Source organism: Camellia sinensis, chromosome 1, assembly GCF_055761805.1.
Source record: "Camellia sinensis isolate YWXY chromosome 1, ASM5576180v1, whole genome shotgun sequence".
In the NCBI taxonomy this organism is placed as follows: domain Eukaryota; kingdom Viridiplantae; phylum Streptophyta; class Magnoliopsida; order Ericales; family Theaceae; genus Camellia; species Camellia sinensis.
Genome location: NC_138961.1, coordinates 108,070,613 through 108,142,701, shown reverse-complemented (window position 1 = coordinate 108,142,701; position 72,089 = coordinate 108,070,613). Strand labels below are relative to the sequence as shown.

Sequence of the window (72,089 nt, the reverse complement as noted above, 5' to 3'; positions counted from 1 at the left end):
TTGTGAATCACTTAAGATTTGCAAGGGCTTGGGCTTGTGAAGTCTATGTAAAATCCGTGAAGGATTGCTCCATTTGTAAAGAGGTTGCTAGCACCCCTGTGAAGTTAGAAGATAGTGAAAAATCTCAAGTGAAGCTTGAGGAGTGGATGTAGGCTTGGTTGAAGCCGAACCACTATAAATCTGTTTGTCTCCTCTTCCCTAATCTCTTTACTTTCCTACTACTACTTTAACTATCTAATATTCATGTGTTAATCATTTGATTTACCCTGTATGTTAATTATACTTCATTGTTATTTTGCTTGATAATTTACTGCTAAGTTTATTATTGTGCTTGTTAATAATTTGTTATACTAGTAGTTAATTTTATTGGGGTATTATTAATTTTAATTATAGAAACCTAATTCATCCCCTCTTAGGTTGCTTTTTAGGTAACAATTGGTATCAGAGCCTGGGCTCTTGTTTAGATTTAACAATCTTGAGTTTTTGATCCATAGCAACCATGTATTCTACTTACTCTGCTGTAGGACAAGCTAGCAATAGGCTACCTCTCTTTGATGGTAGTAAATACATTCATTGGAAATAAAAAATGACTTTGTATCTTCAAGCTACCAATTATGCTTTGTGGCTCATTATCACTAAAGGTCCTAAAATCCCTACCAAGGTAGTAGACCATATCAGTGTGCCTAAACTTGAGGATGAATTTGATGAGCGTGATTATAAACTCCTTCAAGCTAATGCTAAAGCCAAGCTTATTCTTGTGTATGGATTAGATGCAAGTGAGTACAATAGAATTTCTGGATGTATTACTGGTAAAGAGATTTAGGATGAACTTGAAATCACCTATGAAGGAACTAGCCAAATAAAAAAGTCTCGGATTGACATGCTTATTTATGATTATGAACTCTTCACCATGGAATCATTTGAATCTATTTCTGAGATATTTTTATAAATTTACCAATATTATTAATGCTGCAAAATCTCTTGGTAAATCTTATACTAATGATGAGCTTGTAAGAAAAAAAACTTAGGTCTTTGCCAATTGAATGGAAAGCTAAGGTTACAGCTATCCAAGAAGCAAAAGACCTAACAAAATTCGGCATTGAAGAATTCCTAGGCTCACTCATGGCTCATGAACTTTTAATAATGGATGGTAACAAAAAGGAAACCATTTGAGGAGAAAATGATGGAGTAGCCAACCTGTGTCTCATGGCTCTTAGAGAAAAAGAATTCACTCAAGATGAGGTAATTTCTAATTATGTAGAACTTGAAAGTGCTTTTAATGAATTACATGACATATTTAGAAACATTTGTGTTGAGAATTCTAAATTAAAAAAAATTAGTTACTTCTCTTTCAAATGATGTGGATGTTTTAAAAATGGAAAATGCTACTTTAAAAAATGGCTTTACATCTATTGCCAATGAGAAAAACATTTTGAAAAACAATGTTGATGATTTAAACAAAACTCTTGAAAATTTGTAAAAGGAAAAGAAAACATCAACAAACTTCTTGGAAATAAAAAATGTGTTTTTGACAAAGTAGGCATTGGTTTTGATCTTCCTAAACTTTTTATGAGATTAAATGTTCTTGAGACTAATCCCCATAGACCCAAGAAAGTATGGGTACCAAGAAAAAAATCAAGATATTTTGTAGTTGGAATCTCAAAGAACACCAAGGACTTCGAGAGGAAATGCACAACAAGAGTGTTCAATCTAAAGAGCAAAATCAGCTCCTACAAGAAGAAGAATGATGAAATGAAAATCACCAAGATAAACAATAGAGGTAATGTAAGGGTGAAGATTCCAAAAAGGTAAATGAAGGTATAACTCCTAACACACCTTTAAGCTTAAAGTTCTATATTCTTTAAGGTGTGATTTGTGTACAATAGGTTGTGTCTAATCATTGCTTCCATGTAACCTAATTGTTCTAAGTTTGCTAAGTCATGTTCTGTTGGTTTCTTTCAAACATTCATTGAACTCAAAAATGAGAATTATATTATTTTGATGAATGCTTGTTAGAATATGAATGATTCATGCATTCATTAACATTTTATATCATGTCATCTATTGCTATGAAAAAGAGATAAAAAGTGATAAAAAAAATTTGTGAGCATACTTTTCACATCTTATAGATGACTTCATACTAATATATTAATTCCTTTTTGAGTCATATCTTTGTAGAATCAATTTTGATGTCATAGCATGTTTTTGAGATGTATACTGTCTATATTTTGAATTCTACATAATGCTCATGGTTCATACAGAAATATTTCTCATCTTTTGAGTTTGCTTACCATGCTTCCTTCATGAGTTTAAATGTGATTGTGCTATACAATTGCCATATCTCTACAAGATCACAATAGAAAACGGAAGCACCAATTTAGGAGGAGAAATCATCTTTGCTAACATACTTGTTAAACCTCTTTGAGATGAACTCCTAATGAAAGAAAATTGAAGATTGAAAAGCTTCCATCTCTTGAACCTAAGGTATGCCTCATATACTCTCTTAAGCTTTTGAGGTAAAAATTCTATCTTATATCTGTTGAGCTAATACTGTTATTACTTTGATATGAAAAAGATTGATTATACTTCATATGATTTGCAATGTATACTCTTTGATGATGCTCTTACCTAAAAATCATGCCTATGCTTAAATGTGTGGTACATATTGAAATTCATGATTTTTCTTGGCATATGGATTGCTATACCTTTAACATGCTTCATTTTTTTGGGAATTACATTAGCTCAATGAGATTATATTGAGTTTAACCTATTATGAGCAATATTTGGTCTTCTACATAATGCTTGAGCTATGATTGTTAAATCTTCTAGATTGCATATTAGTATCCTTGGTAGATTGCATGTTGGTATCATTTTGGCATCCTATTTGATATTATTGACGAGAACATTTCAGTTATGAGCTTTCATTTATCATATCTCCTATTGATTTTGCCAAATGAAACAAGGGGAAGAATATAAACTTGATTATTTTTTAAAATCCCCTCAGTTTCTATTATGTTTTTGATATCAAACTTATGGGCTTGCACCTTCACATGTTACTATTTTTTTTGCCCATTATTGTCAAATGGTATGAGCTTCAATTGTATGATCATTATGTGCTATCATTTTTTTGGTATCATAGAACTACCTTGATATGTATGATTATTTGTGCTATACTGAGACTCACATTCTTTCATCCTATATGCTGTACCATACTTCCTTCTTGTGCTTGATTTTGTTGAAAATGTCATCGGGGGAGAAAAAAAGACTTGCATGCTTTGGTATCTCTGATTATTTTGGTATTTCTATGCTTTTGGTATCTTAATTCTTACAACATGACCTTTGAGCTGATTAGTTGTTGATAATGTAAGAGGAAGATCGTTTTCCTCAAGGAAGAGTGACTTGAACTTTAGCTCCATATTTATGCTCTTGCTTGGCAACCTTGTTTGATCTATGCATTGTTATGTCTATTATAGTCTTGAGATTGGTATTCTCTTGCTAAGAAATTGGGAATTAGATCATGCTCAAATACTTCTCATATACTCATTAACAATTTAGTCTCTCATTATTATTTTTTGTTTGGGCTTAATTTTCTTATTTGTTTTCTCTACTTTTTAATTTCATTTTTCAGAACTTAAACATAAAAACCAAAACAAATCAAAATAAAAATATTTATATATAAAAAAAACAAAACAAAACAAAACACCTATCATTTTTTTACGGCCACACGCCGATCAAAATAAACATGAAAAAAAAAATCCTTCATTTTTTTTTCGGCCATACGCCGATCTTACTTACTCGCCTTTTCCATCGTTTTCTTCTTCTTTTTATCACCTTGGGCGACCCTTGACGCCCCTGCCCCTGTGCTTTCGTCAAGAGCGACGACTCTCCGCTGACTGTCAAAGGCCAAGAACGACGTTGCTCCAAATCGGGCCATTGAGGTGGTCTTTCGTTTAAGCTCTTTATTTTCAGCCTTCAGTGCACCTATTTCTACTCGCGCATCCTTGTACATGCGCTGGAGTAGAGAGAGTTGGGCATTGACCTGATGGAGCTCACTCGTCCTATTTTGCAATCGGTGAGCCAATTTTGTGACTGCCATCACCGTCTCCATACAGGACGTCAGTGTGAAATGATTGGCTTCTATGTTAGATTGAGCTGCCATGATTTGCTCAATCGACATCATCAGAAGGTTAGGAAGAGGAATAACAGGAAGAGTAGGAGTAGGGGCACTCGGTCCAACAGAGCTTATGGGATCGTTCAGGTCTGGAAATAGAGTGAGGGGACGGGATGAGGAAGCCATGGTTTAGAGGTGAGAGTTGTAAACGAAATGAGTTGCAGAGAAATAGAAAAGAACAGACTGATGTTTGGCCTCCTCCGTTCAGTTTTTTTTTGTCTCTCGATGAGGAAGAAGAAATAGACAAGAGTAGTGAAAAAGAGATAAAAGAGAATGGTGAAGAATAAAATGGAAGAGTGTGTGATTTATAAGAAGGTTGAAGAGAAGAAGACAAGGAGGGCAAGATAGCCAAGGCGAGTGGATATCGAGGAGAGCTGCTTTTGTTGGCCAATGAAGCAAAAGCCAGGCTGCGTGGCAACTGCATTTTGCGAAAAACGAGAGCGATGCGGGAGAGTTGTATATGTAATATATATATATATATTTGTTGATGCCATTTATCACTATCATTTTCTTCCTCCTCTTCCAGATTCTGACCCATGATTTCCTTTTGATAATGTAACAGGAGGAGAAAATTATATGATGTTATGTATTATGGTATTATTTTCAAACTAATCTGATGTTATGTATTTATAGTTTGATATCTTAATCTTATATCATGTTATTGATTAAAGCTTATTTATTACACATGTGCTAACCTATGTATTTAGAAATGAATTCAGGGAGCATGACTTGAAGGGGAGCCCTTGTTACTCCCAAATCAAATCAAAACATCATTGTGTGCCATCATAAAAAAGGAGGAGATTGTTAGACTTATTTATTTTGATGATTTATTTAATTATGTTTTTAATTTATTTGGAAGTGAAAAGTAGAATCAAAATTTATTTTGATGATTTATTTGAAAGAGAAAAATAGAATCAACATTTATTTTGATGATTTTATGTTTTAATAAAATCAAAATTTATTTTGTCCCATTATTTCTCACCTAAACCTTTATCCTAAATGTTGTTAAAATGTATTTAATATTTGATTAAATCAGGAGTTCAAACAGCCCAAAACAGAGGTTCAAACAGCTTAGCACAACAGCAGCTTAAAAGGTTCCAGTGGAATATATTCAAATTTGTAATGATAGAGTGGAAGATATTTAAATTGGTAATGATGGAACTACAACGACTATAAACGGTTATAAATTCAAATGAATACAACGGCTATAATTTTCATTATATATACCAAGGCCTCTAATGTAAACAAGTTACAAAAAAACCTCAAAATATTCTTTGATCTATAAGCACTCACATCTATTCTCAGAAATTATACACTGAGCCTTATAGCTTTAAGCCCATTTTTCCTGTGTGAGATTTACAGAAAAATCAAAGCTTCATTTTATATATCTATCTTTGAGAGATATTTATTGTAAGCTTTCTTTGAAAGCAAAAATACCATTTCATCTTATAAAAGTGTTGCAAACACTGTATTCTTGAAATCTTGAGAGTGATTGTGAATCACTTAAGATTTGCAAGGGTTTGGGCTTGTGAAGTCTATGTAAAATCCGTGGAGGATTGCTCAATTTGTAAAGCGATTACTAGCATCCTTGTGAAGTTAGAAGATAGTGGAAAATCTCAAATGAAGCTTGAGGAGTGGATATAGGCTTGGTTGAAGTCGAACCACTATAAATCTGTTTGTCTCCTCTTCCCTAATCTCTTTACTTTCCTACTACTACTATAGCTATCTAATATTCATGTGTTAATCATTTGATTTATCTTGTATGTTAGTTATACTTCATTGTTATTTTTCTTGATCATTTACTGCTAAGTTTATCATTGTGCCTGTTAATAATTTGTTATACTAGTAGTTAATTTTATTTGGATATTATTAATTTTAATTGTAGAAACCTAATTCACCCCCTATCTTTGGTTGCTTTTTGGGTAACAAGGTTTGTTATAAACAAATTGTAGCCGTTGAGGGTAGACTCCCTAATGGCTCTGAAAATTGGCGAGGGTGAAAGCCTCAAGGGTTATGCCAAAAGGTATTACGAGGTGTTCAACCAAATACCCGAATGTAACCAGGAGTTGGCGGTCGTATCTTTTAAGAACGGCATGGAGGATGATTGCATGCTTTGAAAGTCACTGGCAAAGACTCTACTGAAGAGTATGGAGGAGCTCATGGTCAGGATCGAGAAATATGCGAGCGCAGAAGAAGATACGCTAGGAATGAAGGCATTAAAGTAAGAGAAGAGGAACGACTCACCAAAGCGAGGCCGAGGTAATACAAATTTTAATAGACAAGAAACAAGACTAAGGGCTGCACAGGCAGTCACCACTATGTTCCGGATCCCGGTTTATAAAGTCCTGGAAAGGATCAAGAACCAGCCGTATTATAGAGCACTAGAGAAGATTCCTTGTGAATTTATGGGAAGAAGCCTTGGGAAGCACTGTGCCTACCATAATGAGGATGGGCACCTAACTCAGGGGTGTAGAGCCTTGAAGACGCATTTGGAAGATCTGGTTAGACAAGGTCACTTAAGGGACCTAGCAGATGAGGCCAGAATGAGGGAAGATCAGGTAAGGCTGCCCCAGACAACGGCAACACCACCTCCACCGACACCACAACCGCAAGCAGGCGGACCTCGAGTGATCAATGTGATTCAATCGAGGGTCAATGAGAACGAGGTATGTGGGGAGACTCAGAGGGTGAAGCACTTACAACATGTGTACAAGGTCCAACAAAAGAGGCCTAGGATAGATGAGTATCAGGAACCAATGGTGTCCTTTACTGAAGCAGACCTAGACATAGTGCAGCATCCACACAACGATACTCTGGTAATAACCCTCAAGATTGGAGAATACCAAGTAAGGCGTATTCTGATTAACCAAGGCAGCTCTTGTGACATCATGTATGTCAGATGTTACAAGGAGCTCGACCTTCACTGAGATGATTTGGAGCAGTCCAACAGCCCAATGGTCGGGTTCAATGGAATGCAGACATGGCCCCTAGGAGCAATAAATTTGGAGGTGCAGGCAGGCACCAAGAAGGTAAGCACAAAGTTCACAGTAATTGAAACCCTCTCCCCCTATAATGTTATCTTAGGAAGGCCATGGTTGCATGCAATGAGGGTTGTTTCCTTAACATTGCACCAGCTATTGCGATTTCCAATGGAGCATGGAATTGAAGAGATTAGAGGGGATCAAGTGCCGGTGAAGAATTGTTCCATGGCAGCAATGAAATCCACCTGTAATGTGCGAGAACCAGAAACAACAGAAACTGAGGATGGAGACATGGAAGTCCTAGATGATGTCAGCAAAGAACAAGTCGAGAAAAGCGAGGAAGCTTTGAAAAAAAATTCTGGTCCAACAAGGAGATGAAGAGCGATTCTTCCTTCTCGACTCAGGTTTGGCCGAGGAGGAGGAAAAAGAGTTAGAGGCATTCTTGCGAGCAAACATAAAGGTGTTTGCCTGGACGTCATATGAGATGTCTGGCATCGACCCCGAGGTCACTTACCATAAACTCAATGTAACGACCCGACCCTCATATGTGCTTGTGATATATGTTAGTCTTTTATTCTGTGCTATTAAATGACTAAGATGAAGCTGTATAAGGGAATGAGGGCAAGTAACTATGTTATAATGCCTTGTGGAAGGAACTCTATCTGTTAGGAAAGAAATGTATCTGTTCTTACTCGAATGATAAAGTAGAAATTGAGGGCCTTAGCAGCTTAATAAACCAAAATTGAACATATATTTGGAATCAGCATAATTTTTAAGTAATATTAAGCACTTCCGTGAAATTTCAATTTCGGACATGTAAACGATCGATTTTTGTCTTATTCTCTCCTTATGGATGTACATATATATGATCTTGGTTATTTTGACAAATAAAACAAAAAAGAAGAAGAGAGAGTTCATCACCCTAGACTTGAGAAGTGAAGGGATAGAGAAAGAAGATCCTTACAAGGTTGAGATTTGGGTTTAAGGTATGTATATGTTTGTCTAATTTCTATCCACACCCCTTCTTGTCATAATTTATGTGAAGATGTTCCTATGATCTTGTTCCTAAGAGTTGGAATTGTGGTGTTATGAGTATGAAGAGTAAATGTGACCTTACCTTGCATGTTTTGACTCAACTTGACTATGTCTTCACTTGACTTGTTTAACTTCAAGTATGTGATATGCATTTGTGTTATGAGTTGAGATGTGAGAACAAATAGAAATCTTGTGAATTAGAGTAAATTTAAGTTGTGAATTTATGATTTGATTTGTTTTACTCAAATGAAAGATGTAATTTGATCCTTGTTCACATGTAATTACATGCTTTGAGCTTATATATTGGTAATTTAAAGCTAGATTTTTGAGGCCTAAACATGTCTATAAGAAGAAGAAAATTGTGCAAAAATTTCAGACCTTTAGTGCAGAATCGCCGCACGTGCGGGGCCTAAGGCCGCACGTGCAGGAACCTCAGCCGCACGTGCGGGAGTCACTGCCGCACGTGCGGGAAAATGGCAAAATTCCGGGCTTCAACACTGCAAAAAAAGCACGTGCGGGGCCTCAATGCCGCACGTGCGGGAGGTGTGCCGCACGTGCGGGAGATCCTAGCCGCACGTGCGGCTCAAGGCAGAAAAGTTGGGATGCTCCGTTTTGCGTGTTGGGTCCTCTAATGTGGTCAAACCTGCAATTTATATTATTTGAATGTTCGTTAATTTAATCAAAGTAAGTGAACCGAATGTTAGTTTAACAAGAAAAAGGGGCTAATGTAATCTTTTATATGTTCATGTGTGTAGGAAACACCTCAAAAGGAAGTGCACCGCCACAACACAGTGAGTAATAGTGCTTCAATGTATCCCTACTCAGTATTTATAATTAATGACGTTGTGACCTTGTAGAAAGTATCATCGTATGATATACTGACGTTATATTTTGACGTTATGAATGTCACTATTAAACTTGTGTTGGCATGAAATGATTGGTATGAAATGACATATCTGCTATAAATAATTTGATACGAAATTGTGAAAACATTGAAAAGGTTGTGAAGTTGTACGCATCCTATATGAAAGTTGTGACTACCGGAATGTATCAAGGCAATATGAATTTGTGACCAATGTGGCTTAGTGCCATTTGTGAACCAATGTGGCTTAGTGCCATTTGTGACTCAATGTGGCCTAGAGCCATTTGTGAATTAATGTGGCTAAGAGCCCTAATGTGAAACTACGTGACCAATGGTCAATTGTGAATTGTGAACTAATGAGGCCAAGAGCCATTTGTGAATAAAGAAATTATGAGGCCAAGGGCCGATGTGTGAAATATGAATGTCACTATTGTGAGCTTGTGGATTGAACAGAACCAAAAGTTTGTGTGAGGAATTGTAAGTTGTGAACCCAAGAACTCTTCCCGAACGTGTGAAATTCTTAGGCCAGGGGCCACACTGTGACAATTATAAACCGATCATGTTATCCCTACAAGCCGTACAGAGACAGACTAATGGCATGATTACAGCATTAAATATATTTACTAGCATATTAGTACTATTATTCACTGAGCTTGGCTCACCCTATGTTATGTCTATTTCTGTAGGTAATCAACCAGGAGGTCGATCTTAGCTCGGCATCGTCATACTTTTGTCAGCCTAGGCACAGCCAAGCTTGGGGTCGGGACCCTACTTTTGTGAAGTTGTTAGATGATGACTCACACTTTTGATATTGGCTTAAGTTGTTATGTACTTAAGGACTTTGTTACATACCCCATCTCGGGGTTAGTTCTGTATATGTCTGTAAATAACTAACTCTTAAGTGTACTTTGGCTTTTGATGTACTTGTCCTGTGAAATGTGTTGATCCTGGCATGACTTAGTAGCTCAATGGATGTCATACTTTCTGGTTGTTATCAATTATATTTTATAGCTTCCGGGCAGGCCCCTCTATGGAACCAGGTTAAGTGTCATCTCCTGTTCAGGTCATGCCCAAACTTTTAGGGGCAAGTTAGGGGCGTGACAAGTGGTATCAGAGCACGAGTTGCTGTCTCACACACAGATCCATTGAGCCTTAGGATGTCTAGAAAAGACTTAAGCATTATGCATGGCATCCTAAGAATGTATGAAAGATCGATGGCAACGAAGAATGTACTCTGCTAACGCTAACAATTTGACCTTTGTTTGCTGGATATAATTGAATGTTATGCAGGTTATGGTTAGAACCAGGATGGAAGAGTCAGACGAGGCTACCTCGGCACGGTTGGACCGAATGGAAAGAATGATTATGGACATGGCGGAGACCCTAAGGCAACAACAGCAACAACCGCCACCACCACCAGTACCTCCACCTGCAGTACAAGATGTTCATGTTGAGGACCGAACCATCACACTCACAAAGGAGTTCAAAAAGATGAAACCACCGTCATTCAACGGGGGAATAGAACCTATGAAAGCTGAAGCATGGGTGCTGGGAATAGAGAAATTGTTCGAAGTGTTTCCATGTACTGAAGCTCAGAAAGTGCAACTTGCCGCCTTTACTCTTGAAGATGAGGCGCGAAGATGGTGGATGCTTACAAGAACAGTGCATCGGGACTTAACATGGGGTAGATTTCTGGAATTTTTCTATGATAAGTATTTTCCTCAAAGCATGCGAGATAAGAAGGTGACAGAATTTGAGACTCTTAGACAAGGAAATAAGACTGTGGCAGAATATGAGGCCCAATTTGCTGAATTAGCTCGGTTTGCCCCTCATATGGTAGATACAGACTATAAGAAGGCACGAAAATTTGAAGGAGGATTGCGGGGTGCCATTTTGGACCGGGTTAATATGCTAAAATTACCCACGTATGTTGAGGTGCTAGAAAGGGCTGTTATCGCCGAAGGAAATCTTGCGGCCCAGAATCGAATTTCCGAGTGGAAAGGGAAGAGACAAAACAACCAATGGTCAAAGGGATCCGTTACTCCACCCGCGAAGAAGCACAATTCAGGGAACTTCAGCACCACTATTTCTGCTCAAAATGCCACACCAATGTGTCCAGACTGTGGAAGGCAACATCGAGGAACTTGTCACTGGAGGACTGGAGCATGTTTTAAATGTGGGAAAACGGGACATTTGGTAAGGGATTGTCCACAATTGGTTCAACAAAAAGGCAATAGACCTGCTACAAGTTCCGCGGGGTCTACACTGACCCCCAATGCGAAGATGGCGGCCAAACCGAGTAATAACAAAGACACTGCAAGACAAGGTAGGGTGTTCGCTTTGATTCCCGGTGATGTACAAAATACAGCAACAGTGGTGTCAGGTACATTTATTATTTATGGTCACTCTGCGCATGTATTGTTTGATTCTGGCTCCACTCACTCTTTTGTGTCGAAACTCTTCGCTCCTAAATTAGATAAAATGGAAGAAAACTTACCTTACATGTTGTGTGTGTCCTCCCCTTTGGGAGAGCCTATGATTTGTGCTACTATATACCTAGCTTGTGAACTTCAACTTGGGGATATTCGGGTGTATGCTAATTTAATGCCTCTCGATATGACCTATTTTGATGTTATTTTGGGAATGGATTGGCTAAGTGCTTATGGTGCAACTATAAACTGTGTGACTAAGCAAATTAACTATTATCCTCCGGGGCAATCGGAGTCTGTGGTTCAAGGGCAGGAAGTGATTTCACCACCTTATCTAATATCTGCCGTGAAGGCTTGTAACTTAATACGAAAGGGCTGTCAGGGGTATTTATGCAGCGTTTTAGAAGGGCAAGGGATGAATGGGAACATTGATGTGATTCCAGTGGTCCGTGGGTTTCCGGATGTTTTTCCCGAAGAATTGCCGGGCCAACTAATAGACCGAGAAATCGAGTTTGTAATTGAAGTGGTGCCTGGAACCCAACCTATCTCGAAGACACCCTATAGGATGTCACCAGCTGAAATGAAAGAGTTGAAGATTCAATTACAGGATCTGCTTGGCAAGGGATTTATCCGCCCGAGTGTATCCCCTTGGGGTGCGCCAGTATTGTTTGTGAAAAAGAAGGATGGAACACTCCGGTTATGTATCAACTATAGGGAACTGAATAAGGTGACAATTAAAAATAAGTACCCCTTACCACGGATAGATGACTTATTCGATCAGTTACAAGGGGCACAAGTTTTCTCAAAAATTGATTTACGGTCTGGCTACCATCAATTGAAAGTTAAAGCCGATGATGTGGAGAAGACAGCCTTTCGAACCCGGTACGGCCATTATGAATTTTTGGTTATGCCCTTCGGGGTTACAAACGCACCAGCAGCATTTATGGATCTAATGAATCGCGTCTTTAAGCCCTATCTAGACGAATTTATGGTGGTTTTTATCGATGACATCCTTATATACTCGAAGAGTGCAGAAGCTCATGAGAATCATCTTCGTTTAATACTTCAAACACTCCGGGAGAAGAAACTGTATGCAAAATTGAAGAAATGTGAATTCTGGTTACAAGAAGTGGCATTTTTAGGGCATGTGGTGACAAAGGAAGGAGTCTCTGTTGATCCACGTAAAGTGGAAGCAATTGTGAACTGGCCAACTCCCACTAATGTAACTGAGATACGAAGTTTCATGGGATTAGCTGGATATTACAGGAGGTTTGTTCAAAATTTCTCCAAAATCGCTGTGCCACTTACTCAACTGACACGAAAAGGAGTTGCATTCGAATGGTCAGAGGAACGGGAATCCGCTTTCCAAGAATTAAAAACAAGATTGACAACAGCACCAGTTCTGGCTTTGCCATCCGGTACCGAAGGATTCATAATTTACAGTGATGCTTCGCACAAGGGGCTTGGTTGTGTGCTAATGCAAAATGGAAGGGTTATTGCCTATGCTTCTCGACAGCTGAAACCTCACGAGAAGAATTATCCCACACACGATCTCGAATTGACGGCAGTAGTTTTTGCTTTGAAAATATGGCGGCACTATCTTTATGGTACAACTTGCGAAGTTTACACTGATCATAAAAGCCTCAAGTACCTGTTTACCCAGAAAGAGTTGAACATGCGACAACGGCGATGGCTTGAATTGATTAAGGATTATGACTTACAGATCCAATATCATCCTGGTAAAGCCAACATGGTGGCAGATGCACTTAGTCGGAAGAATATGGGGGACTTGGCAAATCTGTTAGCAGAAATGAAGGAGTTGAGGATTGAACTGGATGAAATAAATATGGACCTAATGGTACGTGAACAGGAGGTCATACTCGCAACACTAAGAGCTCAACCCACCTTGCTGGAAGAGATTAAGTTACATCAACTGGAAGATGAGACTTTACGGAAAATCTATGAAGAGTTAGAGGCAAAACCAAAATCGGGATTCAGTTACGTAGATTCGATATTAAAGTTTCAAGGTCGTGTATGTGTCCCCAATGTGTTGGAGCTTAAACGGAAATTGCTAGGAGAAGCGCATGCCTCGAGATTATCCATACACCCGGGAAGTACTAAAATGTACCGAAACTTAAAACAAAATTTTTGGTGGCCAAATATGAAAAAGGAGATCGCGGAATTTGTTTCTAAGTGTCTACAATGTCAACAAGTAAAGGCGGAACATCAAAGACCAGCAGGGTTATTACAACCCCTTCCAATCCCGGAATGGAAATGGGAGCATTTGACCATGGATTTCGTTGTAGGGTTACCGAGGACTCCCCGAGGTATGAATTCGATTTGGGTCATTGTGGACTGATTAACCAAGTCTGCTCACTTATTGCCTGTGAAGACTCAATACAATGCGGATAAGCTAGCAGTACTGTATATAGATGAAATTGTAAGGCTTCATGGTGTACCAGTGTCGATTGTTTCAGATAGGGACCCCAAATTTGTTTCAAGACTTTGGCAAAGTTTACAGGAGGCTATGGGTACCGAACTTACATTCAGCACCGCTTTTCACCCTCAAACTGACGGTCAATCCGAGAGAACCATACAAGCTTTAGAAGATATGCTCCGACTGTGTGTATTGGATTTTCAAGAAAGCTGGGAAACCCATCTACCGTTGATAGAGTTCGCCTACAATAACAGTTACCATTCGAGCATTGAGATGGCACCTTATGAAGCTCTGTATGGAAGACCATGTCGTTCCCCTGTATGTTGGGCTGAAGTCGGGGACAGGGCATTGTTGGGTCCTGAAATTGTGCAACTAACAACTGAAAAGGTTAAAATTATCCGGGAGAGGTTAAAAACGGCACAAAGCCGGCAGAAGAGCTATGCAGATAACAGACGAAGGGATTTGGAGTTTGACGTGGGCAGTTATGTGTTCGTGAAAGTCACCCCGTTAAAGGGACATCCGAGATTTGGGAAAAAGGGTAAATTAACGCCCCGGTATGTTGGCCCTTTCCAAATTCTAGAAAGAGTGGGTTTGGTAGCTTACCGAGTGGCTCTTCCGCCAAGTATGAGTCAAATACATAATGTGTTTCATGTTTCCATGCTTCGGGGATACCTACCGGATCCATCTCATGTCATAGACTATCATCAACTTGTGCTAGATGATAAATTAAACTATGAAGAGAGACCACTTCGAATTTTGGAGCGACAAGTGAAGCAATTGCGCAATCGGGAAATTCCAATGGTAAAGGTGGAGTGGCAAGAACATTATGGCACCGAAGCTACTTGGGAAAAAGAAGAGGATAAGCAGCAACAGTATCCATATCTGTTTCCATTTTGAGGTAAAAACAAGTTTGAGGGACCAAACTTTTTTGAAGGAGGGGAGAGTGTAACGACCCGACCCTCATATGTGCTTGTGATATATGTTAGTCTTTTATTCTGTGCTATTAAATGACTAAGATGAAGCTGTATAAGGGAATGAGGGCAAGTAACTATGTTATAATGCCTTGTGGAAGGAACTCTATCTGTTAGGAAAGAAATGTATCTGTTCTTACTCGAATGATAAAGTAGAAATTGAGGGCCTTAGCAGCTTAATAAACCAAAATTGAACATATATTTGGAATCAGCACAATTTTTAAGTAATATTAAGCACTTCCGTGAAATTTCAATTTCGGACATGTAAACGATCGATTTTTGTCTTATTCTCTCCTTATGGATGTACATATATATGATCTTGGTTATTTTGACAAACAAAACAAAAAAGAAGAAGAGAGAGTTCATCACCCTAGACTTGAGAAGTGAAGGGATAGAGAAAGAAGATCCCTACAAGGTTGAGATTTGGGTTTAAGGTATGTATATGTTTGTCTAATTTCTATCCACACCCCTTCTTGTCATAATTTATGTGAAGATGTTCCTATGATCTTGTTCCTAAGAGTTGGAATTGTGGTGTTGTGAGTATGAAGAGTAAATGTGACCTTACCTTGCATGTTTTGACTCAACTTGACTATGTCTTCACTTGACTTGTTTAACTTCAAGTATGTGATATGCATTTGTGTTATGAGTTGAGATGTGAGAACAAATAGAAATCTTGTGAATTAGAGTAAATTTAAGTTGTGAATTTATGATTTGATTTGTTTTACTCAAATGAAAGATGTAATTTGATCCTTGTTCACATGTAATTACATGCTTTGAGCTTATATATTGGTAATTTAAAGCTAGATTTTTGAGGCCTAAACATGTCTATAAGAATAAGAAAATTGTGCAAAAATTTCGGACCTTTAGTGCAGAATCGCAGCACGTGCGGGGCCTAAGGCCGCACGTGCGGGAACCTCAGCCGCACGTGCGGGAAAATGGCAAAATTCCGGGCTTCAACACTGCAAAAAAAGCACGTGCGGGGCCTCAATGCCGCACGTGCGGGAGGTGTGCCGCACGTGCGGGAGATCCTAGCCGCACGTGCGGCTCAAGGCAGAAAAGTTGGGATGCTCCGTTTTGCGTGTTGGGTCCTCTAATGTGGTCAAACCTGCAATTTATATTATTTGAATGTTCGTTAATTTAATCAAAGTAAGTGAACCGAATGTTAGTTTAACAAGAAAAAGGGGCTAATGTAATCTTTTATATGTTCATGTGTGTAGGAAACACCTCAAAAGGAAGTGCACCGCCACAACACAGTGAGTAATAGTGCTTCAATGTATCCCTACTCAGTATTTATAATTAATGACGTTGTGACCTTGTAGAAAGTATCATCGTATGATATACTGACGTTATATTTTGACGTTATGAATGTCACTATTAAACTTGTGTTGGCATGAAATGATTGGTATGAAATGACATATCTGCTATAAATAATTTGATACGAAATTGTGAAAACATTGAAAAGGTTGTGAAGTTGTACGCATCCTATATGAAAGTTGTGACTACCGGAATGTATCAAGGCAATATGAATTTGTGACCAATGTGGCTTAGTGCCATTTGTGAACCAATGTGGCTTAGTGCCATTTGTGACTCAATGTGGCCTAGAGCCATTTGTGAATTAATGTGGCTAAGAGCCCTAATGTGAAACTACGTGACCAATGGTCAATTGTGAATTGTGAACTAATGAGGCCAAGAGCCATTTGTGAATAAAGAAATTATGAGGCCAAGGGCCGATGTGTGAAATATGAATGTCACTATTGTGAGCTTGTGGATTGAACAGAACCAAAAGTTTGTGTGAGGAATTGTAAGTTGTGAACCCAAGAACTCTTCCCGAACGTGTGAAATTCTTAGGCCAGGGGCCACACTGTGACAATTATAAACCGATCATGTTGTCCCTACAAGCCGTACAGAGACAGACTAATGGCATGATTACAGCATTAAATATATTTACTAGCATATTAGTACTATTATTCACTGAGCTTGGCTCACCCTATGTTATGTCTGTTTCTGTAGGTAATCAACCAGGAGGTCGATCTTAGCTCGGCATCGTCATACTTTTGTCAGCCTAGGCACAGCCAAGCTTGGGGTCGGGACCCTACTTTTGTGAAGTTGTTAGATGATGACTCACACTTTTGATATTGGCTTAAGTTGTTATGTACTTAAGGACTTTGTTACATACCCCATCTCGGGGTTAGTTCTGTATATGTCTGTAAATAACTAACTCTTAAGTGTACTTTGGCTTTTGATGTACTTGTCCTGTGAAATGTGTTGATCCTGGCATGACTTAGTAGCTCAATGGATGTCATACTTTCTGGTTGTTATCAATTATATTTTATAGCTTCCGGGCAGGCCCCTCTATGGAACCAGGTTAAGTGTCATCTTCTGTTCAGGTCATGCCCAAACTTTTAGGGGCAAGTTAGGGGCGTGACACTCAATGTAGACAGGTCGGCTAAACCTATCATTCAACGAGCAAAGAAGCCGATGTTGGTTCATGTAGAGGCAATAGAGGAGGAAGTGGACAAATTGTTAGAGGCCAGAGCCATTCGGGAGGTAAACTACCCAACTTGGTTGTCAAACACAGTTGTTGTGAAAAAGAAGATTGAGAAGTAGAGGGTCTGTGTGGACTGCACCAGCCTGAATAAGGCTTGTCCCAAAGACCGTTTCTGGCTCCCCAAGATCGATCAATTGGTAGATGCCACTTCAGGGCATGGAAGGATGAGCTTCCTGGACGTTTACAGGGGATACCATCAGATAGCAATGTATCCCCCTGAGGAGAAGACTGCATTTATCACGCCAAAAGGGTTGTATTGCTATAGATTGATGCCTTTCAGGTTGAAAAATACAAGAGCAACCTACCAGAGGTTGGTATCCATGATGTTCAGACACCTGATTGGCAAAATAGTGGAAGTGTACATTGATGACATGGTCGTGAAGACCAAAGAACCTGAGAATCACTTGGTCGACTTAAAAGCAGTTTTTGATATCCTTAGAACATATCGACTCTGACTCAGTGCTTCGAAATGCACATTCAAAGTTGGGTTTGGTAAGTTCCTGGGATACTTGGTTACCAGAAGGGGCATTGAGGCAAGCCCAGATCAAATCAAGGCTATCCTGGACTTGAAAAGCTCGACATCGGCAAAATAGGTACAGATGTTAACTGGAAGGGCTGCAGTCTTGAACAGATTTATAAGCAGAAGTTTAAATAAGTGTAAACCATTTTTCAGTTTGTTGAAAAAGGCCACATATTTCTTGTGGACAGAGGAATGCGAAGTCGTCTTGGCCGACTTGAAAAGTACCTGACAATAGCTCCAGTTCTGTCAAATCCAGCACCTGGAGAGGACTATTTTTATACTTGGCCGTTTCAGAGCACGCAACAAGTGTGGTGATAATCAAAGAAGAGAAGGGAGAACAAAGGGCAGTATACTATGTGGGTAAAACCCTAGCAGACGCATAAGACCAGACTGAAGTCGACAGGGTTTAGCCTAACAATAGAAGGACATCTCTACAGAAGGTCTTTTACTGGTCCCCTTTTGAGGTGTGTGCATCCTTTCCAGGTTGAAGGCTTCTTGTATGAAATACATGAAGGGCTATATGACAACCATGCTAGGGGCAGATCACTTGCTCATAGGGCCATTACTCAGGGATACTGATGGCCCTACATGCAGAAGGATACTGAAGCCTACGTCAGAAGGTGCGAGAAGCGTCAGAGGTTTACATTTTTGATACATCAACCAGCAGCAGATTTGAACCCAGTATCTAGTCCTTGGCTATTTTCCCAGTGGGGCATGGATCTTGTTGGACAACTGCCCCAAGCAACTAGACAAAGAAAGTTCCTACTGGTAGCAACGGATTACTTCACAAAGTGGGTAGAAGCTAAACCCCTTGCGAAGATTCAAGATATTGATGTGAAGAACTTTATATGGAAGAACATCATCACCAGGTTTGGGATCCCAAGGGCAATAATAGCAGATAACGGTACACAGTTTGACAGTAAGCTAATCAAGAGCTTCTATGCAAAGTACAAAATCAAGAACTACTACTCTACTCCAAGTTTCTCTCAGAGTAATGGTCAGGCAGAAGCATCCAATAAGACTATCTTGGATGGGATCAAAAAGAGGCTGGAAACAGCAAAGGGAAAATGGGTGGAGGAGTTGCCCAATGTACTCTGGGCATATCGGACTACGCTGAGAAGATCAACTGGGGAGTCTCCGTTTGCCATGGGTTATGGCACTGAAGCAGTTATCCCGCTAGAAGTCGGCATTCCAGGGATCAGAACCCAGAGAGTGGAAAATGGTACTAATGAGGCATTTGTAGCTCGAGATCTAGACCTACTGGAGGAGAAAAGAAAGAGAGCAGTAATTCGGCTGGGGGCATACCAGCAACAACTTGCTAGGGCTTACAACAAGAAGGTCAACCCAAAAGAGTTCAAAGTACGGGACCTTGTGCTGAGAAAAGTGGTCAACAACAAGAAGAATCTTAGAGAGGGCAAGCTAGGCCCAAATTGGGAAAGGCCCAAATTAGGAAGGGCCTTATAGAATCATCTTGGTCGCGAGCAACGGGGCATATCAGCTTGAGGATAGTGATGGCAAAGAGTTGTCAAGACCCTGGAACACTTGCAACTTGAACTTTTTCTATCATTAGGTTTTTGTTTTTCAAAGTTTATGTCATTAGTCGAAGTAATAATGAAATTTTAGTTTGATTGTTATCGGCTTAATCTATTCTGTCGAAGATCTCAGCCTAGATGATTAGGTTCGAGAAGACAAGAGCTTAGCCCAAGTGAGCAGATCCCGGATCCCAGATCCCAGAAGACAAGATCTCGGCCTAAATGATTAGGTCCGAGAAGCCAAGAGCTCAGCCTAAGTGAGCAGATCCCTGAAGACAAGATGTCAGCCTAGATGATTAGGTCCGAGAAGACAAATGCTCAGCCTAAGTGAGCATATCACAAATCCCAGAATACAAGATCTCGGCCTAGATGATTAGGTTCGAGAAGACAAAAGCTCAACTTAAGTGAGCAGATCCTAGATCCCGGAAGACAAGATCTCAGCCTAGATGATTAGGTTTGAGAAGATAAGAGCTCAGTCTAAGTGAGCAGATTCCAGATCCCAGAAGACAAGATCTCGGCCTAGATGATTAGGTCCGAGAAGACAAGAGCTCAGCCCAAGTGAACAGATCCCAGATCCAGAAGACAAGATCTCGGCCTAGATGATTAGGTCCAAGAAAACAAGAGTTCAGCCTAAATGAACAGATCCCAAATCCTGGAAGAAAACATTTCGACCTAGATGATTAGGTACGAGAAGACAAGAGTTCAACCTAAGTGAGCAGATCACAGAAGACAAGATCTCAGCCTAGATGATTAGGTCCGAGAAGACAAGAACTCAACTTAAGTGAGTAGATCATAGATCCCAAAAGACAAGATCTCAGCCCAGATGATTAAGTCCGAGAAGACAAGAGCTTAGCCCAACTGAGTAGATCCCAGATCCAGAAGACAAGATCTCGGCCTAGATGATTAGGTCCGAAAAGACAAGAGTTCAGCCTAAATGAACAGATCCCAGATCCTGGAAGATAACATCTCGGCCTAGATGATTAGGTCCGAGAAGACAAGAGCTCAGCCTAAGTGAGCAGATCCCAGATCTCAAAAAACAAGATCTCAGGCTAGACGAGTAGGTCCTAAAAAAGAAGATCTTAATCTAAGTGAGCAGATCCCAGATCCCAAAAGACAAAGAGGAAGCACACAAGATCAAACTGAAGTCGGTCAGGTTCTGTCTGTCGACAGAAGGAGATCTATACAAAAGAACTTTTACTAGGCTTCTATTGCGATGTGTACATCCTTTCCAGGTTGAAGACATTTTATATGAGATCCACAAAGGAGTATGTGGAAGCTATGCAGAGGGCAGATCTCTTGCCCACAGAGCTATATTACAGGGATTCTGGTGGCCCTACATGCAAAAGGATACCAAAGCTGATGCAAAGAAGCATGAAAATGCTGTTGGAATCTATGATTGTGCGATACGACCGAATAGTCTTATGACGATGTTCCTATGGTGAACATGACGAATAACTTAGACTTGCCATATGGTAGAGTTGAATTACACTTTCCATATAATAAAGTTGAACTAAGTTTGCGATGTTTCCGATTGAAATATGACAAATAACTTAGACTTGCCATATGGTAGAGTTGAACTAAGTTTGCGATGTTTCCGAATGAAACATGATGAATAACTTAGACTTGCCATATGGTAGAGTTGAATTACACTTGTCATACGGTAGAGTTGAACTAAGTTTGCGATATTTTCGATTGAAACATGACGAATAACTTAGACTTGCTATATAGTAGAGTTGAATTACACTTGCCATATGGTAGAGTTGAACTAAGTTTGCGATGTTTCCGATTGAAACATGACGAATAAACTTAGACTTACCATATGGTAAAGTTAAATTACACTTGCCATATGGTAGAATTGAACTAAGTTTGCGATGTTTCCGATTGAAACATGACGAATAACTTAGACTTTTTGTGATGGTAGAGTTGAACTAAGTCTGCGATGTTTTAGCATGAAACAAGGCGAAACTAGCCATGACTTGGTCAGTTTGAAAAGAAAGCTAAGGAGTATGGTACTCTCGGTGTACTAAGGTTAACCCTTAAGTGCTTCATTTAGGCGAGCCAAACATGATGACCTCGGCCAAAGAATGTCTAAGAGAGACTTAGGTGATAACCATGTGATGCGTCCTTAATGCGAACATAAGTGGTACTCAGGTTCACATTAGGGGGTAGGAAGCGAGAATGAGCATAACACTTGTGAAATTTTTTGAAAAAATTTGCAAATTGATGTTATCCAATCCGAGATCATTGACAAGTGATACTATCCGAGAAGATATAGAAAGCATACATGAAAGCAATATTCAACACTTAGAAGAAAAGAGAAGACTTGTATTGAAAATAGACAGCTTGTTCAAGTACATAAACAGGCATATCGGCTCAACAAAACAGATACTGTTCAAAACAGAGAAGAAAATACAACTACAAAGAAAAAAGTATAATGGGAAGAAAAATTCCTAACTACTAGGACCTTATGCATTGATCTCAGATTGTTCAACCTCGGCTATTGAAATTGTTTCGACCTCAGCAGACAGCTGGGCAGACTTCTCAGCCGTGATTTCGGCTTTAATTTCTAGAAAAGTCTGGTCCAGGCTCTTTGCAGCAGCAGTGATCTCAATTTTCGAAGTGTCGGCCTTCTTTGGCAAGGTGCTCTTGAAGACCTCATCTCCATCCTCCTCTGTCAAGTCCAAGACTTAAACATTTAGAGTAAGGGACTTGGCCCCAGCAGTAGCTTCAGATTTTTTCTCGGCAACTTCAGCCTCGACCTCTTCCTTGTCTCCGGCCTCTTCGTTGTCGGTCTCTTCTACTTCCTCGGCCTCATCCTCAGATTAATTGGGAGAGGGAAGGAAAGGGACATTGAGCTAATAGCACGGAGAGGTGAGTCCTCGGGGACATACATCTTTTTGAGGGCTGTCATCCGGCCGAGATAGTAGCCTTTGTTGCAGCCCATGTTGACTTATTTTTTTGGCCTTAGCAATGGCACTGGCTTTGGCAGCAGTAACTTGGTCGACTTGCTTCATGTGCTTCTCTTTCGAGATATTGAGTTGTTGGAGGCATGAGCATGTTAGATTGACTACAAGGAGATGGAGTGGATTGCACAGTTATGACATCAGGGATATCAACAAGAAGGTCTTCTACGACAAGAGTTCGGCGAGACATGTCGTCATTGGCTACGACGATGGTTACTCATAGATAAGGCGATTGGAAAATTATCAAGGTCTAAGGTTGGGAGCTTAGGACCTCGACGTTTCCTGTTCCTGGTTCTAGCTGCAAGATTGTCGCTATTTTCACTGCCATTGAGATAGTGGGTTGATGTGTGGAGCAGCTGATGAATTGCTTGGCTGCTAGTCTGGTTCAGCTGGTAGAGTTTGAACCTTGGGCACAAAGGGAGTCTTCATAGTAATGAATGCTTCAAGAACAACGATGATGGTTTGTAGAGGCCAAGAGAAAGAGAGTCTAGGGTTACAGATAGAGACGAAATGGGAAAATGAAATGGTTTTGATGGAATTAGAAAAATATGGCAAAAAGTTATGATTTCGAGTCCCGACATGCCCGTGCTGACGTCAGGCGGTAGGGGGCAGAACTGATGCGACATGATAGGGACGTGGTTGGTGCGCTCCAATCTAATGATGATCTTGATTGAGAAGTGCGATCTCAGTTGAGATATTGATCTCGGTAGAGATGATGACCTCAATTGACATGACGATCTCGGTTGGGATGGTGATCTTGGTTGACATGATGATTTCAGTTGAGATGTTGATCTTGGTTGAGATGTTGAATTTGGATGGGGGCAGAACTTGTTTATTCTTGGTTTCTGATGAGTTGATACTAGGATCTTGATGTTCTTGAACTAGCAAGTCATGATCTCTGCTAGCAGTGCGATCTATGTTAAGATGTTGGACCTAGATGAAATGGAACATGATGGTTCATGGTTCTTAATTCTTGATTCTTGACGAGTAGACATTTGAGTCCTTGTTTTTTGGTGCCAACGAGTCACGATCTCGGTCGGAGAAGTACATGTATATTTTCATCACCTCAGTTTGCCAAGGTAATAGAACCTAAAGGACAGTTGTGGAGACAAATTTTTAGGTAGTCCACGTGGCCGAGATTGTTAGCCGAGGTGCCACGTGGGCAGACCATGGTGCCGAGATATGATGCGATAATACTAGAATTAGAGATATTTGGATAGAGGACTAGAGTCGTAGATGACATCAAACTACCTATTTGGATAAAGATGAGACTCTTGAGGAAGTTTATCTTAATTTGAATAGTATGAGTTGTGATAGATGTTATCCTTGTAAAGGATAGAGTCCCATAAAGTAACACTTTTAGGGGAAGTTGGACATTGATCATTATAAAAGTAAGGCACCCTGGTGGGTCTAAGGTATACTTTTTATGTTCTTTCTTGTGAGTTAAACATTATTGGTTATCTTTGAGAGATATTTGTTTACTGACTTGATCGTTGGAGTACCCCCGTGTGGACGAACCACCGCGGTATTCTCATCTTCTTGTGTAGGTTGTTGGACTTAATCTATTCTGTCGGAGCTCTCCAGCTGAGTTCCCCGTTTGGTTGTGTGATCAGAAATCAACACCCACAATATAATTATAAAAATATATTAAAGACAAAAAAAAAAAAAAAACACTATAAAAAAGCTTTAAAATAGTTTTCAAAAATTAAACTAAACAATTTTTTGTTTTTTTTGAAATAAAATTTGATACATTGGAGGTTAAGAGGAGAGTTTTGTCGGTGACATTATTTGAATTATTAACTAATTAAGCAAGGTTTTAACACTTGGTTTTAAAATAAAATTTAGAGGATATAAAATTTGAAGAAAGAAAAAAACTAAAGAAATAGTTTGTACAAATTATATGTTTTACTAACTGTGTGTGCGAGACAACAATTAAACTTAAGATGATATTTACTAATAATAATATTATAGTTGTTATATTAAAATTAATAAAAAATGTAAATCTATATTTTTGTAAAATATTATTTGTACCTTTTTAAAATTCAAGGACTATTTTGGGAAGTAAGAAAAAATTAAAATATTATTTTTTTTAAAAAAAATAAAAAGATGAAATGATCTAAATAAGTCAATAAATTAATAAATTAATTTTTTTTAATTGTCAAAATATCCCTAATTTAAAAAGAAAAAGAGATGAGTATGAGATTGCTACGCGGACGATCCACGTAAGGTTTAATTAGACAACAGCGTTTACACCAGTCAACCCTCCAAGGTCCAGCTAGGCTAACTTTCATTGGTGATGATCCTCTAGAGTTTCTTCTCTGCAGTTAGATCCAATGGTTAATATTAAGGGATAGAAAACGACGTTGTTTTAATATTAAAAAAAAAAAAAACCAACAGACCATACATTGTCTCTATTCTCTTCTTCTTGTTCTTCCCCTAAACACTTAGATCCTGGAAGATTATACTTAGGGGTTGTTTGGGGTGTCCTAAATAAGTGCACTTTTTGTCTTTTTTGACTAAAAAATTAAGAAAAAAAATATGGATGTTTGGGTTAACTTTTTGACTTTTTATGGAAAAATGTGTATTAAAAAATTGTATAAATTAGTATATAGGGAAAAATTAGGATTGGGAGTTGTGCAGCCGTAATTTTTGACTTTTGGTGAATAGTGATAACTTTTTAACTTTTTGAGTAACTTTTTAACTTTTTTGCTTTTTTTAGAGTTGCCAAACTTGGCCTCAGTAGGAGGTTTATGTATGAAACAAAAAGGATGACCAAAAACTACATAGCAATCCCACAAGGCAAACCCACTTCTGTTTTGATTTTTTTTTTATTATTAAATTTTGAATTAAATGAAAATGAATTTTGATCTGTGAGATCTAAATAAAAAAGAAGATTAAATCAACACAAGCATCCTTCAATTTCTTGAAGTGCTCTTGTATTCTCTGCACAATCAACACAAACCTATACGAATATGTATATCTATATGCATATATGTATATTTACAGACCCCATGTATATATGTATATTTACAGATTGAATCAAATGAAAATGGATTTTGATCTGTGAGGTCTAAATAAATAAAAAAGAAGATTAAATCAACACAAGCATCATTCAGTTTCTTCAAGACAGAATCAAAGACGATGGAGATTGGCGAAGGAGATCAAAGACGACGGTGTGACTAAAGTTCAGCTCGTCGACGAATCTGTGGTGTGTTGGAGGCGGCGACGGAAGAGATCGAAGATGAAGGCAGCGACAAAAAGTCTTCCAGATCTCCGCGACAGCGGCGGAGCCATGCCGACGACGTCCTCCTCTTCTCTCCTTCTCTCAGCCCTTCTCTTTCTCTCTTCTCTCATCCATTCTCTTTGTTTTGAAATCTTTTTTTTTTTTTTATTTTTCAAATTACACACCAAAACAACGTCGTTTTGGTGAGAGAGAACCTAAACCCTTCGATGGATCACTTTAGGAGATCACTCTAGAGAAGAAACTCTAGAGGATCCTCACACAACTTTCATATGTTGTGCATTCAATGTCGATTGATGGTCCCTTTTTTGTAAAAAAATTGTTTATTTATTTATTTAAAGGAAAACTTGTTGTTCAGTAGAAATTTATAAATAAATAAAATTATATATCAATGGTAAATTTTATAAATATTAAAAATAAAAAATTTAAACTTTTCATATATCTGAAAATAATTTTTAAAAAAATTTATTGATTTGTAATTATCCCTGATCTAAATCTAATTGTGAGAAAATTTAAAATTATATGAAACCATCACAGGTTTCATTTTGATAATATAAATTATTCATTTTATAGAATCCTTCATATATGCATGGTTCATTAAAAAATTAGATTGATATGATAATTATAATATTTTTCTTTTATCGTGTTTAAAAAAAAAAAATAATTGATGATAATTATATTTTTTAAAATGGATCATATATTTTTGTACAGACAAATACATTAAAATAAAAATGTTACGATTATCAAATTGATATAATTTTTTAATTGATAATATATATGAAGGATCCAACAAAATAAATATATCATCAAAACAGGGCCGGTATTGAACCCCAAACCTTCCAAGCTCTCTCAAATTCAAAATTATTTTTTTACTATATTAGGTTTCGAATATGCTTTGGGGGGCTGATGTAGGCAAAAATTGATTGACTCTTGCGTTTTTTTATGTTTTATTTGAAGTAAATTAGAGTGGCTATCTTTGAAATTTTAAAAATAACCAGTAGAGTGGTAAGTTTTCTTATCAGTTTTTAGCTGTTTGTGTTTTACCATTTTAGACTGCATGAGTGGATATTAAATGTATGATAAAAGAATAAAAATTAGCATAAAAATTTCAAATATTATCTTATATTATTATATTAATGTTTAAGTATTAAAATTTTGAAAATAGATCGAAACCAATCACATAAAATGATTGTAATCCATGCCACATTATTGGACTTATTAGTATCAAATATATAATTAACCAGATTGTTTCACTTTTGTTATATGTATATATGTAAAAATCGCTTGGTTATTAAAAGATGCAGAAATAAAACATCCAACTAACATAGTAGTAATACTATTATCAAAGGTGAAGAAATAAAACATCCAACTAATATTGTAATATTATTATTATTTTAAAATAAAATAAGTAAAGGAAGTTAAAAACTAAAGTATTTTTATAAAATTCATTTATTCTCGAGTTTGACCCTCCTTGCAGTTAAATTTTGGAAATTTGTTATATTGTTATCTTTCATTTCATATTGATCTTCCCTATTTTGTACTTTTTATGCTATAATCTTTTTAGATGTGCGATCCTTGTCATTCATCATGCCTAATAACCTTGTGAAAAATATGTATGTATGTTCATCAGTAAGTTTTAGCGACTCAGAATAGGGAATACTGATTGTAGAATCTATTTTAGATTGCGAAACAGAATTGTTTTGAATTCTCCGAAGCAAAGTCAATTATTATTTGTAAAAGTGTTACAGTGGATTGTAATCAGCAATTGTTCTGAATCCTTTGAAACAAAATTTATTATTAATACACAAAATCCAATTGAAAAAAACAATCCAAGGGCTATCAGTTTACCAGTAAGATCACTTGGAATCATTACTACTCATTCAAAGTAGATAAACTGCAAAAATATTTATTTATTTTATTATATATTTTTATGATTTTTCTTGATTTGAATCTTACAAAAATTATTATTCATTGTTCACGAGAAGATAATGGAGAAAACAAATATTGAACATGCCACAATAGTGGAATTATTAAAAAAATAATAATCATATTATGGTATTTGATGGTGTTGATGTTTGAATACTCACCGTTTATGAGAAGGTAATCGAAGAGGTAAATATTGAACAAGCCACAATAGTAAAATTATTAAAAAAATAATCATATTATGATTTTTGAAGGCATTTAAATTTCAAAGAGTGTTTGGTTATTCGGTAAATGAAAGTTGATATTTGATATTAGGGTTCGTTTGGCATTGGCATTTTTAGCCAACTTTTTTATGTTGGAGTTTTTTTAAGCCTCGTTCGGTTTTGTTTTGGGACTTTTCTGATTTTTGTGAGAGAAAAAATATAATGATTATAGGTAAAAAAATAGTATTTTGTCTTATTAGTTTTTATAGTCAATTTTGTCTTTTTGTGATTATTTAGCCCCAAAAAGTTTGCCAAACCAAGGCTTAAGCTATGTTTGGTTTTGGCTTCTTGGCTAAAAAAAACAAGAAAGACAAAATTGGCTACATAAGCTAATAAGACAAAATGTCACATCCAAATCATAATCATCACACTTTTTTTTCTCACAAATGTCAAAAAAGCCAAAAACGAAAACCAAACAAGACTAAAAAAGTTAGGTTAAAACAACCAAAAAGTTAAAAAGTCATGCTATTTTAGTTCTTCCCAGATGAAGACTTAATAAGTTTGGGAGGTTATTTTTGAGATACGTAAAAAGTAAAAAACATGGCAATTCTTCACCCTTTTATAATAATAGTAGATAGTATAGATACACCTAGTTTTATAAACTTAGCATAATCATATTAATATCATTTTTAGTAAAATTAAAACGAAAAAAACAACTACCAAGGGATCATCTTAATTAGTAAGGGAGTTTACTCCTCTCCTCTCTGATCAGGGTTCGAATCTCTTACTACTCAAGTAGAAGTCTGACAATTTAGGTGGATTGGCTAGCTTCTCCTAATTTGGCTTGTAAGGGTGGATTCTAAAGATCCTGCCTTGGGAATGTTTTGGGCAAAAAAAAAAAATGTGGATAGTACATGAACATATGAATAGTGAAATAGTTTTTATATTTTTATTTAAAATGGAGTGAGCGACTAATAAAAAAGAAAAAAAAGGTTATACATTTATAAAATTAAAAAAAAAACATTAAAAGAGTATAATTTATTTATGTCATGGTGTAATTTTTATTTATTTTGTTTATAAATATTATTAATTATTAATTATTTATTGGGCCTCTCTGTGGACCCTGAATTTCATAAATCCGGAAAGTTAATGATGATACAACAAAAAAGGCCTGAACGCATAAAAGTACAATGGAATCCATGGATGGGTTTTGACAGTGAGAAAACAGCTCTGAATTCTTTGGGCCCATTTGGTCAATAGTTTGGTACGTTGGGCCTCCCAATTCACATTACACTTTTCTTATTTTGCTTGGTGAAGATTCACATTCAATTTTTTTTTTTCATTTTTTTTAATATGCATGGAATCTAGGCTTTAAAATTGGAATTGGAGAATGTCATAAATCAGAATTTGTTTCAAGATGACATTTTATTTTAAGAAAATTTAGTCAAAACTTCTCTATTTATTATAAGAAAATTGACCTATAACAACGTTTTTGATAGGACGTTTTTTAAAAAAAACGTTGTTTAAAAGGATTTTAAAATATATATATATATATATTTTTTTTTGGTAAGTAACTCATTTTAAAAAGCACGCGTGCCTACCTGGTGTACTTGTATATTTCCCTTTTAATACCCACGCATTTTTCATTTTTCCATTTCTCTCAGTCCCGATATAGATCTAGGGCTTCATCACTCCTTTTTCCCGATATAGATCGTAGATCGTAGATCGAGCATCGTAGGCTCCGATTTACGATCGTAATCTCTATCCGGCTCTCGTCATCTTGGCTCAAAGCTCTCGATCAGTCTGATTTGAAGATTAATTTTGTGAGTCTCATTATTTGATTTTTTGATTTTGTTTACATATGAACTCAGATCTGTATCTACGATCTCAGATCTGTTTGATATATATACTAATTTATGTTAAAGAGAACACAGATCGATCGATCGATTGATTTTTAGTCTATTAATCGCGATCGAACACTCTTTCTTTGATTTGATCAATTGACTTCTTTGGTTCAGATTTGTAAGTTTTAGTCCCTATGCGCATATTAACATCCTTAAACCGACTCTATTTCTGACTCTTTCGTGGTGATCTTTGTGTTTGTGCTTCGTATGCAATTCTAGGGTTAGTCTATTGAAGCTAATGGCTGCTCATAGACTATATGGAAACAAGTGGGCTATGATTGCTAGACTCTTCTCTGGTAGAACTGAAAGTGCAATGAAGTATAAGCCCTGTTACAAGCCTTACACCAAAATTGTAAATGGCTTTGCAGGTAATTGCCATTCCTTCTACTTTTGGTGCTCTGTAATCTCATAATGTCACATTTCTCTGATTTTATTTATTTATTTGTTAACCATTTGCCTAAATTGCAATGCAAATTTGTGGTAACTATATTGTTGTCAAATCGTGAATCGAATAGTTAAAAAGTGAATCACAAATCATTTCAAATGGTAAATCATAATATTTATATTATTTAATATAATATATAATACAGTGTATAAAATCGAAATGTATATAATGTTTAATAAAAACTAAATTATAAATATATATACACATAAAATCACATATATCAATTTAAGTAATTACATTCTTCTATATATTTTTATAGTTTGGTGAAAACGACGATGTTTCATGCATTATATAAATAAAAATAGAAAAAAGAATTGAATTGCAGTGAATCGTGTGAATCTCAATGAATCATAGTGAATCATAAATTGAATTGTATAATTCACTCAATTTCCGATTGAGCAGCACAATTCGAATCGTTTTTGTTGAAACTCGTATATGTTTGGTTTTGCAAATGTCGTTTTTAAAATGTTTAATGTAATTATGTGTGAATCAGAGTCTGATACCTAAACTCTGTATAATTAAACAACCTACAAAATTTTTCTTAGCTTCTTATTAGAGTCAACAAAAAAGGCCCCGTTTGGTGTAGCTGTTAAAACAGCTTATAGATTATACCTTAACAGATTATAGATTATGACTTTAATCAGAAGTTGTTAATCTGTTTGGTGTAGCTGTTGGATTATAGATTTAAGTTGCTGAGTAGTGTTTGTTAAATAAGCTGTGAAATAGCTTTTTCAATTAATTTTTATTTTTTGTTTGTCTACATTTCTCATAAATAATAATAATAATAATAATCTATAGTCCATTTGGGTCTTTTTCTATTTTTTTTTTAAAAAAAAATTAAGAGTATAACCATAAATTAACATGTCCACAGCAGAATCTGATAATCAGAAACAAAGGGTGAGCATCTTCTCAGAATCAACTTTTTTGAGTTAAAATAAGCTGTTAGAATCAGAAGCTGTTTGAAATAAGTTTAACCAAACAGTCCAAAATAACTTTTTCAAAGCTAAAAGACATAAGTTAACTCTGAAAAGCTGAAACAAACACACCCAAAGTCAGTGTTGGTTAGCTTTTGATCATTTGGGTTCTTTATTTATTTGGAATTTTTCAAATATATTTGTCCTCTTCTTTTCCTTCATATAAAATTATACCCATTACTTTGATGTTTGGGTGCAAGCATATAACTTTCGATACTTGTTTCTATTTTTGATGTTTTCAATAGCAATTTTGGTTGTGGCTAACGCAGCAAAGGCCATAAGTATGGAGAATATTATGGTGAGAACTTGTTGTTAGCTTTAGCCATCTTGTTTAAATTCAGTTAATGTTTAAACTAAGTCTTTTTTGTTTTTTTGATTTGTTAATCATGCTTAGACAGAAGTATATAGTAGATCATTCCCAACTTTTCCGAGTCCTATATGCAAGTTTTGCTTATTTTTTTCTCTCCCATATAATCTCTGGAAATACGATTATTTTTCTTCAAGTCAGGAAGGAGCTGCTTTTGTTTATACTTTAGCAGATGGAAGTGTTGCAGATTGGTTTGGAGGCTTCCTATATTCAGCTGGACAACAGGCTAACGAAGCTGTTCAGGGCCAACTATCGGCTCTCAGTTTTACTAGGTTCATATTCTGCATACTATTTCTAAGTTTGAATTTGGTCATTTGGGGACTTTATACGTATAGTTTTATCTGTTGTTCATGCATGTTCCTTTTTACAGCTTGGCTGTTATATTTGGCGCAGGGCTTGTAACAAGTGGGCAATGATTACAAAGAATGTTACATAAATTTTCAAGTTATGTTGATATATATTACTGTTATTAACTAGTGAAGTAAGTTGTTATCTTAATTGATGTGTAGTGAAATTTGCAGGTGAAAACTTCTATTCAAGAGGCTTGTCTGTGAAATTGCTCAGGACTTCAAGGTAATTGAAGGGTCGTAATTGTTAAACATTGTCATATTTATTGTAATTATTTATTACCTTAACTTCACTTGCCTTGTATTTTTTGTTAGACACTCTACATTTTAATCTTGACATTGGGAAATTCTACTGTATTCTTTGAGGATAATTTAAGTTTTGGTCTATGTTCATCTCAAAATTTGGGCTTATTGAATCTTGATTATTTATAAATAACCGACTGTGATAGGTTATGAACGTTTTTATTTTCTTTTCCAAATCTCTACTCAAATCCACGATTGAAACACTACCTTACACCCTCGGGGTTGATTAGTTTTTGGTCTCACTACAAGAAAATCTGTTATATAACACGGAGGCTTTTGCGACGGGGAACCTGCCGTCGCAAAAAATGAGTTTTTGCGACGCAGTGTAGTTACCGTCGCCAAAAAGTGGTTTTGCAACGGGGTTTGCCTCCGTCGCTAATACATTTCACCGAAAAATGCAGGAGCATTTGCGACGCACGTATACCGTCGCAAAAAGTATTTTTTAGCGACGGTAAAGAGTTGCGGTCGCAAATGGTGGACCATTTGTGACGGTATAAGCCCGTCGCAAAATTTTTTTTTTGTAAAACGACGTCGTTTTACTTTGTTAATCAAGTATCATTTGCGACGGTGGTATATATTCCGTCGCAAAAAAAAAAAAAAAAAAAATTCACACATTCGCGGGGATTTCTCCCATTCGCGGTCATCCTAAAATCCCCAAAATCCCAATCCCTAAACTCACCCAACCAAAACCCCCAAATCAAAATCCCTAAACTCTCCAAACCAAAACCCCCAAAATCCGAATCCCAGAATCCCCAAAATCCTGAGATGAAAATCGTTCAGTGCCGTGGTGAAGGAGGGTGAACGACGGCATTCGCAGATTGACGAGGGTGAACGACGGCCTTCGCCGGAGTGACAGGCAGCGACTGTGAACGACGAGTGACGAACGACTGTGAACGACGAGTGACGAGGAAAGAACGAGGGTGAACGACGGCTTTCGCCGGAGTGACAGGCAGCGACGATAAAGATTTTTTCTTTGTTATTTTTATACATTTACATTTCTGGCGTAATATTGGACCTACGGCCTTGACAATGTGTTTGTACATGGGAAGGTGATTTTCAATTTTTCCAGAGTCAATGTATCTTCTATATGTTTCCTTTGTTTATCCCTTTTGTTTTTATTTTTCTTTCCTTTCATTCTTAAATTTTCTTTCTTCATTTTCTTTGTTAGATTTGGCAAATTTTTACACTTTCAAGTTTTATTGTTCCTTATGTATCTATTCAGTACCTTTTGGGGTTTTTGGTCTTGTTTACTTGATTTTAGTTTTTGTTATAGTTTTCTTAGAATGTCCCAGAAAGTTGGACTTCGTAACTCTCATTATTTATGAGATGATCTTCTCATTTTTACTTGCATCTCAAGTTCCTAAGATATTCAAGCTTGAATATTTTGATGACACCACCTTCTCGATTTATATCCCGTCTGTAGTTCTCAATCAATCTCAAATTTTTCAAATGTATTTAATTTGACTTTTTAGTTTTTTTTTTTTTTGCTGACCTTTTAATTTCAGTTGGTTTAATAAAGCTGATGGTCTTATATTTCCAAACTTGTTTTGTGGTACATCATTTATTTGCTTTAATTTGTCAAAATTTACTGTTATTTGTTTTTCTCTAGTTTTATTTTGAAAATCAGAAATTGAATAATTGGTGATTGATTTGTACTTAATGACTATATTGTGACAATATTCTGCCCACGTCTCATGATTTCTTGATTCCTGAGTGCTATAGAAAGGCTATGTTTGCAATATGATTGAAAAGATTGTGCCAAATGCCAATAGAGAATGATATATGGTTGACATGCTTGTAAATGATTTTGCAAAAAATGTTGGTGGCTGGAATGATTTTGTTCTGGAGCATTATGCATGCAAACAGTAAGCATATCAATTACTTCTATTTTTGTCAATGTATTCTATGGCTCAATTATAAATGATATATTATAGGACATTTTAATGTTGGATATTATTAATGCATGGAACTAATATCCTTTTCAATTCAACCTTGGTGGAAACTGAAACAAATCGACATGGGAATCTCGAAATTCCTTAGGTTTGAACAACACGAGTTTCCTCTTTTTTCTTTTTTGTTTTTTTAACAAAGAAATTACAACCAAAGTCAAAACAAAAGCTAACAACTACCAACCAAAATTGTTGTGGGGGAACAGAAACCCAATCAAGAGGAAGTTGGTCCTTGAGGAAAGTATAAGCCACCCAATGAGCCATCGAGGGAATCCTTGCTAGTAGGAGGAATATAATCTTTTATCCCCTTCCCTCCCCCTATATATATATACTCTTTTTATGTTTGGTGAAGATCAAAGGGGGAGAAGCTAAGATCCTTCATCTTACTAAAATGATGCTTGGATTTTTTTGAACCAAGTATTGGGGGATACCTGTAATAACTCTGGCAACAAGCCCCCAATGAGGATAGCATTTGGCCCAATAGCGCATGCCCTTGGTTGTTTCCTCACTAATCCGGATTTGAAGCCCACCAATCCCCTCTTCTCTTACGATAATTAATATGTGATATTATGTCTTGTAATTATATTTTTACCCTTACATCTCATTATGACTCTTACATTTGTTGTAATTATATTTTTTTCTAGGGCATATTTGTTTTGTATGTGAGATGTATATCTCCCAGTAAGTTTGCCTGAACCAAATTAATAGTGGGAAACACATATAAGGGAAGTACAGATGATGGATAAGAGTTGGATTGATTTGCCAAATAGGATGTCGAGGGAATACATTAATGGGATTGATCAATTCCTTGTGTTTGCCTACACCAATAGGGTTGAAGGCTCGATGATTAGTTGTCCGTGTAGAAAATGTGAGAATCGATACCATCTTGTGCGAGAGGGTGTACGGAAGCGTCTGATTTTGAATGGTTTTTTTTAAAAAGTACAAACATTGGATTAATCATGGGGAATCTTATGTATCTCTGCATGCTAATCGAGGGAATAAAACATTGGCTAATTTAGACATTGGCGACGATATGGTTGGAATGATACAAGGGGCTGTGGGAAATCCACATGTCGGTACAAGTGTTGACGGTAATGAAGCACAGAGCACTGATCCCCATGCATCTGAACCCCAGCTCGGTCCAAATGCAGAGACTGCAAACTATTTCAAACTTCTTCAAGATGCACAAAGTGAATTGTATCCGGGTTGTCAGAAGTTCACTTCTTTGTCATTCATTGTTCGGCTTCTACATTTGAAGGTGCTTAATTAGTGGAAAGACAAGTCTGTTGACATGTTGCTTGAGTTATTGAATGAGACGTTCCCGTTGGGTGTGAAACTCCCGGACTCATATTATAAAGCTCAAAAGGTCACAACAGATTTGGGCTTCACATATGAGACATGGGATGCATGTCCCAACAGTTGCATGTTGTTTCGAAACGAGGACGCAAATCTTGATAAATGTGTCATATGCAACAGTTCAAGATGGAAATCAAATGGTGATGGTGGTTCAAATGGTCCTCACAACGGTGGCAAACAAATAGCTGCAAAACAAATGAGGTATTTTCCTTTAAAGCCAAGGTTGCAGAGGCTGTTTATGTCATCCAAGACGGCTAAGTTAATGAGATAGCATGCAGAGGAACGAACTAATGACGGTGTCTTTAGGCATCCTGCAGACTCCCTTGCATGGAAAGATTTTAATCATCGGAATATTGACTTTAGTAATGATTGCCGAAGTGTAAGGCTTGGCTTAGCATCTGATGGTTTTAACCCATTCAGGACGATGAACATAGTTCATAGCACTTGGCCTGTTGTACTTATTCCATACAACTTGCCGCCATGGATGTGCATGAAACAACCATTTCTAATTTTATCTGTGCTTATTGACGGCCCGAAAGGACCTGGTGACAAGATTGATGTGTATATGCAACCGTTGATTGAGGAGTTGAAAGAACTATGGAATGACGGTGTCTTCACATTTGATGCATCAACAAATCAAATGTTTCAAATGCATGCAGCTTTACTGTGGACAATTAGTGATTTTCCTGCATATGCAAACTTGTCAGAATGGAGTACTAAAGGCGAATATGCATGTCCTTGTTGCAATAGAGAAACTACATCGTGTTGGTTGAAGCATAGTAGGAAACAATCATACTTGGGTCATCGCAGATTTTTACCTAATGGCCATAAATTTCGAAAGGATAAAGTATCATTTGATGGTAGTCGGGAAGTCAGATTCAAACCAAAATTGTTGTCTGGAACTGAGATGCTGCTACAATTAGAATCTGAGGGTATTTTAACCCAATACAAGAGGGATGACCTTAAGGAGAGGCATAGGAGACAAGTAGAGAAAGAGAAAGTTGGACATCGCACCCATAGCTGGAAGAAAAAGAGTATCTTCTATGAACTGCCATATTGGGAGCACAATCTAATTAGACACAACCTTGATGTGATGTATATAGAGAAGAATGTTTGTGATAATGTGTTGTGGACAATATTAGGGGTTGCAGGAAAATCGAAGGATGGTGTTAATGCTCGGCGTGATTTACAAGAAATGAATATTAGAAAACCCCTACATTTGCAAATAAGAGGGTCGAATAAAGCTTATTTACCACCGGCACAATTCACGATGACCAAGGATGAGAAAGATTTGTTCTTGAAAGTATTGAAGGAAGTTAGAGTTCCCGACGGGTATTCATCCAATATATCGCGTCGTGTGCGCTTACATGATAGAAGTATTGGGGGTCTTAAGAGCCACAATAGTCATATTCTGATGCAACAACTAATTCCATTGGCCATTTGAAGATCGTTACCGAAGAATGTAATTGAACCTTTGATTGAATTGAGCAATTTCTTTAGACAATTGTGTTCCAAAGTCAATCGTGCGACAGATTTGCAATATATTCAAGATCATATCTCCATAACACTTTGTCATCTAGAGAAAATATTTCCTCCTACTTTTTTTGATATAATGGAGCACTTGCCTATACATCTAGTTGACGAAACATTATTGGGTGGAGCGATTCAGTTTCGATGGATGTATCCAATTGAGAGGTATCTTCTTACTTTGAAGCAATATGTGCGTAATAGAGCTCGTCCAGAAGGTTCAATTGCTAAAGGATATCTTATGGAAGAATGCATGAATTTTTGTGCACAATATCTCAATGATGTGGAAACTAAATCTAATCGACCCATGAGGAACTACAATGGTGATGATAATCTAGGTCGTGCTGTTGGTGAAATCATAAGCTTTTATCTTGATAACACTTCTTGGGTACAAACTCATCGGTATGTCTTATTCAATACAGCCGCGGTTCAACCATTCATAAAGTAAGTTATGTCACTCACTCAATATTTTATTATGTTCCATTGAATTTTGAACCAAATTTTGTTTTTTGATAAAAATTCAATTTACACAGCAAACACCTTGAAGAACTTAAGGTCAAAATGCCTCGTGTTGACGATCATCAGCTTCGGCGTGAACATTTTGAAACTTTTCACATTTGGTTCAAGGAACATGTATGTATTTAAATCTACAGATTCTATTTACCTAAGTCGAACTATATTTTAAATTTTACAATTTTTATTATTTAAAATAGGTTCAAACTTTGCGAAGGACTAGTGATGTCACATTTTCTGAAAAGATTACTGTATTGGCAAATGGTCCTCATAACCTGGCAAGGAGGTTCAACGGGTATATAATGAATGGGTTTCGGTATCGAGTAAAGGCCATGGATGACCGTCGAGCCACACAAAATTGTGGTGTAGCTTTGAAGGCAGATACTATAAGTTATGCTAGTCGGAAAGACAAGAATCCTCGTGTGGGGTCTGTGTACTATTATGGACAATTGACAGATATTGTTGAGATTCGGTATTCCAATGAGAAGAAGCATGTGTTGTTTAAGTGTGATTGGATTGACAACATTCATGGGAAGATACAAGATGTCTTCAATTTCACGTTAGTCAACTTCAATCATTTGTTGTATCGAGATGATAGAATTACTAATGAACCTTTCATCTTGGCATCCCAAGCAGAGCAAGTTTGGTATGTTGTAGACCCGTTACAACCAGACTGGCAAGTGGCGGTGAAGATGTCTCAAAGAGGTTTATTTGATATGAGTTCGACTGATCCACAAATTGAGCCATATATGAGCCAACAATTGGAAGAAAATATAATGCTTCGTGATGAAGAAGTTGGTTGGGTGAGGGAAGCCGCAGAAGGGGAAACAGTTGATGTTCAAATAAGTTGATATTTAATCAACATCAGTAATTCACTTAAGGCCAAGGTTGTAGTTAATCATCAGTTTCTTAATTTACTTTGTCTTTGGAATTGTATTAGTTCAATTAATGTCATATTATAGTTGATGACAAACCATTATCTATGTTTCTAATCAATGTTATATTGCTTGCAGATTATTATGGGAAGGAAGAGGAAACCTAATCATCCCCGGCGCATGATGTCCGACGTGGTACGTAAGAGGACATCAGCGGCACCACCATCAGAGGAGGCATCGCATCGACCACCATCAGAAGGGCCATTAGTGCTACCATTAAAGGAGGCATCACAGCGAGCACCATTAGTGCCACCGCATCGACCACCATTAGTGGCACCACAGCAGCTATCATCTACTCAGCTATCACAGCGAGCACCATCAGAGGGGCCATTAGTGCCACCGCATCGACCCCCATCAGTGGCACCACACCAGCTATCAGCTACTCAGCCTCTAGGCTTACCATCGGTGCGTCCACCATTAGTGGCACCGCAGCAGCTATCATCCCGACTAGAGTCATCGGCTTATGAGCCATCCGCAGGTATATAAATTTGCTTTTATTTGTATGAAAATTATTTAAATATATATTTATTTGTTCTCATTACATATAACTTGTTTATTTTCATTGTATTTTTCAGATCCTTCGACTTCTTCACAGCCTCACTCAGGTATAAGAAATTGATTTGTATTAACATTATTTAAATTTGCATTTGTTTATTATCATTGCATATTGTTTATTCTTATTGTATCTCACAGGTCATGTTAGTTCTTCAGCAACCTCGAGTAGGCGTGGTAGAGGATGTGCCAAGGGCATTAGGGAGTGGGGTACCGGTACCAAATTGGACATACAATTTGATGAAAATTACTGTCCAATAGGGGATAACGTGTCTAAGTTAACTACTCAACTTGGCATTATTGTGCGAAATGGTAACATTGTTCCTCTTACTTTTCTTGACTGGAACACTGTGCCTGATGATATTCTTGATACTATCTGGAAGGATGTGAAGGTAAAAGTATATTTTTGTCCAAAAATTTAAATTCCAAAATTGTGTTATTATTATTTAAACCTTGAAATTGTGTTTTATAGGACAATTTGAATATATGTCCAGAGGAGTACAAGCCAATCTGCATGAATAACTGTAACAGCATATGGAAGGATCACAAGAATAAGATTAAGTGTAAGTATTTCAAGCCTAGAAGTGAAGATCCTAATCTGAAGGCTGATGTTCCTTTGCACATTGTGCCAAGCCAGTAGGAAGAACTTGTGGAGTATTGGCGTACTTCCGATGCTGAGGCATACAAATAAGTTATATGTATGATATGTAAACATACAAATCATATTTATATACTTACATTTGTTGAACCTATTATAGAAAATTAAAACTAGGAACGCTAAAAATCGGCGAGCTCACGGCATAGCTCATACCACAGGGCATACTACTTTCGCTCAGATACGGCACGAGGTTTATATTTTACTGTTTTATTTTTGTATACAAATAAACATTGTATATTTACAAATTATTTGGATTCTAATTTTCATATTTCTAAAAAAATGTAGATGACCAATAAGGGGGAGTCTACTGATAAGATGAATGTTTGGCTTATGACACGTAGAGCAGATGACCCAGAGGTTATCCAGACCTTGGTAGTTTCCAAAGACCTTTGATTGCATTTAAAGTTTATTTTTTATTTTTTGTGTTAACTATCTTAATTTGGCATATACTTGTATCTCTTATTCAATACAGGATGAGTTTAATGGCCAACTCTCTATGCTACCTGAGGATTGTCGGACTTTGGAGGCTAGGAATGCCATTTTCCATGAGTTGATAGGTCATGACAATCATGGATATTGTCGCACATACGGGAGAACTGTGCCTCGGAGAGCAGTGTATAAAGATGGTGCAGGGCTATCACAGTCAGCACCCCAGCCATCGACTATTGTTCAGATCACCCAGCAGGTTCGTGCGGAGCTAAGGGATGAGTTGAGGGAGGAGCTGAGGGAGGAGATGAGAGCAGAGTTCTCTACACATTTACAGCAGCTGAGAGCTGAGATGATGGCCTTTGTGTCACAGGGGGCAAGTGTGGATCCTAACAGACAGGTTCGATATAAATTAAATTGTTTGATAGTTAAATTGTCACACAACATTATGTATAAAAGATTAACACATTATGCGTTGACTATCATAGGCTCCTGATGCATCGAGTGGCCACCGGGCATTTAGGGAATCTGCAGAAGACGAGAATCCATATACACCACCACCAGAAGATCAGGTATAAAATGTAACTTTACATTCTAAGCTAAAATGAATTCGAAGAGTTAACGTCCCAAAATCACCAAAAGGGTTCGGTTTAGCACGGAACTTGGCACACACGACCGCCTAGGCATGAGAGACTTGAGGGAGAAAACGGAACTCCAATCGGGTTTCTGGTTTGGGAGTTAGAGACGAATTTCACTCTAGGCAAACTAGTTCTTTAAGAAACTAGAATTCGAGGTGTTAACGTCCCAAAATCACCAAAAGGGGTCGGTTTAGCACGGAACTTGGTACACACGACCGCTTAGGCACAAGAGACTTGTGGGAGAAGACGGGACTTGAATCGGGTTCCTGGTTTGGGAGTTAGAGCCATATTTCGGTTTAGGCAAACTAGTTCTTTAAGAAACTTAAATTCGAGGTGTTAACGTCCCAAAATCACCAAAAGGGGTCGGTTTAGCACGGAACTTGGCACACACGACCGCCTAGGCACGAGAGACTTGAGGGAGAAAACGGAACTCCAATCGGGTTTCCGGTTTGGGAGTTAGAGACGAATTTCACTCTAGGCAAACTAGTTCTTTAAGAAACTAGAATTCGAGGTGTTAACGTCCCAAAAACACCAAAAGTGGTCGGTTTAGCACGAAACTTGGCACACACGACCGCCTAGGCACAAGAGACGTGTGGGAGAAAACGGGACTCGAATCGGGTTCCCGGTTTGGGAGTTAGAGCCATATTTCGGTTTAGGCAAACTAGTTCTTTAAGAAACTTAAATTCGAGGTCTTAACGTCCCAAAATCACCAAAAGGGGTCGGTTTAGCACGAAACTTGGCACACACGACCGCCTAGGCACGAGAGACTTGAGGGAGAAAACGGAACTCCAATCGGGTTTCCGGTTTGGGAGTTAGAGACGAATTTCACTCTAGGCAAACTAGTTCTTTAAGAAACTAGAATTCGAGGTGTTAACGTCCCAAAATCACCAAAAGGGGTCGGTTTAGTACGGAACTTGACACACACGACCCCCTAGGCACAAGAGACTTGTGGGAGAAGACGGGACTCGGATCGGGTTCCTGGTTTGGGAGTTAGAGCCATATTTCGGTTTAGGCAAACTAGTTCTTTAAGAAACTTAAATTCGAGGTGTTAACGTCCCAAAATCACCAAAAGGGGTCGGTTTAGCACGGAACTTGGCACACACGACCGCCTAGGCATGAGAGACTTGAGGGAGAAAACGGAACTCCAATCGGGTTTTCGGTTTGGGAGTTAGAGACGAATTTCACTCTAGGCAAACTAGTTCTTTAAGAAACTAGAATTCGAGGTGTTAACGTCCCAAAATCACCAAAAGGGGTCGGTTTAGCACGGAACTTGGCACACGACCGCCTAGGCAGAAGAAACTTGTGGGAGAAGACGGGACTGGAATCGGGTTCTCGGTTTGGGAGTTAGAGCCATATTTCGGTTTAGGCAAACTAGTTCTTTAAGAAACTTAAATTCGAGGTGTTAACGTCCCAAAATCACCAAAAGGGGTCGGTTTAGCACGGAACTTGGCATACACGACCGCCTAGGCACGAGAGACTTGAGGGAGAAGACGAAACTCCAATCGGGTTTCCGGTTTGGGAGTTAGAGACGAATTTCACTCTAGGCAAACTAGTTCTTTAAGAAACTAGAATTCGAGGTGTTAACGTCCCAAAATCACCAAAAGGGGTCGGTTTAGCACGGAACTTGGCACACACGACTGCCTAGGCACAAGAGACTTGTGGGAGAAGACGGGACTCGAATCGGGTTCCCGGTTTGGGAGTTAGAGCCATATTTCGGTTTAGGCAAACTAGTTCCTTAAGAAACTTAAATTCGAGGTGTTGACACCCCAAAATCACCAAATGGGGTCGGATTGGCACGAAACTTGGCACACACGACCGCCTAGCCACGAGAGACTTGTGGGAGAAGAAGGGACTCCAATCGGTTTCCCGGTTTGGGAGTTAGAGCCATATTTCGGTTTAGGCAAACTAGTTCTTTAAGAAACTTAAATTCGAGGTGTTAACGTCCCAAAATCACCAAAAGGGGTCGGTTTAGCACGGAACTTGGCATACACGACCGCCTAGGCACGAGAGACTTGAGGGAGAAGACGAAACTCCAATCGGGTTTCCGGTTTGTAGCGACGGTATTTTTATCGTCTCAAATAAACCCTTTTGCGACAGTATTTTCCCGTCGGTATTTAGTGCCGTCTCAAAAACTTCAGATTTTTACACATTAATTGCGACAGTATTTTTCCGTCGCTAAAAGGCATTTTTGCCGTCACCAATACTTTTGCGACGGCGTTTACCGTTGTTAAAGACCTTTAGCTACCCCTTTTTTTGCGACCCCCCCAGTACCGTTGCTAAAAGCTATTTACCGTCGCAAAAAAGCATTTGAGACGGCTTCTTTGGTATTGGCGACGGTATTTTACCGTCACAAAAAAGCGAATTTTTTGTAGTGTCTTTCTGATTCTGGGACTATTTCTTGGATTGATGACGTACTGTTGGACTTTACGTAGTTCATTGCCTAGTTTGATTTAATTATTTTCATATTTGTAAATAATAATCTAGTGATTGAAACCCCCTCCCAAAAAAAAAAAAAAAATCATTTTTAAAACAATTTATGTTCCATTTCCTCTCCCTAGTGGCTAATTAAGTTTCACAAACTAATTTTGTAGCCGGTGAGTTTTGCCTTTTGTAACTATCTACAACAATAGAATGGAAGGGGGATATACTTATTGGTGGTTTGAAGAGATTTAAAATTTCATCGGTTAGGGGTAATCTTAGAAAATTTTGTATTCTTAAAAACTCCACTTGGATTGAATTAATAGATTAGTGGCCTTGTTCGTAGGAGAGACCAAAGATTTTACTTACCTAAGCCATTTTGCATGACAGTGAATTGGGCTTGAGAGTTTTTCACCTAAGCCATTTATAACATATAGGGATATTAAGAGAACCAAACAATTTTGTACCACCCCACTAAATCATTCACACATCTGATTGCCTGCGCAAGTGACTTGTTTTCCTTGACACTTGTATGCCTTGCAATCTTAGAAGCAATGTTCTATTCATACTGCTAGAGATAGAATTTAGTTGGTTTTGATATAAATCTCTTAATGGGTGTTGGATTTTTTGTCCTTTTCTGTTTTGTCAAGCATTTCATCAGATTCCAAGTTTTTGCATCTGCCCGAGACTGAAGAGATATGAGAATCATACTGGAAAAAGGAAAACACCTTTTAGTGTTTGACATATGAACTGTGTTTGTGACTTTTCTATTGAAATTAAGATGGTATTAGTTTGGTTTAATTGATTATTTTAGATGCACCAATGAGTTTTTCAGAATTTATTATACTTAGTTTTTGTTTCCTCACATGGGTTCCTCATTTATTATTACTTTGCTTTACAATAATTTCCTTAGCATTAATTGATGCCTTTGTGATGTGCTTGTTTGATCTATGACATCCAGCTCCTGTTATAAGTGGGGAACGGCTGAAAAAGTATGTTTTTCACAAAATATATACGGAGATGCCAGACGGACAGTTCTGCATCATTTACATGCACAGTACAGTGCAGAAAGAGGACAACAATCCTGGCATAACGATCTTGAGGTGGATCTATGAAGAACTTCCCCCTGCCTGTAAGGATATGCTACAAGTTGTGTACTTCATTCATCCAGGGCTCCGCTCGAGACTGGTCTTTGCCACACTTGGCCGTTTCTTTTTAAGTGGAGGGTGAGTTTTTTTTTTTTTCTCTTGATATCTTACTTATCCCAAAAAATAATTAATAAATAAACAAACAACTCAGTTCTGATATCTTCTTGGAGCAAATAATTAGAAATCCTTAATACTTGTTTTATGCTAGTTAGTTACAGAACGTAGACAACTATGTGAACTTTCAAAACCTGAACTATGCTTGAATTGTGTGGTCTCTATTTGGCTGCTGAGAGACCTAAGGGGATGAGAACGTGATGAAAATTTGAATTTGATGTTTTATGTTGTTTGGGGAAATGTTGGCATGCGAGTCTTTGTTTTTTCTGGATGTGGAATTGTAGTATAATGAGCTATTATAGCATTTGAGATTTTTCTTCCGTTCTCTTGGCAATTAATTAATGGAACTTTAATCACCAAGGATCCTCTAGAGTTAAATTTCTCTAAAGTTTCCTAGAGTGCTACATTGTGTGGTTGAGATTTACTGGCAAGTCACATCAGAAAAATTGATGTGACTTGCCAGTAAATCTCAACCACACAGTATAGCACTTTAGGAAACTTTAGAAAAAAATCACTCTAGAGGATCCTTGCTCAACTTTAATGTGCCAAACCTTCCATATTTCTTCGGTAGAATATGCTAAGTTGTGAAAAGTTTATAATGTTTGGTTTTTAATTTCTTTCCATGTTATACATAGACATAGAGTTCTCAAAACTATAACTTAATGCTATATTTGGGTGAACTTTTTTTCTCACAAATATTGAGGCAGTGTATGGTTCTGTTGGCTTATTTTTCCTACGAAGGAAAATATTATAAATGCGAGCGTGCTAGCAAGGATTGAAAAATCCTTACAGATTAAATTCAAGCCAATTATCAAGCGATTGCGTTGACGGTTCTTTTGCCTCAATAAAGAGGACTTCAAAATTGCCAAGTGTAGAAAAAAGAAAAATTAAAAGAAGAAAGAGGAAGACGGAGAAAGACGATTGAGTGAACAATCAAAGTAATCATTACTTACCTCTACTCCTATGCTTCGAAAATGAAGTGCATAAAATGCTTCGAAAAGGAATTGCTGAAAATAAATGTTTCGAAATATAAATCTATGTTAAACTACTCCTAAGATAAAGAAAACGACAAGAAATATTGAAATCAATTGTTTTTTATTATGAATTCTGGATCCCTTTACAATGTAGCCATTAATGGCTATTTATAGAGGAAAAAATACAGCAATAACTACTTAATAATTATCCATTTCTTCCATCTTCATTCTTGTCTTGTCATGTGTCATTCTACTCCCCCACTTTGTCCTTCATATTCTCCATGATCTCCATAACTTCTTTTAACTTCCAAATGAATAAGAGGATGCCACGTGTCCTACAATTATATAAAAAATAAAATTGCAGATTTATGGTGCTAACATTACCTCCCGCGGCCCTTAAAAATGATATTTACTTGAATTTTAGAAAGGCCGAACCAAGCACATGACTAACCTAAGTAGCAAAGTGCTTTGAATGATATAATAACACCAATAAAGTTCTTCGAATGAGCATGAAATTATGACTAGATGACTCGAATGCTAGTTATTATGGACTAGTAGCAAGCTTTGAAGGTGGTATAAAGGACCAAAATCATCTTTCGAAGGTTGAAAGTGCTGACAAAGGACAAATTACATTCTTAGAAATACTCGGTAAAGTTTCGAAGGTTCACAACCACCATTATTGTTTCTTCGAAGCTGTTAATGCAAGATGAAGTGCTTCAAAACTTACAAAATTATGGCAAAAGGGCCTTCGAAGCAACTTTTGGCCAACATTGTGGTTATTCAAATTTTGTATGTTCTAGTTCATACATAATTAATGAAAACATTAATTTTGCGTTTTGAACAAATTATTAATTCTTCAAAGACACCAAAATTGTTGTTCTTCGAACCAAATTATCATGCCAAAAATAGGCATTATTCGACAACTAATTAATTGTCATGTTACATATATTTGAAGAGAGATACACATTTCGAAAATTTTCTCGCCCTATGTTACATTTCGAAGCTGTTTATTGATGACAAAACCACCATTCGAAAGTCACATATGTTACTAAAGGATTAAAGTCGTCATTCGAAAGTGCTCACGACACTTCTTCGAACTATATCCAAAGAGTTGAATTATTATGAAATTAGTTTGGCATTTTAACATGCCATTAATGGTTATAAAATGATATTTCAATGAATAATCTACTTCGAAGTGTCTTGAGACATGCCTCGAAGGTAACCACAAAACCAAATAGTGATGGTTTTATGGATCAACTAATAACAACATTTTTGGCTCAATATATTGCAATAACGAAATATTATTTGTTAGTCATTCCATCAAAGTCAACGTTTGATGTGATCCACAAATCCAAAATGGATTTCGAACAACAAAAATCATGGTATAGTGTGACCATGAAAATTCATACTTTTTGACATTTTGAAAAATGTCAAAAAATTTGAATTCATGAACAGTGGCTTGTTCATTATTTTCGACTATGTTTGTTTTAAAAACATGACTTTTGCCGAATAGATTTTCATAATTATTTGGCAAAGTGGGTTATTTTTCCATGTTAGCCATTAATGGCTTATGAAAATCACCCATGGATATGTTATTTTCATGATTTGACTCTCTAAAAATTGGTTTTGAGACCCCCCGAGCCATGCATGGAACATCATTCTTAGCCAAATTTGGCTCAAGAACATGCTCTTTCGTTTTGTTAATTTCATAAGTTGGCTCTTTAGAAACGGACTCTTGAACCCCCCGAGCCATTGATGAAATCAACTCTTTGCTTTTGCAATTTTTAACCATGAAAAAATTCTGAAAAAATTCACCAATTCCGGCCATTAAGGCCTCAGTTAAAGACTTGGTAGTGAGAGTTGATAACTCATCATTCCATTGGAAAATTTCCATATCAAGTTGATGAATTTCTCCAATTAAATGGTGTCTTTTTTCTTCCACCAAATAATATTGTAATGGATGAAAATTTATTTCATCAAGAAAATGGATCTCTTCTTGACGATCCAAAATTTCTTGTTTACGCCAATAAATTTCATCTAGGCTATTTGAAATGGACAAATCCAATTCATTTTTCATTTATTACACTTGACATCCCACTGGGCGTGCCAAAAATTGTTGGCTTATTTTTCCTACGAAGGAAAATATTATAAATGCGAGCGTACTAGTAAGGATTGAAAAATCCTTACAGATTAAATTCAAGCCAATTATCAAGTAATTGCGTTGACGGTTCTTTTGCCTCAACAAAGAAGACTTCAAAATTGCCAAGTGTAGAAAAAAGAAAAATTAAAAGAAGAAAGAGGGAGACAGAGAAAGACGATTGAGTGAACAATCAAAGTAATCATTACTTACCTCTACTCCTATGCTTCGAAAAAGAAGTGCATAAAATGCTTCGAAAAGGAAGTGTTGAAAATAAATGCTTCGAAATATAAATCTATGTTAAACTACTCCTAAGATAAAGAAAATGACAAGAAATATTGAAATCAATTGTCTTTGATTATGGATTCTGGATCCCTTTACAATGTAGCCATTAATGGCTATTTATAGAGGAAAAAATATAGCAATAACTACTTAGTAACTACCCATTTCTTCCATCTTCATTCTTGTCTTGCCATGTGTCCTTCCACGCATCCACTTTGTCCGTCATATTCTCCATCATCTCCATAACCTCTTTTAACTTCCAAATGAATAAGAGGATGCCACGTGTCCTACAATTATATAAAAAAATAAAATTACAGATTTATGGTGCTAACAGGTTCACTAGAACGATTTTGGTTAAGAAAATGGAATGGCTATTCCTTGACCTCTCAATGGAATGGTCAATCTCCTAAATTGGTGAATTGTGATTCTATATGTACTTTTCTTTACTTTTTACGGAACCAAACATGGGAAATGGGATTTCCAATAGAATGACTGTTCTATTCCAGCCTTCACTCCAATGTACCAAACATGTAGAGAATATTCATATTCTTGAGAAGTTTGGATAGTGTACTGAAAAGTAAATAATCATTATTAAGGAACAAAATGTTGTTTTTTATTCATTATGTATTTACTCTTGTTACTTGAAGGGACTGAATATATTTTTCTTTGGTGTGCTTTTGTGTTTGTAGGTATATTCATGAAGTAAGTTTGCTGCATTTGGATTGGATGTAAAGCCATTCATTGTTTGGTTGTTGTAACAACTCATGTGAATATTTAAGTTCGTTTAATTTATTTTTTGGATTTTGTGTACTGTGATATCATTTTTTGTGGTAGTTGTATATATTTCCAATTATTATGCTTGTGGTTTACATTTGTTAGATATTTCTGTGTCCTATTTTGTAAGGATTTCCTGCTCTCTGCCAGACCAATCGCGATGGCTGAGAGCCTGTGAGCCTGCAAGACCAATCGCGAGACAAAAGACGGAAGTCTTATTCAATATGGATTTTTGACATCAGCTAGTTCAGGTAATGAATTTTGTCAGAACTCAACAAGTTTTACACTTGAATTACCATTTCTACGCTTATTAATTAATTTCATTGAAAAAATTAAACTACAAGCATGAGAAACACACATTCAAGTTAGAGATTTTGTTCCTCCCTGTTTCTCTGATCTCTACTAGTGTGAATGAACCTCTATGGTCCAATAGTTCTGGTATATGCACCTTAAAAGCAGAAGTGTTCTCTTTTTCTTCTTCTTTTTTCTTTTTCTTTTTTTTTTTTTTGAATTGTTGAACTTACATAATATGCTTTTCATAATTTGATTATATTAAATCTGGAACAAGCAGGGGATATTCATGTTCTTATTATAATGGCGATTTATGTATTGGCTTTGATCTCTTTATGCTTTTGATAGTATTTATTGCTTTGTTCTAGATTTTCTTCAAAAGGATTATAATTTACAATTGTTATTTATTTATCTGTAGGTCAAAAGGATAGTTTTGCTGAGGGAAAGATTTGATTCATGATGTAAAGAGGAATTTGCAGCTTGCTTTTTTTTTTTTTTTCGGGCCCAAAATTGAAATCTTGTTAGAATTTTTTTTTTTATTTTATTTTTGGTAAGAGTATTAAAATATCCAAGTGTGCTGATTGGTGATTTTAGAACTTTTTTTTTTTTAAAAGGCTAGTGTAACGATTCCAAAATGCGCATCAGAAATTATCTTTATTTCATTCTTGGTTAATGTGCTTTAATTTAATGATATCTGTTTGAAATGAGGAATTATCTGTTGAGTTACGACTTTAAATCGAAAATTGCCGACTTTTGTGGGTTCAGAAACCGAAATCGAGTACATAGATATGCTAATAGGAATTTTTAGAGCTATTTGGAAAGGTTAATTGAAAATTTATTTCGTCTGATTCGTTAAGGTATGTTTGGACGGTTAACTTTGCACTGCAAATTGAAGGCCTTAGAGGCTTCAGAAACCATAACAGAGTACATAGTTATGATTAGCATGATTTTTAGAGTCATCTGATAAGTTTAATTGAAATTTGATTTCGTGCGATTTGTAAGGGTGCGTTTGGCTCCCTAAATGTGATAAGCATATGTATATATATAGATATATGAGCTTTTCTTGACTCAACAAAAAAGAAAGAGAGGAGAGACAAAAACGTGAAGAGAAAAGAGAGAGAAGAAGATGATTCAACTTTAAGCTTGGGGATTAGAGGGAATTAAAGAAAGTAACTCAAAGATTGGCCCAAGGTAAGTGTTTATCAACTCAGATACTTGAAATGTCTCTTCAATTGCTTGGAATCAAAACCTAAGATGGAGCATTTGCACTTATAAAAGTTAGGGTTTTGAGTTATGATCTTGGTTGAACAAATCTCATGAAAATGAACATGTAATTTTTGCATTTTCTTGATTTATGAGTTGATTCCTTTATTTGGAGTTTGATTTGAGTTAGATTGTGGAAATTGTTAAGTAATCTGGAGCCTTTGCATGATTTAAACTCTTGTAGTTATATATATAAATATATAGTGTGGAAGGATGGAAAATGAAGGAAATATGAAGAGTAGGGTTTTATATGTCAAATTAAAAGAAGTTTGATCTCATTGGGCTTGAATTTATGGTTATTATGATCATATATTGTTCTTGAAATGAAATTACTTGAAATAGGGCCTTGAAATGCCTTTGGAAAGCTTGAAATTGTCGAGTTTTCGGACTGCTCAATCAGAGCCTAGGACCACACGTGTGGGATGCATAGCCGCACGTGCGGGACTTACAACTGCAAATATGGAAAACAGGGGAGATAGATTGAGGCATACCGCAATAAAAGCACATGCGTGCCGCACGTGCAGTGGGGACTTCCCCACGTGCAACCAATGAGGAGAAATTCTGTCAGCCTCCTTTCCCCTGTTTGACCCTCTGGATCTGTTAATGTGTACACGTGATCCTTCTAAAATGCTTAGAACTGAATAAGAATGTACGAATCAGACATAAAAACAAGACTACAGAAAAGTGAATAACTTATAAGTTATGTGTGTGCCTTGTGTAGGTCACACGCCAGAGGGAATCGTTGCTCATCCACATCACTGTGAGTAATAGTATTGTAAAGATATTTATTGTGATATATAAATGATATGATTTTCGAAAATTATGCTTTATTTGAATGAATGATTTTCAAGGAATTATAATACAGAATATGGATGTAAAGTTTGAATTGTTCATGCTACGATAAGTGGGCCCGAGGCCGTTCTGTTTACCTGTTCCGGTTATGCTATGATGTGATATGAATTGTTCGGTCTTGAAGACCTATTGATTTTTGGTATATAGCGATCCCGGTTGTCCCTTTACTGTTCTGTTGTATTCCGGACTTAGTTCCGTGGAGTTGGTAGTTGTATCTATCTTGTTGTCGTCCTTTAATTCCATTTGTTTGAGTTTTAGGATGTGGTGGGCATGTTTCGAACAGGTGGGTTGAACCTTGGTCTAAAATCTTGTTGCCAGGTTTTTGGTTGTTCCGCTCGAGCGGGCCTTGTTGCGCTCGAGCGGAGATTGCACACTCCCAGTATTTCGTGTCCCTGCAAAACTTCTACAGGTGTGATTTTTACGCTCAAGCGGGTTTCTTTACGCTCAAGCAGTCGCGCTCGAGCGGGTACTCTGGCGCTCAAGCGGATAGTACTTTCTGGTGTAGGTTCTGGGAGGGAGAAATCTACGCTCGAGCGGACTGGTTTTCGCGCTTGAGTGAATGTACTTTATTCTTGTGTCTTGGCACTCGAGCAGGCCTTCTTGCGCTCGAGCGTACCTAATTTTTTGTTCTTGACGCTCGAGCGTTGTGTTCTCCGCTCGAGCGGGAATGTCGTATATCAGTTGGCAGCTGGGCATTTTAAAATCACTTTTTACATTCTCTCTCTCTCTCTCTTACTTTCTAAAAAGATATTTTGAGAGCTCCTCTCTCTAAAAACTCCCTTCTCTCTAAGGTTTGATCTAGATAGAGTGCTTTCTTTCCCTTTGGTCTTTGTAAAAGTCGTGTTGATCGTCAAGGGCGTCGTTTTGATCCGAAAAGTTTGGAGTTTGGAGCATTTTGATTTTCTTCAACTTCCCCGTTTGAGCTCTAACTTCGAGGTAGGGATATCATACTCCTCTTTATGAGCTTTGTCTTTGAATTTTAGCATTTTGATATGTCGGGGGTTGTTGGGTAATTTTGAGAAAGTTTGGGCCTTTGTGTAATTTTACAAAAGCTAGGGTTTTGTTATATAAACTTATATGCATGTTTGCATAGAGAAATGAGATCAATATGGGATTATTGGTGAAAATGGAACCTTAGGGTTGTGATGTTAATTATGGGAAATGCTCTAATTACATTGATAAATTAATTGGCATAATTAATTTGAAGAAAAGAAGAATTAAATTGAGAATGTTGGAATTGGATGTGTGTGGGACTAAAAGGTGTAGTTTGATTCGTTCATCACTCACCTAGTTGAAATGTTGATTATATATCCATTTGGTGCATTTATTTTCAGTATAGAAATAATTGCTTTGGGCTATCGGTGAAGGATAGTCTTGATTGTTGTAGACACTGCATGATGATTAGGCAAACTAAAACTAATCGATTGAGTATGCTATTGAATATAGCAACTGGAATAATACATTAATTCTATGTATTGATTGATTGTATATGACCTATGTTTATATACATGTGTTGTGTGGGAGGAGATAGGGGATGTACTCCACGGTTTAGGGGAAGATAATTGATGGACCTCTAAACCGGATTTTGTGTGACATTGATACAGCGCTACAATGTGTATCAAGTGTTGATTATGGAAGTGTTTGAATTGATTTGATATAGCACTAAAATGTATATCGTTATTAATTGTGAAGTATAGAAGTGATTCTATGTTATGTTGATACAGCACTAAAATGTGTATCTTTCGCAAAGTGTGAGAATGGTTTATGTGTTACTGATACAACATTAAAATGTGTATCCCTCATGAATTTTGAAAGTGTTTTAAAGGTGAGTCTAAATCTCATTAAGTTATTTGGCTAGGTGTTGAGCCTTGTTTTCAAACTCAAAGTTGGAAAAGACATGGGAAATGAAATGTAACATGGACTTAATGTCATGAAATCGAAATGTGATATATGTGGATGTATCTGTGTTGACCATCTGTCAACTGCTAATCTCTTAGTCATTGTTCATACCTGGTTTAGTGTATCTCTATTGGGCTATGGCTCACCCTTTATGGGACATCATTTTCAGGTACAGGTAGCATGCCACCTCCAAGAACATAGCTTGGGAGGCAAGAGGTAGTCAGGCTTTTGTCGTTTTGCGATCTTTTGGATGTATTACATGTAGATTCAAGCCAAGGGCTTAATGTGTAGTTGAGTTAGTACTCTTTTTTTTGTAACCAAGTGTTAACTTGGAAAGGTGTAAGCCCGTAGGGCATTTCCTTTTGTTGTTAACATGTAACACTCATTGTAAAGAACTACTCTGATAAATAGAAGAATATTTATTTTTTTTTACCAATGTATGTCTAAATTGATGGGTTTTAATGTTATTATTTTGAGGGCGTTACAACTTGGTATCAGAGCGTACCGGGTTCGAATACTTTGGGTACGTGGGAAGTGATTAGTATCACAATGGGTTTGTCTCGCTTGTTAGAGACTTATGTGTGACATTATGTGTTTATTTGATAACATGTTTATGTGACTGCTTGGGTATGAGATTTAGTTTCTAGGATGTTGATTGGATCCTTGGGTTTCTGTGAGTCTTGTTGGAAAAACACTTGATCAATGCTGTTTCTAACCGGAACTCTAGTAACGCCTTGGGACTATCATTATCCGGAAATGAAATTCGTAAGTGCTTACGTGTTTATGTGCTTACGTGGAGTGAATTACAGTTGTCCATGTATTAGGACGCGAGTGTTTAGTTTTGGCACATTTATGAATGTGCTAACGTTCTTCGTTACCTTTATTAGGATGTCAGGACGAGGACGTGGTAGACGTGGCAGACGTGGTAGGCAGGAGATGCCTTTACCGGATGATATTCCGGCACAGCAGGAGGGGGTTGGTCAGGCCAATGTGGCCGAGCCAGCAGGTCAGGAGGCTATGGGCGCTTTAGCCCGAGGGATAGCCGATGCTTTGAGGGAGTCTGTGGGTATTTTCCGAGCTGAGAATCCGGTTCAAGCTCCAGTTCAGGCCCAGGTTGTTGAGGTAGGGCCTTCTTTCTTGAAAAGGGAGTTCTTCCGGTCTAACCCGGATGAATTTATTGGGGATCCGAAGGAGCCACTGAAGGCTGATGAGTGGTTAGAGCAAATAAGTAAGACGTTCAAGATGCTTGGCATCGAGGACGGAGTGTTGAAAGTGACCTTGGCATCCTTCCAGCTTAAAGGGGGTCCGGGTCAGTAGTGGAAATACATGACGGGCCGTATTGTTGGCACATGGGAGGCTTTTATGGAGGCCTTTCAGGAGAAGTATTTGTCTCCATCAGTCAGGGAGAAGCTGAGAGACCAGTTCTGTCAGCTTTTGCAGTTGAGTTCTTCAATAGTCGAGTATGAGGCTGCTTTCACTAGCTTGTCCAGGTTCGCACCTGAACTTGTGGCGTCCGAGGAACGCCACTGTATTGAGTTCGAGAAGAGGTTGAGGCACGGCCTCAAGATGAGAGTTGGAGGTTCGATGATCCGAGATTATGGGCGCTTGGTTGACGCTGCAGCCCATATGGAGATCATGATGCAGGAAGAGGAGGGACAGAGAGGCTCCTCTTGGAGCCAAGATGGTCAGGGTGATGGCAGGAGACAGAGGGGTGCTAACCCTCAGCAGTCTCAGGGTGGTGTTGCTAGGTCGACCTTTCCAGTGCCAAGTGCAGGCTCGGGGAGAGGTAATCAGGGGGAGTTCAGCTGTTACAAGTGTGGTCAGTTGGGCCACAAGGCTTCAGTTTGCCCACAGAGGGGAGGAGGTCAGAGAGCTGCTTCATCTTCAGCTAGACCGTAGAGCCAGAGTCAGGGCAGGGGTCAGCCCTTGTCTTGTTATCAGTGCGGTCAGCCTGGGCACCTGAAGAGGTTTTGCCCACAGTTGAGTGCCACTTCGGGCGCGTCTGGTTCTAGGCAGACGCAGGGTTTTCAGCCAGCTTAGTCTGTGCAGGCCTCAAGGGCCAATCCGAGAGCTTCGTCGTCCCAGTCAGTGCAGCAGTCGTTTGCTTCGAGGGGTGAGCAGTTGGATCAGGGGTCTACAGGGCGCGTGTATGCTGTTACCGCGCAGGACCTAGTACCGGTTCCATCAGTAGTGAGAGGTACCTTTCTATTTTGCAACTCGGTTGCTAGTGTATTGATTGATACGGGTGCATCTCATTCTTTTGTATCTGCTGCATTTGCATCTGTTTGGGAATTGGAGTTGGCACAGTTAGCATCTCCTATATGTGTATTATCGCCTGTTGGTGGTGAGTTGATCTTGAAACAAGGTGTTAGAGGTTGTGATATAGAGGTCGCCGACCATAGGCTTCCTTTTCCTTTTGTTGTCATGCCCATGAAGGGTTTTGATGTTATTTTGGGTATGGACTGGCTATCGTCATACCGGGCTGTTATTGATTGCTACCGCCAGAGGGTCACAGTTTGTACCTTAAGCGGGGAGTGTTTCCATTTCTTGGAGGATCGGGTTGGTAGTGTGTTGCTACCGATGTATGATCTGCGAGGGCGGAATAAGCTTAGTGGTCTACTTGCTAGCTTTATGAGTGGTGAGTGTGATGAGATCCAGATTGTATTGCCAAGGGTGGTTTGTGAGTATTCGGATGTTTTTCCCGAGGATCTCGTTAGTTTGCCACCTCACCGAGAGATAGAGTTCTCTATTGATTTAGTGCCCGGCACAGCGCTGATTTCTATGGCACCTTATCGTTTTGCCCCAGCCGAGTTAAGTGAGTTGAAGATTCAGCTCCAGGAATTGCTAGATAAGGGTTTTGTTCGCCCTAGTGTTTCGCCGTGGGGAGCACTGGCCCTCTTTGCTAAAAAGAAAGATGGTGCCTTGAGATTGTGTATCGACTACCGAAAGTTGAATCAGGCTACGGTTAAGAATAAGTACCCTATGCCCCGTATAGATGATTTGTTCGACCAGTTGAAGGGTTCCCGTTGTTTCTCTAAGATAGACTTGAGATCGGGTTACCACCAGTTGAGGGTCAGGGAGGAGGATATTCCTAAGACGGCATTCCGTACGCGGTATGGCCATTATGAGTTTCTGGTGATGCCATTCGGGCTTACCAATGCACCGGCAGTCTTCATGGACCTAATGAACCAAATTTTTCGGGAATTCTTAGAACGATTTGTAGTCGTTTTCGTGGATGACATCCTTATCTATTCGTCTTCTGAGAAGGAGCACGAGGAACACTTGAGAGTGGTGCTTGAGTTGCTTAGAGCCCATAGGTTGTATGCCAAGTTTGGGAAGTGTGAGTTCTGGCTAGGGGAGGTCAAATTCTTAGGCCATGTGGTATCCGGGAAAGGGGTGTCTGTTGATACATCCAAAGTAAAGGCAGTGCAAATTGGGCACAGCCTAAGAGTGTGTTTGAGATCCACGTTTTCTGGGATTAGCTGGGTATTACCGTTAGTTTGTGAAAGATTTCTCCAGGCTAGCTTCGCAGTTGACTAGATTGACGCGAAAAGGGGTCAAGTTTGTGTGGAGTGAGACTTGCGAAAAGTCGTTCCAAGAGTTGAAGGTTAGATTGACCACCGCTTCGGTTTTGATTATTCCAGAGAGAGGGTTGGGTTACGTGATTTACTGTGATGCCTCACGAGAGGGTTTGGGTTGTGTGTTGATGCAAGAGGGGAAAGTTGTTGCCTATGGCTCACGTCAGTTGAAAATACACGAGAAGAATTACCCTACACATGACCTAGAGCTAGCAGCAATGATCTTTGCCTTGAAGATTTGGAGGCACTACCTTTATGGTGAGAGGTTCGAGGTGTTCTCGGACCACAAGAGTTTGAAGTATCTGTTTACACAGAGAGACTTGAATTTGAGGCAGAGGAGATGGATGGAGTTCATTGAGGACTATGATTTTGAGTTGCACTATCACCTGGGAAAGGCCAATGTTGTGGCCGATGCCCTTAGTAGGAAATCCATTAGTGATGTAGCTTGTATAGCTATCCGGGAATGGGAGATATTGGGTACACTTGGCGAGTTTGATTTGCTTCTGGGCGAATCTGTTGAGGTTGCGGCCTTGTTTTCTGTTGTTGCGCAGCCTACACTTATGACACGAGTGTTAGAGGCACAAAGAGTTGACCTTAAGGTAGAGTCCCTCCGAGAGAAGATCTCTAGTGGGAAAGTTGAGAAGGGTTTGACGGTGTATCCCGACCAGAGTGTGAGATACCGAGACCGTTTGTTTGTGCCAGAGTCTTGCCGAGAGGAAGTACTCCGATAGTTCCATCATTCACGCCTTGCGGTGCATCCGGGAGGCACTAAGATGTATCGGAATTTAGGTCGCCAGTTTTGGTGGCGGGGTATGAAGAGAGATGTGGCTGTTTTCGTATCGAAGTGCCTTACTTGCCAGCAAGTGAAGGCCAAGCATCAGCGGCCAGCGGGTTTGTTGCAACCCTTGCCTATTGCTGAGTGGAAGTGGGAGCATGTCACTATGGACTTCGTTGTAGGTCTTCCGAGGACTCAGCGGGGTAGTGATGCCATTTGGGTGGTTGTAGATCAGTTGACTAAGTCGGCGCACTTCATTCCCGTGCGCGTGAGAGATTCGGTAGATCATCTCGCCGACTTGTATATTCGGGACATAATGAGATTGCACGGGGTCCCAGTGACGATCGTCTCAGATAGAGATCCTCGTTTTACTACTAGGTTGTGGCAGAGTTTGCAGAGGGCCTTGGGCACTAAGTTGACCTTTAGTACGGCTTATCATCCTCAGACTGACGGGCAGTCCGAGCGTACTATTCAAATCTTTGAGGATATGCTTCGAGGTTGTGTCCTTGATTCTATTGGGATGTGGGAGAGGAACTTGCCCTTGGTGGAGTTTGCCTACAACAACAGTTTCCAGTCTAGTATCGGTGTGGCACTGTTTGAAGCCTTGTATGGCCGACCGTGTAGGTCTCCAGTTTGTTGGGCTGAGGTGGGTGATGCACCTTTGTTGGGTCCGGAGTTAGTGAGGTAAACGACGGAGATAGTTGAGCTTATCCGTAAGAGGCTTGTTACAGCCCAGAGTCGTTAGAAATCTTATGCCGATCGTAGGAGGCGAACTTTGGTATTCGAGGTGGGTGATCATGTCTTTCTGAAGATATCACCTAGGCGGGGATTGATGAGGTTTGGAAAGAGTGGGAAGTTGTCCCCTCGGTTTATTGGCCCTTTTGAGATCCTTGAGAGGATTGGCGAAGTTGCCTATCGTTTCGCTTTGCCACCGCAGTTGTTCGGAGTTCATGACGTGTTTCATGTGAGTATGCTTCGAAAGTATGAGCCGGATCCGTCCCATGTGTTAGATTGGACCGACTTAGAGGTAGATGAGGATGCCTCGTATGAGGAGAGACCAGTTCGGGTCTTGGATAGGCGGGATCAAGTCTTGCGAGGCAAGACCATTCCCTTGGTAAAGGTTTTGTGGAAACATCACGGAGTGGAGGAAGCCACTTCGGAACGTGAGGCGGATGTCCGTGAGAAATATCTGGACTTGTTTGTTAATGTGTAACCATGCATTGGTAATTTTGTGATATCGTTGAACTTTAAGAGCATTATATATGTCTTAAGTTGTAAAACATTATGAATGTTTTGGTTAATGGAAGTTTGTTTTAACATTGCGTATGTTAAGTATATTGTGGAAATGCAAGCATGATATTAATGTTCCATGTGTTAATAAATTGTGGGAAACAGGTTGAAACTGGTAATTTTCAAAGGAATGCCTATTGATAATGCAGGCTATTATGTGTGATCTGAAATGCCTCTTGAAAGAGATGGGATTGACCGGTAATGGGTCGGATTTTTTAATATTATGTTGTAATATTGTTGAGAATGGAGAAAACCTATTTTTGAAAAACTTGTGTTTAATTTCGGGGACGAAATTCTTTAAAGGGGGGAGGTTATAGTGATCCCGGTTGTCCCTTTACGGTTCTATTGTATTCCGGACTCGGTTCCGTGGAGTTGGTAGTTGTATCTATCTTGTTGTCGTCCTTTAATTCCATTTGTTTGAGTTTTAGGATGTGTTGGGCATGTTTCGAACATGTGGGTTAAACCTTGGTCTAAAATCTTGTTGCCAAGTTTTTGGTCGTTCCGCTCGAGCGGGCCTTGTTGCGCTCGAGCGGAGATTGCACACTCCCAGTATTTCGTGTCCCTGCAAAACTTCTGCAGTTGTGATTTTTACGCTCGAGCGGTCGCGCTCGAGCGGGTACTCTGGCGCTCGAGCGGATAGTACTTTCTGGTGTAGGTTCTGGGAGGGAGAAATCTACGCTCGAGCGGACTGGTTTTCGTGCTCGAGCGGATGTACTTTATTCTTGTGTCTTGGCGCTCGAGCGGGCCTTCTTGCGCTCGAGCGTACCTAGTTTTTTGTTCTTGACGCTCGAGCGTTGTGTTCTCCGCTCGAGCGGGAATGTCGTATATCAGTTGGCAGCTGGGCATTTTAAAATCACTTTTTACATTCTCTCTCTCTCTCTCTCTTACTTTCTAAAAAGATATTTTGAGAGCTCCTCTCTCTAGAAACTCCCTTCTCTCTAGGGTTTGATCTAGATAAAGTGCTTCCTTTCCCTTCGGTCTTTGTAAAAGTCGTGTTGATCGTCAAGGGCGTCGTTTTGATCCGAAAAGTTTGGAGTTTGGAGCATTTTGGTTTTCTTCAACTTCCCCATTTGAGCTCTAACTTCGAGGTAGGGATATCCTACTCCTCTTTATGAGCTTTGTCTTTGAATTTTAGCATTTTGATATGTTGGGGGTTGTTGGGTAATTTTGAGAAAGTTTAGGCCTTTGTGTAATTTTACAAAAGTTGGGGTTTTGTTATATAAACTTATATGCATGTTTGCATAGAGAAATGAGATCAATATGGGATTATTGGTGAAAATGGAACCTTAGGGTTGTGATGTTAATTATGGGAAATGCTCTAATTACATTGATAAATTAATTGGTATAATTAACTTGAAGAAAAGAAGAATTAAATTGAGAATGTTGGAATTGGATGTGTGTGGGACTAAAGGGTGTAGTTTGATTTGTTCATCGCTCACCTAGTTGAAATGTTGATTATATATCCATTTGGTGCATTTATTTTCAGTATAGAAATAACTGCTTTGGGCTATCGGTGGAGGATAGTCTTGATTGTTGTAGACACTGCATAATGATTAGGCAAACTAAAACTAATCGATTGAGTATGCTATTGAATATAGCAACTGGAATAATACATTAATTCTATGTATTGATTGGTTGTATATGACCTATGTTTATATACATGTGTTGTGTGGGAGGAGATAGGGGATGTACTCCACGGTTTAGGGGAAGATAGGGGATGGACCTCTAAACCGGATTTTGTGTGACATTAATACAGCGCTACAATGTGTATCAAGTGTTGATTATGGAAGTGTTTGAATTGATTTGATATAGCACTAAAATGTATATCGTTATCAATTGTGAAGTATATAAGTGATTCTATGTTATGTTGATACAGCACCGAAATGTGTATCTTTCGCTAAGTGTGAGAATGGTTTATGTGTTATTGATACAGCATTAAAATGTGTATCCCTCATGAATTTTGAAAGTGTTTTAAAGATGAGTCTAAATCACATTAAGTTATTTGGCTAGGTGTTGAGCCTTGTTTTCAAACTCAAAGTTGGAAAAGACATGGGAAATGAAATGTAACATGGACTTAATGTCATGAAATCGAAATGTGATATATGTGGATGTATCTGTGTTGACCATCTATCAACTGATAATCTTTTAGTCATTGTTCATACCTGGTTTAGTGTATCTCTATTGGGCTATGGCTCACCCTTTATGGGACATCATTTTCAGGTACAGGTAGCATGCCACCTCCAAGAACATAGCTTGGGAGGCAAGAGGCAGTCAGGCTTTTGTCATTTTGCGATCTTTTGGATGTATTACATGTAGATTCAAGCCAAGGTCTTAATGTGTAGTTGAGTTAGTACTCTTTTTTTGTAACTAAGTGTTAACTTGGAAAGGTGTAAGCCCGTAGGGCATTTCCTTTTGTTGTTAACATGTAACACTCATTGTAAAGAACTACTCTGATGAATAGAAGAATATTTATCTTTTGTACCATTGTATGTCTAAATTGATGGGTTTTAATGTTATTATTTTGAGGGCGTTACATGGTATGGATCAAAGTGTTATACGGAACTAAGTGCTACAGTGGGAGTCACCTCTAGAATCCGTATAAGTCACCTCTTGGGTCCAGACATACATGAATTGGGCCCAAGGAGAGGTGGAGACGTGTCGATGTTCCATCTACTCCATGATAAGATACAATGATATGATTTCATTTGATTGAGCCTGAGGCCGTTTTGATATTTGATTTAGCCCGAGGCCGTTTTGATATATGTGGGCTCGAGGCTATTTTGCTACATGGCGGGCCTAAGGCCGTTTTGTAAAAATGATTATGAATAGCATTGTGGGTGATATAATTGTGGATGAGTATTGTGTTATGTTTCTTTTAAATTTAGATTATTCATTTGATTCTCTTCCCTTATTATTACACATTGAGCTTCGCTCACTCCGTATTTTATATGTATATAGGTGATCAATTGAGAAACCAACCTTAGGTCAACCTCAGGAGTTCTTTCGTGAATCTGCTATGTCAAGTCACTCCGAGATGCGCCTCTATGTCGAGGCTTTAACCTTGTATTGTTAGAATTTTGTATTTTATTGAATTTATGTATATGTGTGTGAGATCCATATAAGCCTTGTTATGGTATATGTAAATATGGAAAGTGTAGTTAAATGTTTTAATTATTTTAGTCGTCATCTTTGCACAAGCTCAATGGACATTATTATTTTTATTTTGCTTTCGCTTTAGGCACCGATATGATTTTAATAATGTGAAATTTTGTTTCTGAGGTCTAAGTACAGGCCGATTATGACCTAAACTTTTAAGGGTGGGTTTTGGTCGTGACAGTTGGTATCAGAGCACGAGTTACTTCCACACACATTGGTCCATTTGAGCTATAGGTGTTCTGGAAAGACTTAGAGACATTGCATTGGCATGTGTGTGTGTGTGAAGATATTGGAAAATGAAATGAGAACGGAAACTATGGGAATGAAAGTTATATGCACTTGTGTTATGCTTATATTGCATAAGACCTATGTGGAATATATGTAGAAGTATGATTATCGTTTCGATATGAAGACGAAGGTTATGTAATCACTTGTATGATTCTAGTCATATCGTCTATGCGAATATGAGATATGAATCGTCATGTGAATGTGTACAAGCATGTGTTGTTATTGTTATAATGCAAGTATATGAACCTATGAAGTATCATTGGTTGCGTATATGCATTTTGATTTCATAATGAGGTGAATATGTGGACTACGAATATGGTTAGGTGTGCACTTATCTCATACGTAATCAGCATGCGATATCTACTAGATATGCAATTATCTGTTATGCATATGTTTATTCTGTTTTATCAGTATGTAAAATGTGTGGCTATGTGCAAATACACCGATGTGTAGCTATGGTTATTTCTGTACTTGGCATGGTGTGATACGAGCTTGCTTAGATCATGAAGGAACCAATGGCAAATGAGTTAGAGGACCTTTCCATAGCCCGACTTGCTAGACTGGAAGGTATAGTACAAGAAATGGCAGAGATTTTAAGACAACAACATTAGTTACCGTTACAACAAGAATCTTTGTCACCATCACTACAAGAGCACCAAGTGAATATATTGAAAGTCACAAGGAAAAGACCATTTAAAATGAAAAAGATGGGATCATCAAGCACTTCAAACTCTACAAGGAATACAATATTGTGCGATGAATGTGGTAAGAAACACCGAGGGGCTTACTATAGGTGTGGTGCAATGGATCATATGGTAAGGAATTGTCCTCGGATTGCTAATTAGGATAGAGTGACTACATTTGTGCCAGAAAACACTCAGAACACTGAACTCGCTTCTTTACGTATTTATACTGTTCATAACTGAATTCCTATGTGTTGATTGATTCTGGGTTAGTGCATGTGTGTATTCTTACTTGGGATATTATTGGGTACGGATATCTGTGACACGTGTATTAGATTGGTTAGCCTAGAGGATTAACCTCTTGTTTATATGTGATGTTTATGTGTATAAAAAAATAAAAAAATAAAAAATAAATTGTATATCACTTGGCATGAAATGCGATGGTAAAATGATGATTGATTTTACGTGTGACACTTTGATATTACTGATGCGAAGTGGTATTAGAATTGCACTCTTGAACTTCTATTACTTGACAACTTTTATGTTTGACCTTGTGGGTATGTAGAATAGGTTGATTAGCCCTCACACTATAATTGGCAAGTTAATATGATGCTTATTGATATGACTATGAGCATAAATGAAACAATTGACGTAGATTACGAGTACAATGGTTATGTAGTAATTAGAATGAGAATTGAACATTCGATAAAACTTGAGGGTGTACTGACTGAACTTAGAAGCTTATTAGACTTATAAACTTGACTTGTGTAATGTGGAATACTCCATATGTAGAATTTTGAGAATGTGTTTATGTGTTGAGTATGATCTTGAGGCTAAGGTTGTGAAAGATATGGAATATTGGTGTTATAATTAAATTGGTAGTATAAGCTTGTTTGTAGGAACATTGATGTGAAACAGATTAAACTTCGCTTCTATATGGGTTACATGTGGAATTAGACCATGAGGAATTTTGGGAAACTGAGGTTGTTGTCAATCAATAAAGTGTATGGAATTGTGGCAATTGGGAAATGTGATGATTAATAACGAGTATGGGACTTGAGAGTTATGGAATGGTTTGATATAAGAAGTAGAGATGAAGAAATTGCCCCATGTATATCGTTCTATGCTTGTATGTGCCATGATTAAGGATGTGACACTATGTGTTATGGTGTAGTTAGTATATGATACCCGACGTGTTAATGGTCTACATCTTATGACCTTAAAAATAGATGATGAGAAGTAAGGATGAAATGGAAATTGAATCCTCGTTGAGACAACTGGATAAAGTGGAAGGAATATTTCCAAATATGATAAGACTTATGTGGACGCGTCACGAGAAACACTAAGATCAAAAGAAGAGGTTAAGTGTGAACTCAACAAAAGAATTAAAGAATGTGGTAGGAAGTTTTATGTATGCTCGAATGACTATTGGAGAGTGTAGATTCCTTTTAAGTGGATAAATGGAACTTGAGCTAAATGTTATGATAAGTAGGGACACTTCGATGAGTGTTTATGTGTTTAAGCTATTTCTGAGCAACATGTTAGTTAGAGCCCATTCGTTTATTTGAATCATTTAACTATGGAACGAGTTGATCAGTGGGCTAATAGCATGTGTTAAGAAGTTCTTTATTACTTAAAGGATCTATTTTATTAGAAATGTTATACGGATTTGATTTAGTGCCTTAACGTAAAATATTGGTAAGGTAAGAAAACATTATTAGCATGCCTGTATAAGTTATTTGTGACCTTCGACTTTCGGACCCACCTAATTGATTATCAATGAGGTATATTAGTTGTGTGAATCTATTATTTGGACTAATGTGGTTAAAAAAAAATTTTGAGGACCAAGGTTTGCGTCTGATATTAAGGTTGTGTTAGATGTTTAGTTTTCTTTGAAGTTATGGAAAACAAAAGAGATTTGAGGTTGAGCTGTGATTATTGGGAATTATGTGAATTTGAACTATGTGGATAGTGACACAAAATTATATAAGTTTATAGACAATGTATTTTGTGTTTTGCTATTATGTAATTGTGTTTTGCTACTATGAGGTTGACTTTGTGATCATTATGGCATTGCAAGATAATTTTTGGTGACCAAATCAATTTGGATTAATAATCTATACAGATATGATAATGAGTTAAACTCCGGTGATGTGAAAATCAACTGGTAAGAACTGTTAAGTAGACTGCAAAAGGAAATTCTATGGTCAAAGTAATCGATAAGTATATATATTGAGTGGAGATAAGAGAACTTGAACCTAAATTTGGTTGGTAGACAGTTTAGACGTCATTTATCATATCCATTATGAAAATAAATAGACAGGGGATACCTTGCATTATCAAGATCATTGTTGTGAATATCTAAATCACTAGTGAGCAAAGAGCCATAAAGTCGTTGATTTAGAACTCATTTGTCTATTTTGATTTAATTGTTGTAGAATGAATGTGTCATGGGGAGCACGATTGAGTAGTAAATATTTCTTTATTCTTCGAAGAATTATAATATTTGGGACTGTTTGTGGAACTAATGAATTGAATTATGATTGATGGCTTACGAGTTGCATGAAAATGCATACTTGAAGAGAATTAGATTATGAACACTCTTGGGGTTAAAGTTTCACCATTTGGGGTATACGACTTGTGACTTATGGATCAATAAATTGAAATGCATGAGGGTTGTGAATAATAAGATGTTTTGATATTGCTGAGTATTATTATTAATTGAGTTACCAATTGGCCAGTGAATGACAAATTAATTGTGATTCATGGAACAAACCGTATTGAGATTAATTGCATAGGACTGTAAACTGTTGAATGATTGAGGGGTATTGTATATCTGAGACGAACTAAATAATGATAAGAGACTGAGATTTATGAACTAGACTTGTAACAGGGTAAATCAAGTTTGGAGGACCAAACTTCTTAAGGTGGGAGAATGTAACGACCTCAAAATGCGCATAAGAAATTATATTTATTTCATTCTTGGTTAATGTGCTTTAATTTAATGATATATGTTTGAAATGAGGAATTATCTGTTGAGTTACGATTTTAAATCTAAAATTGCTGACTTTTATGGGTTCAGAAACCGAAATTGAGTACATAGATATGCTAATGGGAATTTTTAGAGCTATTTGGAAAAGTTAATTGAAAATTTATTTCGTCTGATTCGTTAAGGTATGTTTGGACGGTTAACTTTGCACTGCAAATTGAAGGCCTTAGAGGCTTCAGAAACCATAACAGAGTACATAGTTATGATTAGCATGATTTTTAGAGTCATCTGAGAAGTTTAATTGAAATTTGATTTCGTGCGATTCGTAAGGGTGCGTTTGGCTCCCTAAATGTGATAAGCATATGTATATATATAGATATATGAGCTTTGCTTGACTAAACAAAAAAGAAAGAGAGGAGAGACAAAAACGTGAAGAGAAAAGAGAGAGAGAAGAAGAGAATTCAACTTTAAGCTTGGGGATTGGAGGGAATTAAAGAAAGTAACTCAAAGATTGGCCCAAGGTAAGTGTTTATCAACTCAAATACTTGAAATGTCTCTTCAATTGCTTGAAATCAAAACCTTAGATGGAGCTTTTGCACTCATAAAAGTTAGGGTTTTGAGTTATGATCTTGGTTGAACAAATCTCATGAAAATGAACATGTTATTTTTGCATTTGCTTGATTTATGAGTTGATTCCTTTATTTGGAGTTTGATTTGAGTTAGATTGTGGAAATTGTTAAGTAATCTGGAGCCTTTGCATGATTTAAACTCTTGTAGTTATATATATAAATATATAGTGTGAAAGAATGGAAAATGAAGGAAATATGAAAAGTGGGGTTTTATATGTCAAATTAAAAGAAGTTTGATCTCATTGGGCTTGAATTTTATGGTTATTATGATCATATATTATGTTCTTGAAATGAAATTACTTGAAATAGAGCCTTGAAATGCCTTTGGAAAGCTTGAAATTGTCGAGTTTTCGGACTGCTCAATCAGAGCCCAGGACCGCACGTGCGGGATGCATAGTCACACGTACAGGGCTCACAGCCGCACGTACGGAAAACATGGTAGACAGACTGAAGCATACTGCAATAAAAGCACATACGTGCCGCATGTGTGGCACATCTTTCCGCACGTGTGGTGGGGACTTCCGCACGTGCGACCAATGGGGAGAAATTCTGTCAGCCTCCTTTCCCTTGTTTAACTCTCTGGAATTGTTAATATGTACACATGATCCTTCTAAAATGCTTAGAACTGAATAAGAATGTACGAATCAGACATAAAAACAAGACTATAGAAAAGCGAATAACTTATAAGTTATGTGTGTGTGCCTTGTGTAGGTCACGCGCCAGAGGGAACCATTGCTCATCCACATCACTGTGAGTAATAGTATTGTAAAGATATTTATTGTGATATATATAAATGATTTGATTTTCAGAAATTATGCTTTATTTGAATGAATGATTTTCAAGGAATTATAATACGGAATATGGAAGCAAAGTTTGAACTGTTTATGCTACGATAAGTGGGCCCGAGGCCGTTCTGTTTACCTATTTTGGTTATGCTATGACATGATATGAATTGTTCGGTCTTGATGACCTATTGATTTTTGGTATGGAACAAAGTACTGTATGGAACTAAGTGCTACAATAGGAGTCACCTTTAGAATCCGTACGAGTCATCTCTTGGGTCCAGACATTCATGAATTGGGCCCAATAAGACGTGGAGACATGTCGATGTTCCATCTACTCCATGATAAGATACAGTGATATGATTTCATTTGATTGGGCCTGAGGCCATTTTCATATATGTGGGCCCGAGGCTATTTTGCTATATGGTGGGCCTAAGGCCGTTTTGTAAAAATGATTATGAATAACGTTGTGGATGATATAATTGTGGAGGAGTATTGTGTTATGTTTCTTTTAAATCTAGATTATTCATTTGATTCTCCTCTCCTATTATTACTCATTGAGCTTTGCTCACTCCGTATTTTATATGTATATAGGTGATCAATCAGGAAACCAACCTTAGGTCAACCTCAGGAGTTTTTTCGTGAATCTGCTATGTCAAGCCACCCGAGATGCACCTCTGTGTCGAGGCTTTAACCTTGTATTGTTAGAATTTTGTATTTTATTGAATTTATGTATATGTATGTGAGATCCATATAAGCTTTGTTATGGTATATGTAAATATGGAAAGTGTAGTTAAATGTTTTAATTATTTTAGTCGTCATGTATGCACAAACTCAATGGACATTATTATTTTTATTTTGCTTCCGCTTTAGGCCTCGATATGATTTTAATATTGTGAAATTTTGTTTCTGAGGTCTGAGTACAGGCCGGTCATGACCTAAACTTTTAGGGGCGGGTTTGGGTCGTGACAATCGGGGTGAAGTTCAGAACTTAAATATGCTTCTATGAACATGTATTTATTTATTTATTTTTCTATCAAATATCAAATTTGATGGTTTTATTTCATCAATTTCTACTTTTATTTTTATTTTTATTTTTTGCTATGTTGTGCTTTATGGTTTTGTGCAAATTGGAATGTGAATAATTAACCAGCCAGCTCAACAACATATTTTATATTAATTAAATTATGAAATAAAGAAGAAAGATGGTGTTTTTGTTCAAAATGTCACTATATCTCTTAACATCATCAATTACAATTTAGACAGATTGCATGTTATACCGACATTTATGAAAACGCCACTGCAAGTATCAACAACATTTATAAAGCACCTTATACCTATGGTGACGGCCACATCAGCGACGTAAAGTAAAAATGCCGGTATATCCTTTTGGCAACGTTTTTGCCACTTATAACGGCGTTTTTGCTACTATTTGGTGAAAATGACAGCTCAATTTATTTTGTTTCATAAACCTCGTAAGTAGAAAACACATAATTGAGCAAGGATAAAATAAAATATCTTCTTTTTTTTTTCCTTGGACAATATTACCAGAGGAACATGTTACTGTGAACTAGAGTAACATGTTACTGTTACTGTTACTGTTACTGTTACTGTTTACATCAATTTCGACGGTAATAATTTTTTATAAAAAAAAAATCGTAGTCAATATGGATCTTAATTGATAGATCTTGATGAGAAAATTTTAAAAATACTAATTTTATTAAAAACTGACATTTACATCAAAAGTTCTATTATTTTAAAATTTAATATTTTGAGACTAGTAGTATTTGTTGGACTTGTTAAAAAAAACTTTTTGTGCTTATCCTTAATGTATTAAAATTTTATTATGAAAGGGTTTTGACCAAATCCCATTTATTTCATTTGGGTTTCACAAGAATACAAATACAACTATGAAAGAGGGAGAAGATTCACACGTAAATAAAAATTTTAAATTAATTATTGATCTTATAGACTTTGTTTAAATTTTAAATTCAGATAGTGATTTATGGAAACAAATGAAAGGGAAGAGAAATTGAATAAAATAGAAGTTAAAACTTTCACTTTTTGTTTCCTTCTATATTTGCCCTTGGCAAATAAATGCAAGGATAAGTTGAGCTAGTTTCAAATTCATTTTTTTATGAATCGTGATTGGTTGCTCGAAACCCAGCCCCCCGAATCGCCCGAATTTGAAAAATAACTTCGTTTTTGCATTTTTTTTTTTTTTGGTTCAATTAGAAACGAAGAAGAAGGAAGAAGAAGAACAGAAGAAAGAAGAAGAACTGGAGGGGCTATCAACCAGGGGAGAAGGAAGAAGAAGGAAGAAGAAGAAGAAGAAGAGAAGGGAGGGGCCATCAACTAGGGGCGGAGGCGCGGCGGAGGCCGAGCTGCTGCGACGATCGGCCTGTGACGGAGAGCTGCGATCGGTCGACGATCGGCCAAGCTGCGACAAAGAGCTGCGATCGGCCGATCTTCTCTCTTCTCTCCCTCTCTCTCTCTGTTTCCCTCTCTCCTCTCCTCTCTCTTTCTCCCTCTCTCTCTCTCTTGCCTTTCCCCTTTTCATTTTTTGGGGAATTCAGGGAGGGATTTTCGAGGAAAAAATAATTTTTGTTTTTTTATTCAAAGCTAGTTTCAAATTCTACATATAAATTCGGGGCTCTTAAATTTCGAGCCCCCAAATTTGACATTATGTAGTACTAAAAAAAATATTTTTGAATAGGAAACAAAGAATAATTACATTAACAATAGTTTAGTACACAGTTAAATTTTAGATACAGATCTTAATAAGAAATACCCAATAGATCTGGCAATAAAACTGACTCCAGGAATAGGGAATCCAAAATTATTTATGAGAAAATTTTAAACATATATAAAATTTATACAAAAAATTTGATAATAATAATGTGACAATATCATTATTATAAATAAATTTATTGAGAATTTGTTTTAAAGTGAAAAGTTCACAATGAACTATATCATTAGCTATAAAAATTATACATAAATTCTTTATTTGTATATAGGATTACTCTTATTTATATGTGTTTAGCCAAATTATTGCAATGATTTAAACGTTTCTGATAGAACTAGGTTGTCTAGAAAAAAGTTACGACATAGTTATCCCAAAAAAAAAGGAAGTTGCTTACACTTGCGGTATCGAACTACTATCTATAAAAAGCATGAAAAAACTATGGATAAACAAACGAGGGCGACTCCCCGATCCCATCAAGTTATATAAATATTTAATTTTTTTATATTTATATTATCAATATTTTATTTAATATAATTTGATCTCATTAAAAAAATTACGGGATCCCATCAAATAGGGATCCACACCCATTAAAAATTATTGTTTGAGAAGTTTAAATCATTCTATTTGATTAGTAGTTTTTAAAAATAATTTTTGAGTTTTTTTTATTTTTTGTAATTTTTTTTTATTTTCAGTAATAATTTTTTTTTTTTTACCTTTTAGATCCACTTTATGTAGATACATTTAAAAAGTAATATTTTTCTGAAAAATATTTTAAAAATTCACTAAATACAAATATATATATATATATAAATCAGTATATTCTATTCATTTTTTATTGAACTTTTTTTTAGATTTTTTAAAAAATATTTTACCTTTTAGATACATATAAGTTAAGTTAATTTTTTTTAAAAAAAGAGAGACTAAAATATAATATTTTTTCCCCTAAAGACAACAAAATATGAAAAATAAAAAATTCAAATTATTTTTAAAAATTCAAAATTAAACAGCGTGAATATTTTTTAATTTTTAAAAATAATTCTGATAGAATTTGTAGAACTTAACCTTATGTAGTGACCTCATTCTGAAATCTCCATTGGTTGAATCCATTTTATGCCTCTTGCTTTGGGCATGTACAAGACCTCGTATTTGCCACATATGTCATTGCATTTTTGGAAATAAAAGAAAGTGGTCTAAATTATGTCGCAGTGTTGTTGGTAGGGACATATGATATGAAGGCCCATAATTTGGTTACGGTATCAAGTTCTGCCTGATATCAATGGAGCATTGATACCCCAATTCAACACCCATCAATATGTTGGTGAAAAAAAAACACCCATCAACATGTTAAAAGTAGGTCCTTGTTAGGAGTGTAAAAATGACTCGTGACCCGTGAATGGTCTGAAATTCGCCCGCGGCTCGAGATGGCCCCGGCTCATTTCGGTCCGTTTGGGCTCAGGCCCGAGCCTAGCCCGACCTCCTGGGCCTGGGCCTAAGCCATCATTTTGAAGCCCGGCCCGTGGCCTAGTCTATCAGCCTGCTTAAGGCCCACTCAAGGTCTGCCCCAAGGTCCGACCCGCTCAGGCCACCCGAGACCTAATGTTTTTTTTAGTGGAAAATAATAAAAGTTTGATAGAAAAAATTAGAAAAAAAAAAAAGGTTAGGCCCGCCCAAGCCTGGCCCAAACCCGAGGCTAGGCCCATCAGAGCGCCCAAGGCCCGAATACCCCTGGGCTTGGGCTTAATTTTTTGGTTCGTGACCTGGCTCGAATTTTGGTGGGAGCTTGCGAGATCCGACATGGGTCGGACCGGGCCGGGCCGGGCCGAGTCAGATTTACACCCTAGTCCTTGTTGGTGGGTCCATAAGTACCAACATTTGAAAAAGCTAACCATATGATGAAGAGATGTTGTTTAGTTTAATTTTATAATTTATTTATTTTTAAATATTAAAATTTAGTTTGATAAAATGAAAAATTAAAAATATTAATCTATTGATATAGATTATTCTTTTTTTTTTTGGGGTGTAAATTCATTTTTTTATTTAAAAATATTTTTTGATGTTTATTTTTAACAAATTAGTTTCATTTTTTCAACAAAAAAAATCTCAAAATAATTTCTAAAAACTTAACCAATATTGGTTGATGTCTATTTTTGTCTGGGTTGGTAATTAATATCTGATCCCCCTCCAAAAGGTTTTTAGCAAAATTGTTGAATATTTGCATTGTTTAAAGTTTTAAACATTATTTTGATCATAAAATCCATTGGAGGAGGTCTAGATTGTTTCATTTAAATTTTAAAAAAATATATATATTAAT

At 37.4% G+C, this 72,089-nt stretch overlaps 1 protein-coding gene and 3 long non-coding RNA genes across 4 annotated transcripts; all 4 read left to right on the top strand.

Annotated features, from left to right (window-relative positions):
* Window positions 1-8,940: 8,940 nt before the first annotated feature.
* LOC145789896 (uncharacterized) lies at window positions 8,941-10,009 on the top strand. Its single transcript, XR_014328365.1, has 2 exons — window positions 8,941-8,978; window positions 9,736-10,009. It is a non-coding gene; the product is annotated as an uncharacterized LOC145789896 (long non-coding RNA).
* Window positions 10,010-29,459: 19,450 nt separating this feature from the next.
* Window positions 29,460-50,513, top strand: LOC114310046 (uncharacterized). Its single transcript, XR_014328362.1, has 7 exons — window positions 29,460-29,639; window positions 29,940-30,088; window positions 31,648-31,778; window positions 32,028-32,079; window positions 44,090-44,354; window positions 48,473-48,808; window positions 49,267-50,513. It is a non-coding gene; the product is annotated as an uncharacterized LOC114310046 (long non-coding RNA).
* Window positions 38,858-39,351, top strand: LOC145789895 (uncharacterized). The gene is made up of 3 exons (XR_014328359.1): window positions 38,858-38,914; window positions 39,012-39,041; window positions 39,130-39,351. It is a non-coding gene; the product is annotated as an uncharacterized LOC145789895 (long non-coding RNA).
* Window positions 39,902-43,954, top strand: LOC145790814 (uncharacterized). Its single transcript, XM_082869622.1, has 4 exons — window positions 39,902-40,018; window positions 40,119-40,472; window positions 40,561-40,644; window positions 43,943-43,954. The coding sequence occupies exons 1-4, from the start codon at window positions 39,932-39,934 to the stop codon at window positions 43,952-43,954; spliced, it is 537 nt and encodes a 178-aa protein (XP_082725748.1). The 5' UTR covers window positions 39,902-39,931.
* Window positions 50,514-72,089: the final 21,576 nt, after the last annotated feature.

Bases quoted from the DNA above. Each gene is read 5' to 3' on its own strand.
- LOC145790814 (XM_082869622.1), top strand. From the start codon at position 39,932: ATGACCAATAAGGGGGAGTCTACTGATAAGATGAATGTTTGGCTTATG. The intron at 40,019-40,118 runs GTAGTTTCCAAA...TATTCAATACAG, and splicing joins CAGAGGTTATCCAGACCTTG to GATGAGTTTAATGGCCAACT. The intron at 40,473-40,560 runs GTTCGATATAAA...TGACTATCATAG, and splicing joins GTGTGGATCCTAACAGACAG to GCTCCTGATGCATCGAGTGG.